The sequence below is a fragment of the Cupressus sempervirens genome, chromosome 7 (genome assembly GCF_028749045.1).
Source record: "Cupressus sempervirens isolate cs-2001-9-10 chromosome 7, ASM2874904v1, whole genome shotgun sequence".
Lineage (NCBI taxonomy): Eukaryota > Viridiplantae > Streptophyta > Pinopsida > Cupressales > Cupressaceae > Cupressus > Cupressus sempervirens.
The window spans coordinates 147,647,562-147,719,650 of NC_143124.1; positions in this window are offsets into that span (position 1 = coordinate 147,647,562).

Sequence of the window (72,089 nt, forward strand, 5' to 3'; positions counted from 1 at the left end):
TCACTTGCCCCTTCTCCTACTACCTAGATTGCTATTGGAAACTCATCCCATCCTTTTGTCATGGGTTCTAGTTCTATTGCATTAGCTGGGGGCTCTCTTTAGGATATTCTTCTTGTCCCTGACATTTCGATGAAACTATTGTCTATCTATCAGATTTGCCACTATGGCTCTAGTAAGATAGTTGAGTTCTCACCACATGATGTGGTTATTTGGGACTTACATGATTCTGAGATGATTGTGGCTACTAGGAGTGTTGATTCTACATCTCACCTCTGTAGATTTGATGAATTTGAGTTTTTTGATGACACAGGTTCATGTCTTGTTGCACATACAGATTTAGTAAGCAGACTTTGGCATGAGTGTTTTGGCCATGTTAATTACATATATCTTCAGCAGATGAGCACACAGGCACTTGTTCTTGGGCTTCCCCAAATTTCCTGTACAGATTCTTTTTGTCAGGGTTGTGCTCTTGGCAAACAACATAGGGATCCTTTTCCACATGGACGAGCGACTCGTGCTTTTGCACCACTAGAGTTGATTCATAGTGACCTCATGTCATTTCTCACTCCTTATTTTTTTGGTGCCAAATATGTGCTTACTTTCATTGATGGCTTTTCCAAACGTGCATGGGTGTACTTTTTAAAGTACAAGTCTGATGTCTTCGATTCATTTTGAGTCTTCAAGACATTTGTTGAGAAGCAATCTGGTCTTTCTATTTGGTATATATGCACAGATAATGGGGGGGGGGGGAGTATGTAAACCAAGCTTTCAAGGATTTTTGCTTTGAACATGGTCTTTAATAGTAGTTTTCAGTGCCCTACACCCCTCAGCAAAATGGTGTGGCCGAGAGGAAGAACAAAACCCTTCGAGAGATGGCAAATTGTATGATTCAGTCTAGATCCATGGATTTGTGTTTTTGGGCAGAGGCTATCAATTGTGCCAACTACATTCAGAATCGAATGCCTCACAAGGCAGTTTGAAATATGACTCCTGAGGAGGCTTGGTCTCATGTCAAGCCTAATGTATCTTCATTCTGAGTTTTTGGTAGTAAAGCATGGGCATTTATACCCGATGCTCAAAGGAGAGCAATGGAGTCGAAGAGCTGACACCTCATTTTTATTGGCTACTATGAGGATGTTAAGGCCTATAGATTATTTGATCCTGATTCTTGTGAGGTCCTATTTTGATGGGATGTCTAGTTTGATGAGCGCCTTCCTGTAGTAGATACCTCGCATCTAGAGTCTACTTCACTTATCACCACTCCCTCATCTCTTCCAGTCTCTTTTTCGGATGATGAGGATGATGATCATGTTGATCTCCATTTACCTCTACCACAAGATCCTCCCCAGATGCCTAAATGGGCTTGAGCTACAATTGACACTGTAGGATCACTAGCTGATGACCCTACCACTTCTTGTAGCACCCATTCACATATTGCGGGTTCTAGTCTTCTCAGTCATGCTATTTGTGATGATCCTCAGACTTTTCCAGCAGCGACAGGACATCCTGAGTGGGACAATGCAATGGAGGAGTATTCTTCTTTGATGAAGAATCATACTTGGGATCTTTGTTCTCTTCCTAAGGGAAGAAATGTTGTGCAATGCAAATGGTTGTATCGTACTAATTTTGCTGCTGATGGTTCCATTGATAAGCATAAGGCCCGTCTTGTTGTAAAGGGTTTTTCATAGGTTTAGGGTATTGATTACACTGAGACATTTGCCCCTGTCACCAAGATGAACTCTATTCACCTTGTCTTATCCCTCACAGCTTGATAGGGATGGCCCATTTTTTAGATGGATGTGAAGAGTGCATTCTTGCATGGTGATCCTACTAAGGAGATTTACATGGAGTAGCCTCAGGGATTTGTGCAAGATTCTACCTTGGTTTGCAGACTTCGCTGCTCATTGTATGGTCTCAAATAGGCCCCTCGGGCTTGGTATGAGAAGATGGACTCTTTTCTACTTTCTACAGGCTTCACCCGTTGCCATTCTAATCCTACAGTCTACATTCAACGTCTTGAGGCTGAGGTTTTGATCCTTGTGCTATATGTTGATGATCTTCTTCTCATAGGTAGCTCGTCCTTTATGATTAAGGATCTTTAGAGAGCATTAATGGACTAGTTTGAGATGACCGATCTTGGCCTGCTACACTATTTTCTTGGTCTCCATATTGTTCAGTCCCCTATTGGAATCTTTTTTTACTAGCAGAAGTATGCTCTTGACATGCTTTGACACTTTGAAATGCCTAATTGCAAGCCTACTCCTACACATTTTTAGTCGGGTGTTAGTTTGTCTATCTCTTGCACTTCGCCTTTAGTGGATCTCACTTTGTACTGGTAGTTGGTTGGAAATTTGTTGTACTTGACACACACTCATCTTGATCTCTCCTTTACAGTGGGTCTTGTCTCTCGATTCTCCCATGAGCCTCATGAGAGTCATTGGCAAGCTGCCAAGTGTATTTTGAGATACATTCAGGGAACCTTGATGTATGGCATTCATTACATAGTAGGGACTCCTCACATTATTGGCTACACTGATTCAGATTGGGCCGGTGATGTCGATGATTAAAAGTCTACTTCTGGCTTTGTTTTCTATCTTGGCTTTAGTCCTATCACATGGTCATGCAAGAAGTAGTAGGCTCATGCACTTTCATCTATAGAGGCTGAGTATCGAGCCCCAGTGCTTGCTAGTCAGGAGATTTTATGGCTTTGGTAGTTGATGATTGAGTTTTGTTTTCCTCCTGATCATCCCACTATTCTATGGTACGATAATCACAGTGTTATTTACATTTCCCGCAACTTGATGGAGCATCAATGCACTAAACACATTGAGCTTCATATACATTTCATTCGTCATTTGATATAGGATGGTGTTCTCTCATTGGAGTACATTTCCACTGATGCACAAGTTGCTGACATCTTCACCAAGTTATTTCCATCGCCTCACTATCTTCAGTTGCGGTATATGCTTGGGATTACAAAAGTTGTCCTTGGGGGGTCTTCTTGAAGCCTTCCTTCCTTTATGTTTTTTTCAGCATGTTTATTCTATCTCTTTTTAGAGAGGGGTTTTTCCCATTGGGTTTTCTCCTTTGTCTCCAGTTTATAGAGATTTCCTTGTATTGGGTACTTGATCAGGTCTTGTTGTCGAGACCCATTTTTTTCTACTTTCATAGCTTTGCTAGGTTAGCTTCCTCCTAAGCTTTACTTCAGAGGGGGTGTTAGAGTAAATTATTAATTACTCTAGGTGCTTTAGCTCTCTAAGGTGCATATAATTAATATTTTATATTAATTATATTGTGCAAACCTAGCTTTCTTTCCTTTAGGGTTTTGTTCACCTTAAACGGTTAAACTTTTGTATCTTGTTTATATAACTTAGAATAAAATTTTTTCTCTCACATTTCTGAGAACTTCTAAGCTTTGGTTTTTCCATTTTCTAGCTTCTCTTCATTGCAGGGTATTTGCATGCAAGTGTTCTTGAGGGTTTGTGAAGTTGGATTTCTCAACTTCTACAAAGACTGGGGCCGGTACCAACTAGTGTAATTTACAGAGCCTTTTCCTAATATGTGATATCAGAATGAAGATAAGGAAATTAATATGGCTTTGGAGTCTTTCACTCAACAAAGCTTCTTTATTATAGTGAGGTGGAATCTCTAGCAAAAGGAGTGTGCTCACTTGGGTCATCCCTGGAGGTTGGATCACTCCAGTAGGCCCTCTAAAGGACTAACTCAGATTGGTGGTTTGAATCTAAGGATTAAAGTTTCTAATTTTCCTCAAGGGGAAAGAGCATACTCCTCTACCTCATTTCGTCACCCAAACACGCAAGACATGTTAAGTTAGCTTAATCAATCCCACCTTGTCCTATTCCAAGACTTTGATCCCCTAAAAGGAAATCATCATCTCTTTAATAAAGGCTTCATTTGGGAGAACCACTAACTTGCTTGCCTCCCTTGGATGTCATCTTTCATAGGCTTATAGGTTTCTAATTTACCCTTGGTCATGACCTCCAAGTGGTAAAGAGCATACTCCCCTATTCCCCTATCTTGCACCCTACGAAGTTCACAAGCCCTATTTATACTATGTGTGAAAAGTAGTAAAAGAAGACACAACATTTATGTGGATTTGAAACAAATCTTCATCATGCATATCCTTGAGAAGCATCCTACATTCACATAGTCAGTATATGTTTAAGTGTTTGGATAAAAGGTATCTTCATCAAGTGTCTTGCAAACCACTATTAAGCTATTGAAAACCGAAAATTAGAAATAAAATGCTTTAGAAAACACCATTAGTCAAATGGAAGCTTAACTATGGGAAAATAAAATTTAACTTTCTTTGTTCTTTTTTATACCCATAAAAAAACTTTAAAAAAGCCAAAACCTATGAGAAAGTCAAAAGTCAAAATTCAAAAAATACTCTTTTCTTTTTTTTTAAAAAATAAATTTTTAAATTATAGATTTTTCAAAATGTCCTGCAAACCACTATTAAGTTGTAGAAAAAAAATAGAAATTAGAAATAAAAAATGCTTTAGAAAACACCATTAGTGAAATACATAATGATAAATCTAAATTCTAAATTCTAAATTCTGAATATTGAATTTGCATATGTTCTTAGATCATGCATAGGCTTGTGTGAGAAAATGGTATGCACTACACGAGGAAATGTGCATTTATGCAAATTTTTGCGTGAGAAAGCACAATGGAGGCAAAATCCTCAGTTCCTCATGTGAAAATGAGTTTTCTAGCATGAAAATCTAGAAAATTGTATGGACAACTGCGAAAATCTAGAAAACAAAATCATAAAAAGTGCAGAAAATAGAATAAACGAGGCCTGAAAATTTGATTTTTCCTACCCCATGGTGGGTGCAAAAAATGTATATGCAAAATTGGGGGCCTCTGATCCTCACATATACTTCAACATGGTCATTACCTATGAGATCATCTCGAAATAAACATTGTATTGTTTATTCAAAAAGTCTAACAGAGTGATTTGTTGCCTTCTAACTAGAAGGATTATGCCTTTGCTCTTAGAATGAGAAGTGGACAACTAGACCTCTAGAAAAAAGGATTTATGTAGCTAAATGAGAGTGCAATTAATCTAGATGAGAGATGCAATTATTAATCTAAGAAATGAAGAAGCACAATATGCTAAATGGATGCATATTTAAAATCTATTGGATATTACAATGAAAGAAATAAAGCTATGAAAATGTGAGCAAAATGAATAAGAATTTTAGCATAAATTCAACTCAAATTCCAAAATTCATCCTCCATAATGAGGAATGGAGAGCTTCTTTTATAGAATCCAAGAGGTGATTGACGGTCGAGATTAATTGAAGTGGACAGTCAAGATTGAAGAGGAGAGCCACTCATAAAGGTAACTTCCTCATGAAAAGGGAGTTTGCCTTTGAGTGATAAAAGGAGCTAACTGAGTCCTTTTTGAGTGATAAAAGGAGTTAACTAAGTCCTTTTTGAGCGATAAAAGGAGTTAACTGAGTGCCTTTTGAGTGATAAAAGGAGCTAAGTGGTTCCTTTTTTTTGAGTGAATATTTAATTTAATAAAATAGAATATGACCTAAAAAATGGATAACTTTAACTAATTGAATAATTAAATTCAATAATTAAAAAGAGGAGATATCTTATTAAATTAAATGTATTTAATTCCTTTGTATATTAGCTAAAGAGGTAATTTTAATTTAACTAGAGTAGAACACTTATAATTAAATTAAATTAAATCAATAGGTTTGTGTAGCTAATTTGAGTTGATATTGTGGAATTAAATAAATAATATGATTAATGTAGATTAGTATTTTCTATATTTGACAACTAGGTCAAGTAGCGATTATCAGAATTAGAATTGCCTAGTAAAATAGGACTTTAACATTGATCAGAATAGACTAGAATTGGTAATCATGGAAATGAACCAATTTTAGGGTATTACAAGAGGAGGTACTTATAGATGGAGACCAATAATGCATAGAATAAAAGGATCATAGGATCAAAACAATGATATCAGAAAGAAAATAAAAGATCATGGCTTCATCCTGATTCCTCTAGTCAAATACATCATCAAGGTACTAGAGCACATGACCGAGAAAAAGAAAGTATTTACAGACAATTGTGTTGATAATTATGTGCAATAATGTCAATTTTTTAAATTCTCTATGGATAAAATCATTGTAGGATTCTTCAATCCTGTATTGTAATAATGACAATGTTGCAATAGGAGGCACAATGAGTGATAAAGTATGTCATGATACAATAATGTCAGAGTGTAGCAAAAAGTGTACTTGGTATTGGTGTGGAAGGAATCATAGAGTGAATGTGTGGTAAGTCTAGGAGAAGTGTTGTGTTGGTAAAGGGATGGCTAAAAATAGTTGGGTATTTAGTGTGTGGAATGAAGCACAGTGAAAGGAGTAGTAGGATAGTCAAGTGTTGGGAAGGCAAAGTGGTTGTAAGGTTGCTAACGTGGTGGGTTCACTAGACCAATCAAAATAGAAAGAAAAGAGGGGAGATGTTAGTTAGGGTGGATGGATGAGGTAAGGAAAAAGGGAAAAGTGTGCCTATTAGATGTCAAGTGAATTGGTGTATCATCTAGAGCTCCAAGCACTAGTTCATGAACATGGTGAGTCAAGTTAGATAGAGCCAAGAAAAAAGGCTCGGTGGCTCAAAAGTCAGAGTGGAAGAATCTCCTTTATCAATATTGTTAATATTTTTAGGGAGTGCAATACAATAGGTGTTGTAGGAAGAACTAGATGAGGACAGAGTGAAAATAGAAGCTAGATGATGTCAAGTTGTGTTAGATGTAGAATGGGAAAGAGTATGATCATTGGAAGCTAAACTATAGGTAGAGAGATCACAAGCTGAGGAAAATGATACAAGTCTATGGATTGAGCATGCTTGGTCACAAAGTTTATAGGATGATCTATGGATGACACAAGAAGGTTTGGAATATATGTAGAATGAGAAGGTGTTATTGTAGGTGTACTCAGAGTCATTTAAAGATATAGTGTCAAAGAGGAACACCATGTCATTGTAGCTATATAAGTGATAGAAAATAAGGGAAGGGTGAGGCAACTACAACACTAGCTTAGCAAGAGGAGAGAGAATGTGGAACACTATAAATGGCCATCAAAAAAATTCAATAAGAATGTAACATGGTGCAATGAGAATAAACTGTGTCAAGTATCAATAAGCTAGTGGATGATGTGTTCACCAATATGCAGAGGACCATGAAAGTTCATCAGGAAGCCATGTATTATATGGGAATATATTACTAGTCTTCCATGATGGAGTGGCAACATGAACTAATCCTTCATATAATATTATGATCTAATTGCATCCATGAAAGAATAAAAGCAACAAAACATTCATAACACTTTGACATAAGATATGGTGACCTAGAAACCTTCCAAATAGAAAGTAAAACTGGGGTGGGGATGATACCCACAAACTTTAGTAATGCAGTATAACATTAACCTATTAAAGCTTACGATTGACCACTTCTAGTGATCTACCCTATTAGGAGCAATAATGACTATAAGGTCCACCTTGTTAAATCATTTACAAACATAAAATGAAGTATGCACTCGATTTAGAGATTTAGTAAAAGACTATTAAGTCTATTTGACTGATGTACCTATTAGGATGAACTAGTGGCTGATCTCTAATTTGCTGAATGAGATTCCTTGTATTACAATCATCACTTGAATGTGATAGATAAATCTATGTTGTTTGTTATACTACTTGTAGCATTCTTCAATTTGCACTTGTACTCATCATATTCTTCTTCAATGACATACTTGGATATGATACAATGCATTACATATATACCAATCCAAATAACAACTTACTAGAGTTTGCTACAATACCAATTTCATTATAATTCACAAAGTCAGCCCAAATTCTATAACTTGGGTTTTGAAGACAAACTCGGTGATGTTTCGATACATGAAAAACACTATCAATGTTCAACAATCTTTGGCACTTGGTTGAACTTGAAGCTTGGTCCATACTAATCACTTCCAAGTAGTTAGAACTTGTGTTGGAAATATTCAAGATATGTTAAGTTACTGAGAGGGGAGGGGTGAATTAGTAACATCAAAACTTTAAACAATTCAAAATTTTAACTATTCACCATTCATTCATCTAATCTACTGCATATATGAGAAATCAAACATCCATAACACATGTACACAGTGATTTGGTAACCCAGAAACCTTTCAAATAGAAAGTAAAACTGGGGTGGGGATGATACCCACAAAACTTCATTACTGCAGTATGAATTTGGCCTGTTAAGGCTTACATTGACAACTTCTAGTGATCTGCCCTGTTAGGAGCACAAAGGACTGCTAGGTCCACCTTGTTAGAGGATTTAAAAACATACACTAAAGTATGCACTCCGTTAGGAGATTTATATAAAGACTATTAATTCTACCCTGTTAAAGGATTTACAAAATTGATTCACCTATTAGGATGAAACAATGGATCTACTTACAAACTTGATTTTCTAATTAGATCCTTGAAGTATAGATCACCTCTTATGACTGATGAATCTGTACTACTCCTTGTAGACCTTGCTGAATACTCTGCACTTTTTCTGATTTGCATTTATACTTCTCAAAACATTACATGTCTCTCTTGATACTCTCATCCATATTACATACCTCGTGCAAATGATATAATACATTACATATATACCATTCCAATAATTACAATTGTAAGGTTGGCCAAAACACAACTGAACAAAATAATATTGAGTCGGCCCAATAGTAAATAACTCGAGTTCACTGAATTGACTCGGTGACCTTCTGATACTCGGTGTCCACTGCATTACTTGACATCATCATGCACTTGGTAGAAGTGAAGGCTCAATCCATACTAATCACTCAGTATAGTTCTAAACTCGGTAACCACAGGTGACTCGGTAGATGTAGTGTCACTCAGTAAAAATTGAATTCTTCGTTTACCTTGATTTCACTTGATAAACACTATACTTCCATCACTCAATAAATGTTATACTTCCATGACTCTATAAATGTTACACTTCCATCACTCGATAATCGTTACACTTCCATCACTTGATAATTGTTACACTTCCATCACTCAGTAAATATTGGATTCTCATGACATAGTCTGACTGCTCGGTAGATATTGAGATGCTCAGTGTAAACTATGAAGCTCGGTAAATACTAGAATGCATGGTGTGAACTGTGAAGCTTGGTAGATGCTGGTGGGATGCACACTCACTCGGTAGCATCATGAATGCTTGGTATGAACTATTTAAGTGATGAACCTACAAGGTAACCATTGAATGCTCGATATACATTGTAGACTGAGTGATACACTCGGTAATCATTTAGAATTGAGTAAGTGTTGTCACTAATGGAAATAATAACTTAATGCCAACAACTTGGTCAATACTATGTGACTCAGTGAACATTGATAAACTTGGTAGTTATTGAATCACTTGGTTGACACTGCATGACTCAATTAACACTAGATTCACATTGTTAACACTGTAAGATTGGTAGACATTTTAGGACTTGGTTAACACTACAGAGCTCAGTTAACACTATAGTCTTCATCGGTTCCACTAAATAACTTAGTAGACACTACTATGCTCAGGCTATACTAAAAACTATCTTTGATGCTTGGTAGATACCATGTAGCTCGACATGAACTAAAAATTATCTATTTAGCTCAGTAGAAATTGAGGCACTTGGTTAATATTGTTGAATGAATGATAGGCTTGGTAGCAACTATAGAGCTTAGTAGAAATGTAACCTTTTGACTAAGTTTTGAGTCATTGATAGAAAAATTGACCTTAATGTCAACAATCTCCTCCTTTGGCATTAGTGACAAAGATACTTATCAAACCAAAAATTTGATCATTCAAAACTATAAGTCAAAAAAATTCCTTCATCATCATTATTTGTCTTCAACTTAGTTTTGGCTTCTTGCTATTGTTGCTTAGTAACATACTCTATTTTTTTTATTTTTCAAAATTGGTTTTGTAAAGATATTTTTTGCTAATTTGTACATGCATCTGCATATTACTATACTACTCCCCTATACATATATCTCTCATATATACATACATCTATAGTATAGCATACTTTTCTCCCTTTGTCAATATATTTTCCCTCTTTATACAATAATACAATATCTTATATCTTCCCTCCCTTTTTTACATCAATGCAAAAGGTGTATAATATCTATATGTTAATACCAAAATGTGACAAGAAATTAGAATGTAACTTTAGAATTAGTACCATATTCTTGTCCCAATTCTCTTGTAATACCTTACTTGTATGCAAGGCTATTTGAACTTTTGTTGATAAATCCATCATGTGGTCAGCTATAGAGAAGTTGTTATCATAGATGAGAGTTTTTGCATGAGCAATGCATTTCTACAATGCATCTATGTTTGGAAGAATCATGCCCTAAATTTCTACAAGTGTGGCCCTACTTTTGGCTTCTTCACTTAATAATTTTTCCTAAAAATTTGTTAGATATCTGATCCTTTTGTAACGTGCAAAACTATAACTTAGATCAAGTGATAGTTGGTGTGCACTTGCCTTCATCTCTAAATCTATCTTGGACAATTTATCCTTGATCTCCTTTGTGAAGATAGAATGTGATATTGTTGACAATATCATTGCCTATACCAATTCTGATAGTGAAGAGGAAGAGAAAAATAAGAAGGAAGAAGAAGAAAATAAGAGAAAGGAACATGAAGAAAAGAAAAGAAAAGAAGATGAAAGAATAATAGGAAAAGAAGAGGATAGAAGAAAAGGAGAAGAAGTAGAAAGAAGAAGAAGAAAAGAAAAGGATAGAAGAAGAAGAGAAGAAGAAGAAAGAGGATGAGGAAAAGAAGATTGCAGAGGAACATATAAAGACTATTGTATCTTCAGTAATATTAGCAGTTAGAGCATCAACACCTATTCCATATAATGATGAAGACCAGAAAGAGTTCATGGGCACCTTAAGAAAATTATTTGAGAAAAAAAATTCTATAAAGTATTTGGAGAAGACTCTTGCCAAAGTCTTGGAATGCATGTAGAAGACAATTTTCACAACTGTAGCTAATCTATTCTTGTAAGCCAAGGAAAAAGAGTTGATGAAGATCTTTGATGGGGAATTCAAAACCTTAGCTAAAGTAGCAGTAGTGCAAGCATAGAGTAATTATGATGAAGCCCTATTCAATACAATGTGCAATAATTTGAAGGCACTTGATGGAAACATCAAGTAATTGAGATAGTATGTTGCTGCAAGTAAGAATTTGTATGGATAGTATGTAATGTCCTATACTTATCTAATTTTGATGCAAAGATCAAAGGCCATATGAGTGAGCTTCAATCAATAACTACAATATTACAATAACTAGAGATTAGAATTGAAGATTCTAAGAATGAGATTGAGAAGATCCACAATGTTTTTAGAACAATTGAATTTGACAAGAAGAAGTTAATAAGAATATTCTTTGTATTTAGAGAATATTTGGCACCCAAGGTTATAATTTTGTAGAGGCAATTGGAGGAATGCCTTTTAGCAAATAATTCCTATGACAAATTCACCTATACTGACTTGAGCATAGGTGAAGTGAAATCCTATGCACTTTATGCACTCATCAATATATCATATACAATCAAAGGAAATTGGAAGGACTTTGAAAGAATGAAGATTGATTTTGTAGATTGCATATCTAGAATGATGAGCTGATCAACAACAGGCAACAAGTTTTTGTGATACAAATTTTTTGACACCTTTGCCATTGATGTCAAAGGGGAGTATTACTAGAGGAAAATTGTATAGATGTCAATGTATATGTATGGGGGAGATTATGTATGTATTAATGTAAAGAAGTGATAAAGAATGCAATGATCCATCAAAATATGAATAAAATTATTATGTTTTGAAGGCAATTTGTATGTAGTTATTTTATTTGTTTTTGTTTTCTATGACATCATTTTGGGACTTAGCCAATTTCCTCAATGTTACCATCAATGCCAAAGGGGATGATTATTGACAATATGGTCAATTAGATGTCTTGATGATTTTCATTTATGGCAACATATACTTAACAGTGTGCAGAGATAGCTTATACACAGTTGAGGAAAGGTTTCTAATATTTTCATGATGATGTGTACTAGTGTGCATGTGTGTAAGGTTAGTATGACATAAGTTATAGTAAGTTTAACCATGTTGGTATTTAAAGTGTAAAATAGAGCATAAAATAGAGTTGTATGACTTTAGGAATTATTTTTGTTTCAAAATAATTACTAATTCATGTTAAGATGACTATGTGGATATTATTTTATATTATGTCAAGCATGTGAAGACATGGAAGCTAATTGAAAAATAATTCATGAATGCACAAGATATAAGTAAAGATCTTATGTTGCATAGATAATGGGAAATAGTGGGTTGTGCAGTGAATGTGTGTAATTCGTAGATATTGTGAAAGTTGAATGATTAGATGTGACATGAGAAATAATGTGAGAACCATTTGCAAGCCTTATATGATGAAAAATCTAATGTAAGATTAGAGCAAGTGTGAGTTACAACAAGAAGAAAGTATTGTATGTATATCTATTTTGTAAAGGAACTTAATTATTTAATTACAAGTTAGGGCAGTGGGCTCTTCTTGCATACATTGTATTTGATCTACCAACTCCTAATAGGTTTGAGGCTTCTGACAAAGCTTAGTCCTCTAACAAGGACTTGAGAAATGATATGTACTTCATAGACTTCTAATAGGGTCAATATTCTTAAAAATATCCTATTGTTTAGTGAATCATCTAGTGGGTATCATTCCCATAGGGGTTTTCGCTTGGCGAGGGTTTCCCTAGTTAAAAAAAAATAGTTTTATGAGTTTTCTATGAGTTTTATGGGTTCCCCTAGTTAACCAATTAATCCTTCATATAATATGCTAATCCAATTGCATGCATGAAAAAATGAAACCAACAAAACATTCATAATACTTTGACACAAGATATGGTGACCCAGAAGCCTTCCAAATAAAAAATAAAACTAGGGTGGCAATGATACCTGTTGATCTGGTTTTTGCAGAATAAATTTCCTTAAAATCATGATAAAAAAAATTAGATTTGAGTCCTTGGTTAAAATTAGGGTTTTTGAGCTTTTGTTCCATAGGTTTGAAAAACCTTGAAAACCCTAAGTAAACCCTAGGTCTCCTTTGTTTATTTAAATTTGGGTGTGAACATTTTAAATTTTCAAATATTCCCTTATATACTTTAGCTTTCATGCCCTACATCACTTTTTCCTTTTTAAGGAGCACCGACCGATCATGGAAAGATCGATGGCTATCATTTTGTCGTTATGATAAGATGTGAGTGAAATAACCATCACGACATAGTGACTACTATTAAACTAAGTTGTTGTGCTTGGATAGATGGAGGTAGTGATTGAAAAGGTTTCACATTGGATTTTTCAATCACATGTACTTTGTTTTTTCTACCTGAGCCAGAAAAGGAACCATGGATCCTAAAAAAAATTTAGGCATTGGTAGTCATGTCATCGCTGTCAAGAAAATCAAGCTTCTTGTTGATAGCGGGGTAGCGATCAACCTAGAAACCCATGTCACGGTGGTTGCCAAACTTTTCAGTGGTCATTAAGAGTTCCAAGTAGCATAATAAATGATTATATCATTTTCGTGTCAAAACCATGAAGTGGGTAGTTATGATGTGACATGCTTTTACTTTCTAGCACCAAGATAAATAGAGGTCACATTGTCGCTATTGAGAAATTTGTAAACTTTGCTGTCAGTCACATAGCAACTTGACAGAAAGTCATCAGGTAGTGACATTCTCAAGAGATGGGTCCTAGACACTTGCTTTGTTAGATATTAGTTACAGGACATGTGGCATCTTTTAGGATGTGTGAAGGCATCAAGAAAGATTTAGGTATGGCAGTCACGATGTCACTATAAAAAAAAGTGATCCTCCTTGCCATTAGCAATATAGCACCAAGCCAGGAAATTTCAAGGCACAGTGAGACCCAAGTGACTTGGCAACACAACTAGGACCCAAATATATTTTTATATACTAGTTGTGTAGTTGTCAGCACCTCATCAATGACCTAGTCCTATTTCCATTTGTATGACAGATTCTGATCATCCGATCAAGCATGGATCAACAATACTTTCTATCTTGTTATGGAAAGATGTTTGAAGATTATGCATAGTGAGGTAGTGAGTAAAGGACCCACCATAGCTTAAAAAATTCATGCAGTTTCCATGCCCTCAAATCAACTTCCAATCTATAGCTATCACTATCTCACTATGAAGATTTGCACGAAGATTATGTATAGTTAGATAGTGAATGAGGGACCCACCATATTTCTTATAAGAGTCGTATCAAATATCTACCATGCGATCAAAGCAGAATCAATGGTTATTGCTATCTCACTATAGAAAGATGCTCAAAAGTTATGTGTAGCAAGGTAGTGAACTGTTGACACATGTCACTAGTGGATCCAGATGAAAATTCCAACATTGAAGGAACTATACATGTGGTTAGTTCTAATTGGGTTGACTGGCCAAATTGTCAAGTGGAATGCTTGTCACCTTTTTTGCATCCCTCGATCGTAAGATTTTAAAAAGATCAACGATGCAGATTTAAGCACAAAAGGTGGTGCCACTCTGTGTATTAATGAGATATGAAAGCTTCACATGTAAAAAATGAGAGTATAACATAGAAGATTTTCTTAGTTCCACCTTGTGCGAACAAAGATTTTGAGTTTTTTCTGAGCAGAAACCATTACTGAGAAGATTGTATTGATTTTGGAAAGTGTGTGAAGCAGTTTGTTCAAGGAGAAGTTACAAAATTATAGAAAGGAACAAGAAAGAATTTCAAGTAAGTAACTATAGTATAATTTCTGTTGTGCTCTAGTCTTGCAAGATATAGTCAAAAAATGTCACCAATGGACACATTAAATCCTAGGTTGTGGATAGTAGAGGGATTGCTTAATGAAGGTAATTGGGTCTGAGATGCTAATACCTCACAAACTAGTTTAAATTTTTTCAAAAGATGGTTTGTAGAGATGAAGTTGTTTGCCTCACATGCTAGTATATGGAATTTTGACCAAGGAAAACTAGTAATCCCAAGTGTTTTTATGGATTATGATCTCCTTAAGAGTGTGGCAAAGAGCTGTGATCAAGCTACTAAGGTAGTGAGAAGAGAAAAGGGTGAACTTGGAAAAATTAGAACCCTGTCAACAATAACATCATTCTCTAAAGAATTTTTCAAGAAAGCATACTTCAATGCTAGGGTAGTAGAGATATATAGGACCTTGTGCAAAGTTTTTGGAGAGGGTGAAGACAATTTTATACCCATGAGTTTCATGTGTATAGTTACTCTTACTTTTTGTTAATGCACATCTTTCTTTTTAAGGGGGTGACATATTTTGGTAGATGAATGGTTTTGAATGCATATATGACTAGGGAAGTAGAAAATGCCCATTTTTTAATATTTGATAGCTACATTGCCTCCAAGCTTAAATGCTTCACATTAAGTGATAATCCCATAACCCTAGGATGCTGATATAACCAAGGAAGAGTGAAAGGTAAAAGTGACTCTTACGGTATAGTATAACAATGGTGAAACCCATGGTTGAGGTTAGTTTGCAATCATCAAAAAAATTTCATCATTGGTGGGCTTAGCAGTTGCTTACATGGAGGAATCAGAGTAGCAACCAAATTAGCATAAAGAGATGTAACAAAAAGGGACCCACAAAAGAATTTTTGATCTACATGTCTTTCTGCTATTTACATTTTTGTCATTTTGTGATAGGTGTATGAGAATATCTCTTGTCAAGAATCCTATCAATTCTCTTAGCCTAAAGCTTGTTGCATCTCAGATTATAGAAGTGAGATTCCAAGGCTAGAGAAGGGTCCAATTTTTAATGCTTTTTAGTCATATACTTTGTTTGTTTTTGGTCCAATAATTTTGAGCAAGTCTTATGATGTATTTTCTCTACAAGTTTTTTGAGAATACATGAATATAGACTAATCTCTATGTTTCTTTCTAAGGTCATTCTGAGTTAACTGCATATGTTTATAATTTTCAAGGAAAATGAATACAAATTATGAGTTGTCCCCATATCAATTCTTTCTAAATTCTATTTCCTTTTGATTACTTAGTTATCTTGATGTTGTGTGAGTAAAAGCTTGTTCAATTGAATGCAATCCATTTAGGTTGTATATCTTTTCATCACTACTATAGTTCAATGAATTAAGTAAAAGCTTTGATGAATTTGATAAGGTTGTTGTAGTAATGGGAAGGATGTTTTGAATGATGAATTCTAGTAAGAATTACTAATAATATTTGTTGTAAGGCAACAAATCAGATCCATGGAATTGTAGTAGACTCTAAACCCCAATGAATTAGGCACTGGTCAAATTAATTCAGCCGGAAGAGAAATAGATCATAGATGAACATCAAATGCAAAGTTATAATCAATTTCACTTTTATTTCCTAAAGATCTTCAAAGTTGGTCAATACTTGTTTGCATGAAATATTCTAGCCTTAGTTAGCCACTATTGTAGAGAATACTTGCAGATCTACAAAAGAATTTATGACCAAATCTATTATATGGGATGTATTCTATTTAAAATGTCACAATTGTCTATGTTCTTAAGGTTTGAGGATGAGAATCAGAATGAAACTAAGATAGTTCTCATACAACAAAATTCAAATTAATTCATCCCTTAGATATACCCACCTTGGTTTTGCAGAGCCTAAAGAGAAGGAAACCATTCTTGGTTTTATTAATGTTGGATCCAAACGGTTTGCATGTGTAATTAGAAATAGGAAATGGCTAATTCTTAGGTTGCATAAGTGTTATCATTTTGGTATTGAAGCACTCTATTGCTCAGTAGTTTTAAAACTCCAACAATACCTACAAGATTTAGTACTGTAGTATAAAGTTAACCTATTAAGGCTTAAAATTGACCACTTATGGTGATCTTCTCTATTAGGAGTAATAAGGACTATGAGGTCCACCTTGTTAAAGGATTTACAAACATAAATGAAGTATGCACTCGGTTAAGAGATTTAGTAAAAGACTATTAAGTCTAATATGTTAAAAGATTTGACTAATGCACTTGTTAGGATGAACTAGTGGTTGATCTTTGATCTATAACTCTGATTTTATGAATAAGATTCCTTGTATTACAATGATCACCTAATTGTGATAGATAAATCTTTGTTGTCCCTTATATTGCTTATAGCCTTCTTAAATTCACATTCATGCTCATCATATTCTTCTTTAGTGACATACATGGATATGATACAATGCATTACATATATAAATCCAAATAACAACTTACCAAAGTCAACTACAATACCAATTTCATCATAATTAATAAAGTTAGCCCAACTGCTATAACTTAGGTTCTGAAGAAAAACTCGGTGATGTTCTGATACATGAAAAACACTATCAACACTTAGCAATCCTTGGCACTTAGTTGAACTTGAAGCTCGGTCTATACTAATCAGTTCCAAGTAGCTTGAACTTGGTTAGCACTATGTGACTCAATGAGCACTAAGAAACTTGGTAGATGTTGAATCACTCAGTTGACATTGAATGAATTAGTCAACACTAGATTCACATTGTTAACACTATGACCTCAGTAGACATTTTAGGACTTGGTTAATACTGTAGAGCTTGGTTAACACTCGAGTCTCTATCACTTCCACTGAATAGCTCAGTAAACACTGCTACACTTGAGCTATACTACAAAGTGTCTCTGATGCTCAGGAAATATCATGTAGCTTAGCATGAATTAAAAATTACTTGTTTAGCTTGGTAGAAACTGAGACACTTGGTTAACACTATTGGATAAATGATAAGATCAATAGAAACATAACCTTTTGACTAAGTCTTGAGTCACTAATAGACAAATTGACCTTAATGTCAACAAATGCCCCTAGACAAAATCCATCACATTGCACCTCTACGAGGGAGGCAAGAATAAATGTGTCATTGGGATGTAATTTCTTTCCATATTAATAAACAAAAAGTGTATTGTTCATGGCAGTAGAAAGATATACTTGTGTGCTTTGTATATTACTACGTGGTAGAAAGTATTTGTTCAAGTTTGGTTTTGGTATTTTCACAAATATGTGGATTTTTTTGGAATTTTGTGGGAATGTTTCAAATATTGTTGGAATTTTTGGCAAGTATTTCGATGTTATGGAATTTTTGGAAAGTATATGGATATTTTTCAAACTTTTGGTAAGTACTTGGAAAGTTGCTAAGACCCACGAAAAGTGTGAACTAGGAACATGGAGAGGAGGACTGACCTTCACTTATGTGTAAAAACAAGGTGTGAATAAAAATAAATAGTGGGCACTCCATGAAAGATGAGTACGAACTTGTGCAATATTTGGAGAACAAAAGCACTTGAGGTGGAAAGTAGGAAATGCTAACTCACAAAAGGATGGTTAAGCTTGATAGAGAAATTTTGTGTATATTGATAGCCTTTATAGACAAGTGATGGCCATAGTTATGATTATTCTCTAGGGGTGAATTGGGATGGGTACCTATAGGGCTTGAAAATGCGTCAGATAGCCTAAAAAGGTTGAAAAGGCATTTAAGGGGGCCTGAAAAAGGGTAGTTAGGCCAAAAAATGGTGTTGGATGCCCAAAAAGGTAGTTAGGCACCTAAAAAAGGTGCGTGGTCCTTGAAAAGGCATTGGAGGCAGCCAAAAAGGTGGTTGGACCTTGCAAAAGGCACTTGTGTGCCTAATAAGGTGCTAGAGGGTGCCAGAAAGGCATTTGGGACTTGAAAAGGGTACTTAGGGCCTAAAAAGGTGCTAGTGGGGCCTAAAATGGTGTTAGAGGATGTAGCAGCCTCTCAAATGAATGCTTACTTATTATATACTACCATTAGGTGGTGATGAAAGAGTTCGACAGATATCTTTGACAATCTAAGGGACACCCAAATGGCCAATACATTTTAGGATAGCATTGATAGATTTGTTTGAAGGATATGGGGTTAATCATGGCCTCTACAACATAAACAAGTTTGGAAATCCTTTTGGATGGATTTTCTTGATTAAGGGAAAAAAGGATGAATATGAAAGGCCTTGTTGGCTATCCATGTTGTGCCAAATTCTCCCAAGCCCACATATATGTTTCAAGACATAATGATGTTGCTGTTTAACTTCTAGTGGGAAAATGAGTGATATTGATAGCCACACTTATTAAAATAGAGTAAGGATTCTACCATAAAATATTTAAATATATTTCAATGTAGGGGCCTCACCATTGATTTCATATTAAACTAGTCAAGGTATTGAAGCCCATCCTAAAGGAGTGACAATTATAGATGGACACCAACTCAACATGAAATCAGTGGATCAATGGATTGAGATATATAAAAATAATTTATGCAAAATTAATAACATACTCATGATTTATGTTAGGAAATATTTATGGCCTGTTTGAGATATGTTTTTTTATTGTTTTTGATATTTTTTGGGTATTTTGAATGTTTTTTACAATGTTTGATATTTTTTAATGTTTTTAAAGATGTTTGACAATTTTTGAATATTTTGAATATTTTTTGAATGTTTTTGATAATTTTTGACAATTTATGGATGATTTTGATCATTTTTGGCAATTTTTGAATGTTTTTGATATTTTTTGACTTGGTAATAATGAATAGGGGAAGGAAGTGGGATTTGTTGGAATATGGAGGTTGAATGGGTAGCCACGAGGTCTAATAGTGATAGATGGGAACACATAACAAGTGATGGAAATGAAAAATGGATTTTTGGGGAACACATGGATTTATGAAGGCTAAAATGGATTTTTGGGATCACTAATGGATTTATGGAGGCACAAAGGGATTTTGGGGATAACTGAGATTCCTATAATTCATGCCTATGGTATCTTAAAACATAATTGGGCTCTATTTTTCTTTCAAGCAGCCACCTGGTGTGTTATAACCCATTGCAAGCCATTTCTAATGCCAAGTAACTATTAAACCACCATCCACAAGTGTTTCTCAATTTGATATGTGCACACTCAACATCCATGTCTCCTTTTCCTATCTTCTATTAATTGCTCTAGATGGCACTAAAACAAGCAATAAAAATGCTACAAATAAGTAAAACTTGTGTAGAAGAGTCAATTATAGTTGCTATTGTGTTGTTTTTCAAATTAAAGGACTTCTGTTGTTTAGGAAGCCCAAAAGTATTATCTCTCACTCCTTTTGTACCAAAATTATTTAAATAAATAAATAAATTCTAGAGTTCTTCCCCATCACAAATGGCTAGTTTGTATGTACCTATCCAAAAGCATCCGATCATAATATAAGGGATAATCCAATTAGCTTCCCACTTACCCTTCTTTTCTCTTGCTTCCTAATTTTTGGGTTTTCACAGAGGACTAGATATCTAATTTAAAAAACACAGGGCTTAACTTTCTTGTTGTAGTGTCTAGACAACTTATTCTGATATACTTTAAGGTGGTCATGTGTTGTGCATTAATGTTCTTCTAGGAATTTTAGTTGTTCTAAGTAGGGTATTGTATAGTCTTCATCTAATAAGACATCATAGAGAGTGACTCTTAGGGATGAGATTTCAACCTACAAAGTGAGAATCTCTTCACTGTTGTAGACCAAAGAGAAGTGTGTTGCATGCATAGGCATTCAAACACTCATCCTATAGGCCTATAGGGCACGATTTAATTATAGATTCTAATTCCTACCAGTATCATTGATAGTTCTTATGAGGATGTTAATGATGTTTTTATTGGTGGCCTCTACTTGGAAATTGCCTTGGGGATAGTAGATTGACGATGAATGGTGGATGATGTGAAAATTTTTTTTGCACAATTTGTCAACTATTTGTTTTTTGAAATATACGGAATTATCTATTAAGATGGCATGAGGGATGCCAAACTAATATATGATATAGTTGAGGATAAATGAGTTAATCATTTTGCCGGTGGAGTTTGTGAGTAGTGTTGCTTTGACCCATTTGGTAAAGTATTTGGTGGCTATAATAATCCATTTGTGTCCCTTGGAAGAAGGCATGTTAATCACACCAATCAAATCAAAACCCCATTGAAAAAAAGGCCATGGTGTGGCCAAAGGATTGATTTCTTGTGTTGGTGCATGTATGAAGTTATCATGGATCTAACACTTCTTACAGGTTTTGACATAGTCGATAAAGTCATTTTCCATGGTGGGCCAAAAGTAGCCCATTCTAAGGATTTTCTTTGCTAAGGTGAACCCACTAGAATTAGACCCACAAATACCCACATGAACTTCTTGTAGAGAAACCTTAGACTTACCATGTTCTATACATCTAAATAAACTACCATCGAGACCTTTCCTATACAAGGTATCAGCCACCAAAGTGTAATGCAAGGTTTGTCAGATGAAGTTACATTTTTGGTTCTAGGATAGGTTAGGAGGTATAATGTTATGCTAAAAGTATATGAAAATAGAATCATACTAGAAACAAGCGAGAGTGTCTACGTGGAAAATGATGTTAGATTTGAGCTGAGTAAACACTGGTTAAACCACCTTCTCTACTAAGGATTCATATCATTCATACTAATTTGGTAGCTAGAGTAAGGAGGCCAAGGTAGCCATAACATTGACTACCCTATTCTTATCTCTGGGAATTTATTTGAAAGTAATCTGAATAAAGCATGCCTTAAGTATATCAACCATGTGCTTGTAGGGTAACAATTTCTCATCCATGGTTTGATATGTGCCATTTTCTTGATTAATGACCATTTGAGAATCTACATGGACTTCAATTATTGTTAATTTGCATTCTAAAGCTAGCTTGAGACCTAGGACTAAAGCTTTATATTCTACCATATTATTTGTACATGCGAACAATAGTTTGTATGATTTTGGAATAGTGATTCCTAGAGGCATGATGAATAGGATTGCAATACCTGAACCATGATGTGTGTATGAATTATCGAAGTAGAACTTCCATGTGACTAGCTCTACTTAAAGGATGTGGGTGTTTGGAAAGTCTGCTAGGATAGAGTTTGAACTCTCTATGGGTGCATTTTCTAATTGATCTATAACGAATTTCCCTTTTATGGCCTTTCTATCAACATACTCAATATCAAACTTACTTAGAATCATGATACATTTACCCAATCTTCCTATTAATGTTGTTTTTCTTAAAATACACTTGAGAGGGTCAATTTTTGGTATGAGTTTGACTTTGTGTGTCAGGAGATAGTGACATAGTTTTTGGAAAGAAAAGACTACTACCAAACAATCCTTTTCAATAAAAATGTATTTTAACTCATAGCTGACCAAGGTTTGACTAATGTAGTAAATATCTCATTCCTTGTCTTGGTCATTCTCCTAAACTAAGATATGTATATGTATATATATATATATATATACACACACACACAAATACATATATATATATATATATATATATACACACACACACAAATACATATATATATATATATATATATATATATATATATATATATATATATATATATATATATATATATATATATATATATATATATATATATATATATATATACAAATACATATACATATACATATACACACATATATATATATATATATGTATACATATATATATATATACGTATACATATATATATATATATACATATACATATATATATACATATACATATATACATAAATATACATAAATATACATATATATACATATACACACACACATACATACATACATACATACATACATACATACATACATACATACATACATACATACATATATATATATATATATATATATATATATATATATATATATATATATATATATATATAACAATAAGTGTTTGTGCAACATAGGAGGCACCAAGACTGGTGGATTCATTAGGTAGTTCTTGAGAAGATCAAAGGTCATTTGACATTGTTTGTCCCAATTAAAAAATATATAAAGGAGATGGGTAAAAGGAACACACTTCTTAACTAGCTAAGATATGAATCTATGAACTGACTATGGTCTCCCCTAGAGGGAACATAGTTGGCTCAGGTTCTTGGGGGGTTGCATGTTGACAATAGATTGCACTTTTTTGGGACCAAACTCTACCCCTATGGAAAAGACAATATAACCTAGGAGCTTTCTATATTGTATGCCAAAATTACATTTCTTAGTATTAGTCTAACTTTTAAGGCTTATAGGTGTGTGAATATTTTGTCTAAAATGGAAAGATGGTCCTCTCAGGTATGATATTTTTCCATAAGGTCATCTACATAATCTTCCATAAAGGTATGCATCATGTCATGGAATATTGTGGTCATAGCCAACTGATATTTAGCTCTTACATTCTTAAGGCTAAAGGGCATGACATTCTAAAAAAAAATCCCCATACACAAGTGAAGGTTATTTTCTCTCTGTCTTCAGGTGCTATCCTGATTTGGTTATAACAAAAAAACCATCCATAAGGGAGAACATAGAATGTCCTATTGTTAATGTTGGAATTCTTTAGAATTACCAAGAGTGGGTGAATTAGTTATCCAAGGTCTAGATGTACAAATAAAACTTTTCAATACTAATCAAATCCACATCCATTAAACCTCAACATGCATGCATCTATTAGATCTTACAATACTTAAATTGTGTAGGTTATTGTCCTAGGTCAAAAAAACTTTGCACAAATGTAAACATGAAATACCATAAGAACATTCACACAATTTGACACAAGAAGTTTATGTGGAAGTCCAATCCAAGAAAAACTACTAGTAACATGTTACTAATTCTCACTCTTCTGAAGTGATGCCTTGTGAAAGGCCAACCCTATAAAAGGTTACAATACACACTGTTAGATGTGACCTGATAAAGGATTTCAATCACCCTATTAGGAGTGAGCCTTTTTAGAGGACTTTAGACCATTCCATTAGAATGTCACTTGGTTGAAGGATTTATAAATGACTGTTAGGTTAACCTTAATCCAAAGGATTTTATCTGCACTAGTATATTTATTAGAATGTAATAATAGGACTTAATTTGAAAAAAAATTACAACTCAATTGAAGATTATACATCTTTTTTTTGGTCCTCTATTCTACTTGAATTCATACTCTTTAGCTTTGATAGCTTGTTGAGCCTTCAAGCATTCATCGCCTTATGCCTTCTTCCTTTGCATGCAAATTGCAGTCTCTTTTGTTTGGCCACTTAATGAAGCAATACCCTAGACTCCTTGTCTTCCTTTGGTTCTTTCACATGACAACATTTGCTTCTAACCAACTATCTCTATAAATAGAGAATTTAGATCTTTTTCTGCTTAACCACAATTGTCCATTTTAGGGTTACGTAGGATTCAATGAATCTACCCATGTTTCCATTTGGTTCCTCTAGAAATTTCCTCTAAAATCTTCCTTGAATTCACCTCAAAATGGTTTACCTTGAATTTTTTGCCACTAGCTCATCATAGTTATCTTCCACACACTTCACATAATTCAAGAAATCAAGTTAATCATCTTAGATTCATCAAATCTAATATTTAACACTAGTTCACTTAGAAAATACTAAAGTTTACTAATGATTAGTACCAAGATTTACTTGGCATATACTAACACTCACTTAGCTTGCAATATTTTCTTCTTTTCTTGGCACCTCTTGATTTTTACTTAGCTTCAAGTGATTTTTACTTGGATTGCACTAACTACTCGACGAGGATTAGTAGACACTTTTTTTTGTGATGTGGAGCCTAATCAGACTCATGGGTTTATTTAGCATGGTTTTATCCCCATATTATTTCTACAAGGGTTTGGGGGCAGTGCCCCCAAGATGGGGTCAAGGGGCAGTGCCCCAAGTGTACTCCCTCTAACAATACAAGGTGGGATCGAAGGGTAACACCACTATGGGGGTTTTTAGGGGCAGCACCCCTGAAGCCAAAAATGACCTTATATTGTAAAAGGAACTGGCTGCCATTTTTCCCATTAGATGACTTATTCTAGCCCTAATTTTGTAAGTGGCAAAATCTGCTTAGGATTAGGGATTTCATAATGTAATAGTGATATTGTAGCTTCTTGCAGCAATATTAAGTTGTAAGGGATTGTAGATTGTAATCACTAGATAATAATAATCAAATTCTTCCAAGTACCTTTCTATCTAAAATCTCCTAGTCCTCATCTGACATAGATTCTTGTTTCTTGGATTTTCCTTCCAACGACTTCCATAAATCCTTCTAATAAAGATAGTCTTCTATTTGCATCTTCCATAACTAAAAGTTCTACCCATTAAACTTCTCCACTTTAAGCTTACCCTCATTTTCCATTGCTCCCACTCAACCACGAGACTCCTACTCAACTATGAGACCTTCTTGTAGAGGATCCCTAAAAAAAATGATGACAGTTTGGCTAAAACAAATAATGACAGTTTGGCTCTGTTTCTTTTCTAGGGCTGCCCCTTTCCTCTGGGTCTTGTATTTACCATTTATCTTTGATATCTTTTTATTTCCTTTCTGATTGCATTCATGGTTAGGAGAATTTTCCTTCTTATCATTTCAATGGAACTATTTATCATGGTTCTCGTGTGCTTTCCCAAAGTTTCTAGTAGTGTCTCTTTTGTAATCAAACAAACCATCTCTACCATGATCACTTCAACAAGAGTTTAAATTTTTAGATTTACGATCTCCTCATTTTCCCATCATTTCAAACCTTTAGTGAATAGGTACAAACATTCAAAATTTCCCAAATTAGTGCACTCCAAGTCCAACACTTGAAACACCTTGACATAGTCTCAGCTAGTGCCATTCTACTTCAAGTTTCCCATCTTCATCTGGATGATACAATTCAAATTGCTTAGCTTGAACTAATTGTGCAAAGCCTTCTTCAAATCTTCCCAAGACTTGATATCCTTCATTGGCTTGCTAGCATGCAAACATGACTAATGTGTCCTCCACCACAACTTAACACTTCCTGTCAAATGTGTCATCACCTCTTTGACTTGAGCTTCATTGTTTAAGTTTTGTGAACTTGCTAGATACTCCACATCCCAAAAGAAGTTATCTAAGATGTTATCATCATGGTCCTATAATACCCTAAAATTGGCACATTGCCATATTAACCAACTTTGGTTTATTCAACTATTCCTAAGTCCTATTTTACTAGGCAATTCTAATTCTAATAATCACTACTTGGCTTAGGTGTCAAATGCAAAAAACCATAATTTGCATTAATCATATTATTTATTTAATTCTTAAATATTGACTCAAATTAGCTACACAAACCTATTGGTTTAATTTAATTTAATTATAAGTGTTCTAGTTTAATTAAATTAAAATTACCTCTTTAGCTGATATATAAAGGAATTAAATACATTTAATTTAATAAGATATCTCCTCTTTTTAATTATTGAATTTAATTATTCAATTAGTTAAAGTTATCCATTTATGGGGTTATATTCTATTTTATTAAATTAAATATTCACTCAAAAAAAGGAACTAGTTAGCTCCTTTTATCACTCAAAAGGTAATTAGTCAGCTCCTTTTATCATTGAAAAGGCACTTAGTTGGCTCCTTTTATCACTCAAAAGGCACTTAGTTAACTCCTTTTATCACTCAAAAAGGACTTAGTTATATCCTTTTATCACTCAAAAAGGACTCAGTTAACTCCTTTTATCACTCAAAGGCAACCAGTTAACTCCCTTTTTATGAGGAAGTCACCTTTATGGTTGGCTCTCATCTTCAATCTTGACTGTGCATTTCGGTTAATCTTAACCGTAAATCACCTCTTGGATTCTATAAAAGAAGCTCTCTATTCCTCATTATAGAGGATGAATTTTGGAATTTGCATCGAATTTATGCTGAAATTCTTACTCACTTTGCTCACATTTACATAGCTTTATTTCTTTCATTGTAATATTATTTAGATTTTAAATATGCATCCATTTAGCATACTATGTTTCTTCATTTCTTAGATTAATAATTACATCTCTCATCTAGATTAATTGCACTTTCATTTAGCTACATAAATCCTTCATTCTAGAGGTCTAGTTGCCCGCTTCTTGTTCTGAGAGAAAAGGCATAATCCTTCTAGTTAGAAGGAAAAAGGTCACTCTATTAGACTTTTTGAATAAACAATAGAATTAACATAATCAGATTTCCACAATCCATTAGTATGTGAGCAATGTTTCTGGATTAGATTGTGTGAGTTTTTTTAGCATCAACATTTCAGATCATACTAGATGATCCATCATCAGGATGAGAGAGCATCAGAATATGAAATGTGATGCTCTCTCATATTCTAATGCTCTCTCATCCTGATGATGGATCATGTAGTATGATCCAAAACGTTGATGCTAAAAAAACTCACACAATCTAATCTAGAAACATTGCTCACAAACAATACAATGTTTATTTTGAGATGATCTCATAGGTAATGACCATGTTGAAGTGTATCTGAGGATCAAAGGCCCACAAATTCATGCATACATTTTTGGTGCCCACCATGGTGCTCAAAAGGTCAAATTTTCTAGCCTTATTTTCTATATTTTTTGCATTTTTTATTGTTCTGTTCGTGCAGGTTTCTAGATTTTTGCGTGAGAAATCTAATTTTTGCAAGAAGACCTAAATATTTTTCATCTTCCTCTACACTTTCTCAAGCAAAAGAAGTGCATAATCATGTGAATTCTCATGCGGTGCACATCATTTCTTTGTACGGGTTTGCGCATGATTTCTCATAAAATTTTGCAACAGTAATATGAAATATAGTTTCTCAAATTCCAGTTTATCAAGATGTTTGTTTGACTAACAGTTTTCTCTGAAGTATTTTATTTCTAATTTATATTTTTTTCTGTAGATTAATAGTGGTTTGTAGGACATTTTGAAAAAGCTATAATTTTTTTTTTAAAGAGTATTTTTCAAATTTTAACTTTTGACCTCTTCATAGGTTTTGGCTATTGTTAAGCTGTTTTATGGGTATCAAAAAGAACAAAAAAATTTCAATTTTATTTTCCCATAGTTAAGCTTCCATTTGACTAATGGTATTTTCTGAAGCATTTTATTTCTAATATCTGGTTTCAACAGCTTAATAGTGGTTTTTAGCATGCATGACAAAGATACCTTTTATCCAAACACTTCAAACATATACTAACTATGTGAATGCAAGACACTTGCCAAAGATATGCATGATGAAGATTTGTTTCAAACCCACATAAACATTGTGTCTTCTTTTATTTCTTTTTGCACATTGTATAAATAGGGCTTGCGAACTTCATAGGGTGCAAGATAGGGGAATAGGGGAGTATGCTCTTTTCCACTTGGAGGTCATGACCAAGGGTAAATCAAAAACTTAGAAGCCTTTGAAAGATGGCATCTGAGGGAGGCAAGCAAGTTAGTGGTTCTCCCAGAAAAAGTCTTTAATGAAGAGATGATGATTTCATTTTAGGGGATCAAAGTCTTGGAATAGGACAAGGTGGGATTGATTAAGCTAACTCAGTGATTAACATGTCTTGCATGTTTGGGTGAAAAAATGAGGTAGAGGAGTATGCTCTTTCCCCTTGAGGGAAATTAGAAACTTTGACCCTTAGATCTAAACCACTAGTCTAAGTCAATCCTTTAGAGGGCCTACTAGAGTGATCCAACCTTCAAGAACAACCCACATGAGCACACTCCTTTTGCCAGAGATTCCACCTTACTATAATAAAGAAGCTTTGTTGAGAAAAAGACTCCAAAGCCATGTTAATTTCCTCTTCTTCATTCTAATATCACATATCAAGAAGAGGCTTAGTAAACTACACTGATCAATGTCAGCCCTAGTCTTGCTAGTCAAGAGTGTACCCCAATCTCATCCCTATGATCCATAACCATGCCCACCATGGTGGAACAAAACCTCATTCTATGAGTACCACCAAAATAAGGGGCACAAAACTAGCAACTACATAAACTTGCATCACAAAGTCTAGGACATGATTGATGATGGTGACATTGTGGTTGATGGACATAACAAGAACTTGGATCACAAGGCTTTCAAAGAGCCCTTAATAGCTTATGAAAAGGGAGAGATCTCAAAACCAAAACCTAACAACAAGGTCAACTACGCATACTCTAATGAAAACAATGTGATCAACATGGTTGAACCTATAGATTTTGAGTACTATGACATCATTACCATTAAGGGCAAGCAAGATACCACTAAACCCAAGACACCATTTGTCTTGAGGGGCCCTACTTCGAATGCAATAGACAACACATCTTTACAACACTATGCCAATGTAGTTACGTGCTCTCATGACAAGTTGGTACTAAAAGGCCCTAGGCCTTCTACTCTTCATCTTGAATAACATAAAGAAAAAACACTTGCTAGTCCATCTATCAAAGGTGCAAAATTCACGAAAAATTCAGTAGCAACTAGCTATAGCATTCTCAATTAATTAAAATGAACTAATGCTCAAATCACAATCTTTGAGCTGCTTAAAATCTTGCCTACTCATAGGCAGACTCTGGAAAATGCCCTCACTGAGGAAAATGTTCCTTAAGATCTTGATCTTGAGAAATTTCAATCTATGGTAGGTCACCTAACCTTTCCCTACTTTATGTCCTTCTCTGAGGAGGATGATAACTCACGGAGTCACCCACACAATTGACCTCTACACATTGAGGTCATGACACATTAGACACATGTTTGTTGGGTATTCATCGATAATGGCACTAGGCTAAACATTGTCTCTGCTACTTTTCTTAGAAAATTAAATTAGTCTAAGGACTCTATTGATCCTCACTTCAAGATTACTATCAAAGCATATGACGAAGTTGAACGAAAGTCTCTCGATCTTGTGGTCTTTCCCCTTCATGTCAGTCCTATAGAAAGAGATGTCACTCATCAAGTCCTTGACATTCCCTTAGCTTATAATATTCTACTAGGAAGGCCTTGGATACATGAGATGCAAGTTGTGCCTTCCACATACCATCAATGTGTCAAATTCCCATTTCATGGCTCCGAAGTCATATTCCTGCCAGTACTAGTTACACCTACAATATGCTCAAAGCTGCTGAGAATTTTGTTCCCGCTAATAGGGATTCTATTGATTATCATGACAACAAGCTGAAACAAATTAAGTAGTCAATCAACCTGAAAGAAACTAGAATGGGTGAGTACCATATCGAACCAGTGTTGTCATTAACATCTCTTCCTGAGTCTCCCCATCATTATGGAAGACCATCTAAGGAAAAGAAGCCATTTCTGTTGACACCTCAAATGAAGTATAATGGACCTTTTTTCAAGGCTATAGTTCCCTTAGAAGATGAAAGCAAAAATAGAGCCATTGTTGCATGGCTATACAAAGAAGAGACTCTAGTAGAGTTAACAAAACAAGCTTGTGAGATCACTTCTAAGAAGTATGGTCCTGGTCTTAGACTCATGAAGTGTTTTGGCTATAAGGGAACTGGTCCTATTGGGTGTAATAACAATGGTCTAGTTGATCCTATCAAAGTAATAGCTCGAAGAAACATAGATACATCTAGTCTAGGCTTTAACAAGGTTCCCTTTCATTTAGAGGCTAACAAATTCATACCAAAGCCTGAGAGTTCATTAAAAATGAGTCACAAGCTGAATCTAATACTCAAGAAAATAATACTAATGATGAGGATCCTTATACTTATCCTATTCCTTATGATCTTGCTAAATTCTTTGCTAAGAATACATTACCCAAAGCATACAAGATTTTGTTTCTTTGTATAAACAACATTTTTGAATATGAGGCTTTGATTAATGACATGAAGATTGTAGTTGAATGGAGAGTTGATCAATTAGGTATCTTTAGGGACTCCTAGCTCATAATCAACTAGGTTAGTGATGTGTATCAAACAAATGATGAGAAATTGATCCCTTACAAATGCATTTTTGATGACCTAAAGAAGTATTTTGTCCACATCACCTTCCAATAAATTGCTCGAACAGATAACAAAGTGGTTGATGCAATGGCTACTTTGGCCTCCTTGCTATGAATGCTCAACAAAGATCTATGACATGAGTTCTTGGTGGAAGCATTACACTACCTGGCCTATGATACCCTTGAGTCTAGGATGATCTATTCTACTATGGGACAAGACTCATCTTGCTACCATCACATTTACTCCTATCTCCATTACCAAACCATTTAGGATGGTCTAACTCAAAATGAAAAATGCTACCTTATCTGTAATGCTTTATGGTATATCATTATTGCTAACAACTTGTTTAGGAGAGGTCTCGATAGAACACTCCTTAGGTGTTTAAAACCCAAAGAGTCCAAATGTGAATTAATTAACATTGATGAGGGCATTTGTAGATCCCACTCAAATGGCTTGACACTAGCTTGCAAACTCATTAGAGTTGGTTACTATTGGCCTAAACTAGAGCAAGAGGCAATCAAGTACACCAAGTCCTACATGCAATGCTAGCTCCATGGGAATCTGGTTCACGCTCTAGCTAGGGAGCTCATTCCATCTACCACAATGTAGCCATTTCAACAATGGGCCTTCGACTTGGTGGGTCAAATTAACCCATCTTCTTCTAATGGACATAAGTTCATTATTACAGCTACATACTACTTTACAAAATGGGTAGAGGTAGTACCCCTCACAATAGAAAATGGTAAAACTATAGAACTTTTTATCACAAATTACATCATATGTAGGTATGGTGTACAATCCTCCATCATTACTAACAATGGAGGATAGTTCAAAAAGAAAGACCTCAAGGAACTATGTAAAAGATTCAAAATGACACAACATTGGTCTTCTATCTATTACCCCCAAGGTAATGGTCAGATAGAGGCATCCAACAAGGCAATCCTCAAGATCCTCCATCACATAGTTAGAAAATCAGGGAGGGACTGGCACCTCCAGATTAATCCAGCTTTATGGGCATACAAGACAAGCATTAGGATTCCAATGGATACAAAGCCCTTTTCTTTGGTTTATGGAGCAAATGTTGTGCTTCCAATAGAGGTTGAGATTCATACTTTGAGAATCTCTATGAAAGGCCTTATTACTGATGAAGATTATATAATAGCTTGACTTCAAGAGCTAGTGCTACTAGATGAATGTCGACAAGTGGCATGTGATCATCTGCAAGCTTATCAGCAACAAATGTCTAGAAGTTACAATAGGATAGTTAAGCCACGTGACTTCCAATTGGGTGATCTTGTCCTGAGAGAGAATCCTAAGAATCAACAATAGTGGGTCCAAAAATAGAAGTTTGAACCAAAATGGCTTGGTCCTTACATAATTACTATAATTTATGGATCTAGTGCTTACTAGCTTTCTATAGCCGAGGGAGAAGTGCTCAATGAACCTGTCAACACTCTCCACTTGAAGCAATTTTACAGCTGATATGATCTCAGAAGCTTTTTGTACATATCTAAATGTCCTGAAAAAAAATCTAAAAATTTCAAAAAGTCCTAAAAAAACCATTACCTTGGGGAAAAGCTAGCAATAGACACCTTGGTAATACAAAAAAAAATTGAAAAATTTGAAAAATTTTAAAAAAATTTAAAAAAGAGAAAAATACAATTTTTTTTTTTGAAAAACAAGAAAGTGCCATTAATGAAAACCTAGAAATAGGCATCATGGTAGCAAAAAAAAATGAAAGCCCTACCAAGAAGGTGAAAAACTAGCAAATAGGTGCTTCTTGTTCCCAATGCTGCATCTTGCAATGCATCTTTTGACTCCCTATATAGTTTCTTTCCTACTTTAGTTTATTTCTTTTTGCTCATGTATCCATGGATTCAATCTTGTCACAGCTCAGGGCACTACTCTCCAGTGTCCTAGAATATCTTTCGTGATAGTCACCAGTTGTTTTAGTTGTGTCTGAAATGTACCTCTACTGATTTTATATGACATTTCATGCCTCTGATCAGATTTTCAAAATCAAACAAATAATATCACAAAGATCCACCAATTTCTCAATAAACTCCAAATCGGGTATGCCAGAAATAGTGCCAAAAGCTTCACAGCTTCACCTATTATTAATAAATTTGAAAGTGGACATTTTTATATAAATTTGAACAGAATAACAGCCTATAAAATTACATTTCTAGATCTGTATAACATGCACACAATAGCTCCCAAATGGAGGACAAAAACAGTGCTCATCGGGCTCCTAAAAATAGCACAAAATAGCCCGAAATCACCACAAAAACTTAATAATCTATCACAGAAGTATAATCATATCCAAATACATATTTTAAGCTCTATTTTAAGATTTAAAAATCTGATATACAGCAGCAACCAAAACTGATATGAAATACTCAACCAGAAACACTAAACTCTTACAAAAAAATACACCCGAAAACTCACAAATTTGCACTGTTCAGCACAAAGGCAAACTCTGCATGAGCATGCACATGGAATGACTTCAAACTCCCATCCTTAGCCTTCTTGGAAACCTACAAACTCCCATTCTTGGGTCTCTTTGGAAACCTGCAAACTCCTGTTCTTGGGTCTCCTTCTCCACAGGTTTGGCAGCCTCTAAAGAATAACAAAGAAATGAGCAAAATCAAGTTCTAGAATGAGCCCAGAATGCCTCCAAACCCCTTAAAAGAGGGAATAACCCTAACTCACATTGAAGAGGGGTTAATAAAACATATTTTAATAATAATTTTTATTTATTAGTCCATTCGCTTCCAAAGATTATCCCTTTTTTCTAAAACTTCACCTTTTTGGGCCTGCCTGCCTTAGAAAATATTATTATTTTTTAATTATTTGAAAAGTGGACATGACAAGTCCTCCCTTCCCAAATATTGCTTGTCCTCAAGCAACGGATGAACAATAAACCAATCAATCCACCTAGATCCCAAATGTAGTCATGAACTATACTACCGCCAAATAACATAGGCTACTGCAATACCCTCTACAATATGACCAAGAGGAATCCATAATCAAATTGACAATTATAGCTCAACCAAACTCCAAAATCACCACTACCACAATCAGAAACCCACGAGACACAAACTCTTAGAAAATTAGAACCCAAGTAAAGTGGACAAATCAAACTGCCAACACAATAAATACCATCAACATATCCCACTGGCCTATACGAAATGTACAATCCAACTCTGCAACAATGGTGAATGCTCTCAAATGAAGCTATACCAAGTATGGAGAATCCACACACTGTACAACTCTTGTAGTCAACACAACTCTGTAGATCATCAACCACTGTCTCATAACCATAACTCCCATGCACCCTTGATGGTGAAAAGCCATCACAAGATAAACAGCAAGAAATGGAACCCAAACCAAATTTTCCTACCATCAACTCCTCAACACAAGGATCAAATGCTAACTGATGTACATACCCTGCAATATAATGTTGATTAAAAAAACCAACCTCAGTCAACAACTCACCATGAACAAGTGATACAACCCACTATGACTGATCACTAGCTAAGTCAAGAGATGTCATAGCCAAAGGAGTAGAATCAATAACAACACCCACTAAAGCATCACTCCCAAACTCCTGCTCTAAGTCACATATTATCAAGCTATCAACTGTAGAACCTATCACCATGTCATGCCCATCACAACTCTCATCTTGAGGCATCAAACTATCCCATAATTGATGATAAGCACTAGGAACCAAAGTACATCTCTGTATCATCATCTCATCAACATGGTCATCAAAGGTAGATTGATGAGCATACCTCATAGTGTAATGCCGATAGAATGCACCAATCTCAGTCAGTGGCTCAGACTGAAATCTAGATGTAACTAACTTCAATCGATCACTAACCAATTTGGAACTAACTACTACCTCTGAAGACATCACCAATGGAGTAGTATTACTAGCAGGAACCATGCCAACTATCAGCTCACCAACATCACACATGGTCTTTGATACAACATCTCTAGTCTTCCTGCCATTAGTACTAGAGGTCACCACCATGTCAGGCATACCACAACAATCTGCTGCAGCACCCAACTCAACTAAAACTGACTCTAGTGGGGATGAACTTGATATGCCAATGTTAGTATCAAGGATGGATGCATCCCCATCTCCACTATCTTTGACAATCTCGACCATGGACATCCTCGTATCATTAGACACCACGACTTGTGACTATATAGAATCTGGTAAAGACTGTAGTTTCTTTGACTCCATGGTCACCTTAGCCAAATGAAATTGTGACTCCTTGAAAGCCAACTGTGTACTCTCAAGAATCTCAGAAGTCACCTCAAGCTGCTAAGTAAGCTCACTTACCTCATCTTCCTTGGCCAACAATGCATCGTATGCTATTGTGTTGCATAAAAATGTAACTAAAGGAAAACCCATTAAGCAACTAATGCACATTCCTACATTATCATGCAAAACCTCAAAATATGAAAGAAGACATGTAAATGAACAACAAAATAGCACTATGCAAACCTCATGAAACCATCAAGTATAGATGATTTCACATTGTTGTGGGATGTGGTTGCTTACAAGTCCAGCAGCATAACAATAAAGTAGATAGTGCTTTATGAAAATGAGGAGAGGGCTCTCCTTTTATAGGAAAATGGATGGCTGAGATTGAATGCAAAATGGAGGGCTAAGATCTCTCAGGATTGATGAGGTGTCAATGAGGTGGAGGACAAGTAGACTCCACATGGATTAGGGTTTTGACCATTCAAAGGGGGCAATATACTCACACATGTGTGAGAAACCTTTGATGGTGACATGATTAATGAGGTGTGAGAAGTGTGTAAGATCATGTTTCCTCACACATGTGTGAGAAACCTTTGAAAGTGATGGGTCAATGACATGTGTAAGAGGGTTGGAGGCTCAAGGTTTCTCACACATGCATGAGACACCTTGGTTCACATGTGAAGGGGGACAAGGTTGTAAGAGGCATGCAAGATATGAGGGATGAAGGAAAGTGTGAACATCTCTCACACATGTGTGAGGATTCCTCACACATGTGTGAGAACACACTTAGGATCAAGAGGTGATTAGCTAGGATGATTAGGAAAAGAAAGCATGATTAGGAAGTTGGTAGGTTTAGCAAGATGGGTTAGGTAGGCTAGTGAGGTTAGGTGAGGGTTAAATGTAGGAGCCATGTGCTCAAATAGGATTAAATGCAATATTTAATTCCTAGTGGGATTAGGAGGGAATTAATTAAGTAAATGACATAATTAAAGTGAAAGGGGTTAGATGCAAGGGGAATATGTTAGGATTTATATAAACCTTAGTTTATTTAAATCAAGGAAAGGAGAATATAATTAAATAAATGTAAATTTATTTAATTAAATGATAAAGTAATTAAATAAATAATAAATATTTATCTAATTGATTAAGAAATGTGATTTGGAAAATTTTAGGTGTCTACATTTTGCCCCTCTTTGATATAGCATTAGTAATGTTATATCAAAGAAGAATAAAATATAGTGGCTGGGAGGATAAGACTAGTAGCATGATGCCCCAGTCATGGAAGGATGAGGAAGGATGACGAAAGTGGAAGGGTATGCCCCCTCGAGAGGACATGCAGGTTAGGAGAACACAAATTTTCTTTCAAAATGGAAAGGAAGAGGATGGAAGGGAGTTATGCTGCAATGGCGTGAACAACCTAAGTTTGATATTGTACTCAACACTATGCACCAAGGTATGAGGAACCAAGATGACAATGTGTTAAGTACATGATAAAAAGGGGTCTAATACAACCATATGCCTTATGAAACCATGATATGGAAGACCATGATTCATGCAACAATAGGATGCAATGACCATGATACATACAAAAAATGCTAATGCATACAAGTAATCAAGCAATCATGCACAAGAAACCAAAAGCAAACCAAAATTTTGCCCCTAGTCAAGCTGAAAACCCCTCAATGGATTGATTGATGATGATTGATTAAGGATGGCAAAGCTAATGCTAAGCATAATGCACATCCAAAGATTGGGAAGGATTCATCCCATGATAATGATGTTTGAATATAAAAAATGGATTATCAGCTGATTGGGTCAAAAGGAGGAATTAATTAAGGATTGGTGTTCAAGATTGCAAGATTAGATTGATTGAATTAGTATTGATTGCACAAGTGATATTTTTTTAATTTTTTTATTTTATGGTGGATAGAAGAATGAGCGTGGATGAGATTGGAAGAATGATGTTGATAGGATGAAGAATGATGATAGTAGAATAGATATTGATTTGAAGGAATTAGAAGAATTAAAAAATTGATTGAAGAATGAATGAATTTGATTGAAGTGATTGGAAGAATTGGATTGAATGTGATATGAATGAATAGAATGGATAGAAATGAATTGATTAGAGGAATGTGTCAGAGAATGGACAAAATGAATGGATTGAATGAATGTGAGAGAGAATGAATAGAATGAAACCAATGACAAGGGAGAGTCAAGGTATGGTAAATGGAGGAAAAGCAATGTGATGTTTGTGGATGCAAGGAATAGTGAAAGGATATGAGGGGCCAAATAATATGGTGGCAAAAAAATGCGGGGCCAAGGATCATGTTTCAAAGGAGTCCAAATGCCCCATACTAAGGGTAGGGAAATGGAAGAAAATGTGGTGGGAAAGGATGCATGAAAATGGGCAGATGGAACAAAGGCTAGTGGATGGAGGAAGAGAAGGCATGTGCTCTTCCAAAGCATGTACGAACGTTTTGTTATTGTGCCTCTAGTATTGATCATGAGCATGGGTATGAAAGTGGAATGGATAAGGGATATGGGAGGGAGGGTATGAAAAAAGGGATAATGATAGAAGAGTATGGATGAAATGTGGGATATGAAATGGAGGAACGATAGGAATAACCAAGATCAAGGACAAATGAAAAAAAGATGGAAGCATGTAGGAGTATGGATGGAAAATAGATGAATAGGACAAAGACTATGGGATGCAAGATATGGATAACATGTCAAGATCAAAGATGTGAAAGTGGATGGAAATATGTAGGATAATGTATGGATAAGGAGAAAGGGACATGGAAAGTGAAAGTGAAGATCAAAGATGGAAAGAGATAATGGATGGTAGATGAAGGATGGAAGAGATGTAGGGAAGTTTGGTATGGATGGAGCTTGCCCCCAGGGTAGAGTACAAGTGGACAAGGAAAACTGAATGGAGGGATACATGATAGGAGAATGAAGGGAGGACTCAACCATCTATATACGTGGATGGTATCCCTTGACATATTTTTCCTTTTTTCTTTTTTTATTTTCAAGGAATTTTGGCTATTTGCTCATAGATGTTGGTAGGATGGTGAATGGAGGAAAATGACTTATGGAAAGGTTTGCATTAAGGGGGTGGAATGGGTGGGAGGAAGATATGGTTGATGGATGCTAGGTTGGAAGGCTTGTGAGTGAGTGGATGAAGGAGGCGAAAAGATAGTCATCGGCACACACCTTGAAGGGTGATGGAAAGGAAGAAATTATGGGGGATAGGGACGAGAAATTTTGAATTTTGGGATAAAGGGACCCAAAATAGATGAAGGAGACGATGGGTTTGGGATGGTGGATTTTGGGACATAAGGACCCAAAATGGATTTGGAAAGTGGAAGCGTGGGTGGATTATGCATGAGGGAAGCCTTCAGATTAGCAGAATTGAATGGCATTGTGAATCTTTCTTTGAGATTCATTGCTACATTAAGTAGCTTTGGTATCCACAAAATTTTTGCATTTTCGATTTTCAGCCTTTGTGGCCTTTTGATTGTGCTTTGGATCAGATTTTTCTTTTCTTGAACATGTCGTTTAGAGGGGACATGTTGATCTTTGTGCTTTTGTGAATTTTTGGCTTTATTTGCTTTTTCTTTGGCATCCAATTTGCTGTCATTGGCCATGGTAGGGGTGCATGAAGATAAATGGGGTGGAGAGCTTAGGGATGGTGAACGTGGTAAGGGATTCAAGGATGTGTGCCTTTGTTTATCTTTAGGAGCATGAGTGGATGAAGGGGAAAACATGGATATGGTGGATGGGTGTATGTAAGGACCTAAAATGGATGGAAGGGATTAAGGATTTGGCGGTGGAATATAGGGACCTAGAATGGATGGAAGATAAGGACCTAGAATGGACTTGGAATAGGAATGATGGAAGTGTTTAGGTTTGGAAGGAGGAATTGTGGGGTTGGAAGAAGTGGAAGGTGTACCAACATCTTGAGACATTATTTATTCAATAGGATATTTATCATTTTTAACACAAGATGCGAGTCTAGGTATATGGGGTTCATGAGTGGATGAGGTAGGTGTGATAGGATCATGTGGAGTATTAAGAGGGAGAATAGGATCATGAGATGGAGGGGAATCATGAAAGGAAAATGAAGGGGTACTTTGATCTTCACTTAGAAGAGGATCATGAAGTGGAATGAGTGGATCATGAGATGGACTAGAATCATGAGATAGAGTGGAAGGAATGGAACCATGAGATGGAGTGATTTGATCTTGACGTGGAGGAAAGCTAGTGGATGGAGTGGAAGGAGAATCTACATGAAGTGGAGGATTGGCGGAGGCTAACTCATGAGATGGAATGGAATTGGTGGTACATGGAATGTCTTGATCTTGGTTAGGAAGGGAATCATGAGATGGACTAGGAGGGATGGATGGATCTTGAGGGATAGGGGAAGGATGGGATGGAGAAATGCTCAGATCTAGAGGAGAAGGGGAATCTATAGTGACATTCTTTGGAGGAAGAACTTTGGGTGCTTGGCTCACTTTATCTTGTTCTTTACACCTAGCCAAGAGTGATGTGAAAAACCCCTTACAAGGTGGGGATGATGTGGATTTTGGAGGACTATGATTGTGTGAAGGTTGAACTATGGATAGGGGATTGCATGGAGGGTTGGGGATGGATGGGACATGAGGACTAGGATCTTCGAAACATGGGGGAAGAGGACACATGGCATGGAAGGTGGCCTCTTGTTGTTGGCTTGCCAAGAGATAATTCTTTAATTGTTCAATTTCCTTGGCAAGGTCATTTGTGTTGGAGGAAGTGTGTAGGCTAGGAATGGAATTGTACATAGTTGAAGGGTAATGAGATGGGTTTCCCTTGTCAAAGGTAGAAGAATGATGGACATGAGATGGATTAGAGTTGGATATGAAGTAGTGAGGATGGATTTGATATGCTAGTTGAACGGGAGGTATAACTCCATATTGTCGTTGAAGATTGTCAACCATTTGATTAAGCAAATTCAAATCCATAGATGTTAGAGGAAGAGTGATGAAAGATTTGAGGGTAGATGGGATATGAACCTAGGACTAGGAGCAAGTTTGGACTTTGCGTTGATTTGATTTGAATTGGATTGGACTTGATATTGACTTGATTTGATTTGATGTTGATTGGATATGATGTGATTGAAGTAGGGTTTGATTTGATTTGATAAAAACCCTATGATATTGCAAATAAGTGAATGTGAAATTTGAATTAAAGTCCAATGTTTATGAAAATGCTCCTATGACCAAAGTAAAATATTTGATGGAAAGTTGAATTAGAGGAAGACGAATAAAATTAGGAAGATTGATTATGGAGGAATATGTAAATGGATTAAATTAAGAATTGATTAGAAAAGAATGAATTTGATAAGGGATTGGATTAGAAGAATGATGATGTGGAGGATTGAATTATGAATGCATTATGAGATTGGCAGAGGAAATTGGATCTAGATTACGATGAAACATGACTAGGATGAAGATTATGGAATTAGATTGAATGACAAGGAAATGATGTGGACAAATGGAGATGATTAAGACGTCAAGCAATGATGTGAATGATGAAGATAATAGATGTATGAGTGTGATGACTGTGATGGAAAGAATAAGTGATGTGGAATGATGTGGACAACTTGACTAAGAGGTCTTAAACCAAGACTTGTTTTTGTTGTTTTTGAAATTGTTTTTGATTTTTTTGGATTTTTGAAGTTTTATGATTTTTTGGATTTTTATGTTTTATGATGTTTTTGGATTTTTATGTTTTAAGATGCAAAATATATACAATGAAATATGTACAAGGCAAGTGTGTTTCAAACACTTAAGAATGTCAAACACACCAACAATCCTATAAGGTTTTGACTAGGATGTGCAAGGATCAACTAGAGGGTGTCCTCGATATATGCAAGGTACGTGAGGCCCAAATCTATAGATGAAAGAAAATACTGCCACACAGCCGGGAGGAGACGGTAACCCAAATCTCCTCCTTCACTTCCCAAAGGTATAAATTTCTTTGGGGCTTAGCCAAGAGTGAAAATATTATGCTTCCAAGAGAGGTGTCTTTCGATTCACCTCCTAATTTTTATACTCCACCAGAACACTGGAGTTGAGGTCATCCCAAGGGGTGATGAAATCCCCAAGTAGGCCCTCCTAAAATGAAAAACAAGACCACTTATTTCTTGTGCACCCAAGATCACCTGAAGGCACGAGGGGATAGAATACGTAAGTGGCCTTGGGGTTCAAAAAGACACGCGTTCATTCCCAATGAAACTTTAGGTTTTGTAATCTACTTGAAGACACACATGTTTATAACATACAATGTTTTTTCCAATTTGAAATGTCACCAACATAAATGAAATGCAGATTCATCAACAAGAAAGTAAATCAAGCATGTGCATAAGCAAAATGTTGAAAATGAAATCAATTTCTCTTAAGGAATTCAAGATTTCATGGGTTCATTTTAAGCACCAATTCAAAATGTTTGCTAACCTAAGCCTACATGTCCATTCCCTTCAGGCATTCAAGATTGAATTTGATTGTTTTAGCATTTAACCATACATTCAAAGACGAGTGTTTAGGAATACATGTTCATTCCCAAAATAAAATTAAGGCAAAAATCTGCAAGCAATATTGTTAGTGACAAAATATCCCTACAAAACAACAAGTTAATGTAGCGAAAATGTAGGACAAATGTTAGCAAAAAGTTTGGTCTTTGACAGGAAAAAAAAATATAAACAACATCAAAATTTCATGAAACCAACATCAACATGACGGGCTCGGAATCATCTTTTCGGCAATATTTTGTTTTGCAAAAACGGAGCTCGTACGCTCAAGTTATGAGCAAAAATGTGAAGGCTGCTCCTTGTGGCTTAGAAAGGCATGTGGACTGCTAATGCAATGTTGACATCAACAACCTACGAGGTTAAATTTGACGGTTAGGAGAACGGCAAGAAAATTTTTTTTTTTTGTTTTAGAACGTTTTTGAAAGAGAATGAAATCCCCATAGTTGATTAAAAAAGATAAAAGTTTCCTAATTACATGCTTAATCTAAATAATAATAAAAAATAATTTAAACAAAGAAGAAGTAAAAACAAAGGGATTTTCATTAAAATGAACTTTTTGGGTCAGGCGGAGGAAGTATAAGCGCAGGGAGTTAAGGTTGCAAGTCGACGGAGGCGGCCGAATGCGGCGGTGGCGGAGCGGGTTGAGGAAAGGGGAGGAGGTGATGCTGAATAAGGGCATGGTGGTGAGGGTTTCGGGTGCCACGTAGCACGCAGGGAGCGGCGGAGGGTTTTTGGGTAGCGTCGGGGTAAGTCAAGTGGCGCAAATAGTGAGGGGGTTGAGCGGTTGAGCGGAGGCAAACTCTGGCGGCCGAGCGAGGAGCACCACGGCCAAGCGGGGGGTGGTGCAGCGGCCACGGCAGACGGGAGGCTGGGGAGGCAATGGTGGCGTGTTGCAGGTGGGCAGTTGGGGTTACAGCGTCGGCAGCGGGAGATTGCGGGATGAAGCGTGGCTGACACAGTGGTGGGGGTTGTGAGCTGCACGGTGGAACAGGCGGCAGCAGGGGTTGTTTTGGTGGGGGGTGGTCGTAGGCAGCGGTGCCATGGGTGGCGGCGGCCGCGGGAGTTGCAGAGTGGGGAATTGCCGCAGCAGATTGTAGGGTTAGCGGCGCGGAGAAGGAGGGGTAGCGGCGCCAGGGAAGCCGTCGAGGAGTGGTCGCGGGTGCGGCGCTCGTGGGCGGCGCTAGCCTGCCAAAAAGAAACAAAAATGATTTTAAATTTTTACTTTTTTTTTTGAATTTTTTTTTTTAGTTTTTAATATTTATCCCTCCCACCTTATTATTATTATTTTTAAAAAAAAAAGCCTTCCCTCTTATCGATATGTAAATACAAATGATTTTTTTTTTTTTAATTTTGTATTTTTGATTTTAATCTTTTTTTTTTTAGATTTTAGATTTTAGATTTTTGATTAAACTAACTCCACTCTTCTTCTTTTTTCTTTTTTTTGATTTTTTAATGTTTTCTACTTATACGAAAAATGAAATGAAATGAAACAAAAAATCTACCCATTTTTTTTTCAAACAATTTATATATTAACAAAAGGGGAGTTTTTAAAAAATTTTTTTTTCTAAATTTTCCTAATAACGAAGAGGATATTCAATGCATATGTACCCTAAAACTTGAAAATAAAGCAATAGGCAAAATATAAAGTGTTTTATGTCAAAAAACTTTCTTTAGGTCCTCTAAATGCAATGATGAGCTTTATGACTCGATTAGAGGCTCCTCATGAAACTTGATCTCCAAATGCATACTTTTGACCTACAAGCTTGAAAACTCACAAAACACTCAAAAACACATTAGATTGTTAGTTTGAACCCGTGAAGTGGGTCCCACCGAGCGTGCCAAAATGTGTTGCATAAAAATGTAACTAAAGGAAAACACATTAAGCAACTAATGCACATTCCTACATTATCATGCAAAACCTCAAAATATGAAAGAAGACATGTAAATGAACAACAAAATAGCACTATGCAAACCTCATGAAACCATCAAGTGTAGATGATTTCATTGTTGTTGTGGGATGTGGTTGCTCACTATTCCTGTAGCATAACAATGAGGTAGATAGTGCTTCTTGAAAATGAGGAGAGGGCTCTCCTTTTATAGGAAAATGGATGGCTGAGATTGAATGCAAGACGGAAGGCTAAGATCTCTCAAGATCGATGAGGTGTCAATGAGGTGGAGGACAAGTAGACTCCACATGGATTAGGGTTTTGACCATTCAAAGGGGGCAATATGCTCACACATGTGTGAGAAAATTTTGATGGTGACATGATCAATGAGGTGTGAGAAGTGTGTAAGATCATGTTTCGTCACACATGTGTGAGACACCTTTGAAAGTGATGGGTCAATGACACGCGTAAGAGGGTTGGAGGCTCAAGGTTTCTCACACATGTGTGAGACACCTTGGTTCACATGTGAAGGGGGACAAGGTTGTAAGAGGCATGCAAGATATGAAGGATGAAGGAAAGTGTGAACATCTCTCACACATGTGTGAGAACACACTTAGGATCAAGAGGTGATTAGCTAGGATGATTAGGAAAAGAAAGCATGATTAGGAAGTGGGTAGGTTTAGCAAGATGGGTTAGGTAGGCTAGTGAGGTTAGGTGAGGGTTAAATGTAGGAGCCATGTGCTCAAATAGGATTAAATGCAATATTTAATTCCTAGTGGGATTAGGAGGGAATTAATTAAGTAAATGACATACTTAATTAAAGTGAAAGGGGTTAGATGCAAGGGGAATAGGTTAGGATTTAAATAAACCTTAGTTTATTTAAATCAAAGAAAGGGGAATATAATTAAATAAATGTAAATTTATTTAATTAAATGATAAGGTAATTAAATAAATAATAAATATTTATATAATTGATCAAGAAATGTGATTTGGACAATTTTAGGTGTCTACAGCTGTACTGCCCCACTCCATAAGATAATCTCAATCAGCTACCAACTGCATATAATCCTGTCTCAAAATTTGGATAGCCTCCCATAAAGAGTGGAACTCTGTCAAGGAAAGATAACTACCTCCCTACTCATCACTAGTAAGAGAACCTCATCCATAAACTGATAACAACTAATGAGCAGCATCGAAATGCTGGCAAGTGATATCAATGTCTCGGTCACTAACTCTCAGCTGATTAGACACATGATGGCACTAGGTTGACTGTCTCCTACAAACCTCCTCTGATGCATTGTCTAAAGGAGTATCCTCAAAGTTACTAGTCTCTAGAGTATTACCATCCATATCCTATGAATCAAATCTAAAGCTCATATCAACATATGGAGTATCAAAAACTATAGCACTACTGTCCAACTCCTTTGTACCCAAGGAAACTAAGTCTTCAAAACTACCCACTGCATCCTCCTGGATGTCATCAATGCCAATATGATCCTGGGACTCATCTATACACACTGCCAAATATGAAAGATCATCAACACTTTCTAGCAAGTATGGTCGACTGGATATATGAAAAAAGCTCAACACTGATGTATAAAAACTAATACCAACATCAGATAAGCTCCTGGCATAAGAAAAGACAACACCATGCAATCTGCTAATCAAATCCATGATAGCACCCAAACAATCATTGCTACCAAAAAGTGTTAAAGATTTACAGTCAACTGAATCCCAAATGCCAATATAACAATCTCGAGTCCATATCTATAAACTAGAATCAGCTGGTAACTCAAGAAAAATCCTCACTTGAGTAATATGACCAATACCAACTAACTCCACATATATGTCATGATGAGATAATGTAGTCACAATATTGTCTTCACTCACCTTCAGCTGGCAGGATAAATCATGTGAAGTACTACTAGCATCAACCTCATGTGACGAAGCATCTAATTGTGCCTGGTACTCTCTCTCATAAAAGTCATGAATGCTCAATGTCTGCGCATCTCCACCAAGTATCTCACCATCATGCACAAAAACATCCTCATAATCATCATCCTTGAGGTCAAATCTATCTATCACTCTTTGACTAAAATCATCAAATGTAGTTACCTGATCATGACCTTGAGTAGTCATTCTATGATACCACCAATCATAGGCTGCATCTTCCAAGTGCAGACTTGCAACTTGAATAGCATCACTCTCCTTCATGGGGTTAAGTGTGAAGAAGGTCTATAATTTTTGTAGCCATGCTCTAGCTGAAATTTTATTTGTTCCATCAAAAGTAGGTGCTATAAACTTGCTTATTTTATTTTTGAGCTCTCTTCCAGTTATGTCATGCTCCCTTCTGTACTCTTTCTTGGGCATCAAAGTGTTCATCATATCCACATATTCTCTAAAAGGAACCAAACTATGCAAGTCATCATCTAAGCCATTGTAAGTAGCTCTTAATGTAATCAAGTTACCTTTAACCTCTTCCATAGGATTAATGGCTGGATTTGGTACTAGTGGCTCATCTGCAGGCAAGAAAATAATCTTGGTTGATTTAGATGGTGTAGATTTCAGATTTCTTGGCTCCTCTGAAGTGCTCCCTTTCTCATTAATAGATGCAACTCCTTGTAGTTTTTCTGTCAATATTCACAAAGCCTCTTTAGTTTCTACCAAACTATCCACTGTTTGCTTCTGAGTATTTTGGATGTCTTGGAAGAATTTCTTTTCCATCTCATTTGGATTAGCCATACTTTTCCCTTCCTTGGATTTTGTACTTTTACTTTCAACTGGAGGTTTGATCAAAATTTCTTTATTCTTTTCTCATTGCAAATATCTTTTTTCTCTTTCACTTAGTTACATGCGACCATAAATTTTGATATGCAACTGATTAGAAGCAACATGCAACCATAAATTATGACATGCAAGATCTAGGTAGTTGTCAAAACTGACATGCAAGATCTGGGTAGTTGTCAAAACTGACATGCAAGCTTCTACAAACCCTCAAACTGGCAAGATCATGGCTCTGATACCACTGAAATTTCCCTTTACTAATTTTATATGATATTTCACACCTCTAATCAGATTTTCAAAATCAAACAACTAATATCACAAAGATCCACCAATTTCTCAATAAACCCCAAATCGGGTATGCCAAAAATAGTGCCAAAAGCTTCACAGCTTCACCTATTATTAATAAATCTAAAAGTGGAAATTTTTACAAAAATTTGAGTAGAATAATAGCCTATAAAATGAAATTTTTAGATTTTTATAACATGCACACAATAGATCCCAAACGGAGGACAAAAACAATGCTCATCGGGCTCCCGAAAATAGCACAAAATACCTCAGAATCACCACAAAAATTTAATAATCTATCACAGAAGTATAATCATATCCAAATAAATATTTTCATCTCTATTTTAACATTTAAAATTTAGATATACAAAAGCAACCCAAACTGATATGAAATACTCAACCGGAAACACCAAACTCTTACAAAAAAATACACCCAAAAACTCACAAATCTGCACTGTTCAGCACAAAGGCAAACTCTGCATGAGCGTGCACATGGAATGGCTTCAAAATCCCATCCTTAGCCTTCCTATAAACCTAAAAACTCCCGTTCTTGGGTCTCCTTGGAAACCTAAAAACTCTCGTTCTTGGGTCTCCTTCTCCACGAATTTGGCAACCTCTAAAGAATAACAAAGAAATGAGCAAAATCAAGTTCTGGAATGAGCCCAGAATGCCTCCAAACCCCTTACAAGAGGGCATAACCCTAACTCACATCCAAGAGGGGTTAATAAAACATATTTTAATAATAATTTTTATTTATTAGTCCATTCGCTTCCAAAGATTATCCCCTTTTTCTGAAACTTCACCTTTTTGGGCCTGCCTGCCTTAGAAAATATTATTATTTTTTAATTATTTGAAAAGAGGACATGATAGTGTCTGCCTATGGTTTCTAGTGTCACTCTTTGTCAAGATTCTCCTCCTAGAATCTCTTTCATGATAGTCACCAGTTGTTTTAGCTATATTTTCCTACTATCACTAGTGCCACTCTTTGTTGAGATTCTCCTCCTAAAATCTCTTTCACAATAGTCACTAGTTTTTTATCTACATCTACCTATTGTCAATAGTGTCACTCTTTGCCAAGATTCTCCACATAAAATCTCTTTCATGATAGTCACTAGTTGTTTTAGCTATGTCTACCTACTATTGCTAGTGTCACTCTTTGTCAAGATTCTCCTCATAGAATCTCTTTTGTGATAGTCACTAGTTGTCCTAACTCTAATGCCTACTATTTCTCATGTTGATTTTTGAGATTCTTTAATGGAAAATCTCTCTTGTGTTAGTTACTAGCTATTCTGGTTGTATCTGTCTACTGTCGCTCAATCCTCTTTAGGTTCTTCAGATTGAAGATTCCTCTTTGACCTCAATCACTAGTCATTCTAGCTATGTTTTTCTACTATTGTCACCATACTGAAGAGATTTCTTTCATCTATGTTCTGGACATTGACACTTGACATCAATCCCAAAAACATGAACTCAAAATGACATACTTTTTTAGATATACTGAGCATTTTTTTTGTTTGTTTCATTTTCATTTCATCATGTCTCCTCGAGCAACTCGATGATGTCATTTTCGACTAGAGAAGCAAGGACTAGGAGGCATGATCTTTTCTTTGCTTTTTGTTTATGGTTTAGTTCCAACAATTTGAGGTGTAGATATAAATGGGGTGTCCACTATAAGAGACTCCATCTTGTATTGGATGGCCATGTGTACCTCAACTCCTTTTATATGGATAAAACAATGAGGTTGGTTCTTGTCCTTGTTTTTTGGAGTGAACTCTTTATGCTAGAGTAAATATTGATACTCATCCTACTAAGTGAACATACAGGTCACTGCAAATATATATGGCAAGTTTTGTCTCAGGTTACAAACACAAGGGTTGTTGTAGATAGAATACTTATTGATTACTTAGCATAAGAGGGATCTCCCGTGTATTTGGTGTGTTTGCATGCAAGAAACATTTTGGTCATCCTAGTGTTTATGCTTTGATGCTTATGTTCACTTGCTATATTAAAAGGGACAAATTTTCTTGTCATTCTAGCTTCTTGTGCCTCAAATGCTTACATTTAATACTGAAAAAACTAGAACAGATGTCCTATTCATATTTCTATGATTGCAATGTTAGTGGGGATTGTATGACATCTAGGATTCACTATACACTTAGTGATGATATTTATCAAAGCTTGGTAACTAGACCTAGGGTTGCATCTAGTTTAAGATTGTATCTACCATAAGATTACATTGCATAAACACATGGTTTGATTGTATATTTACTTGCATTCTTTGTGATGTGGGATTGTCATCTTCTTCAAAGTATCATGTTTCTTCATGACTGCACAAATATTGGTTAATCACCCTCTTGGCTACTTTGACTACTTTGAATCCATTTTTGGGATCGAATTCAAAATTTGAGAAATTAAATAGCTCAAAATCACATTTTAAAAATTTGGGACTAGCATGATTGAATGCTTGTGTAATCTTTTTTTTTTTGATACTTTGTGAATCTTGAAATCTTTTCAAATAACACTTTCTTCAAAATTTTCCAAGATTTCTAGAAAAAGTCAAATTTGGTCTTTTTAGACCTCAAAATCACTTCAAATTGGCTTCTATATTTCTTTTGATCATTTTGATCTCTTCTATATTTCTTCTAATTTCTAATCTCTTCTTCTAATCGTTCTAATCTCTTCTAAACCCTTTTGAATGTTCTGATCTCTTCGATATTTATTCTAATCATTTTGATCTCTTTTATGTTCTTTTGAACCTCAAATTTCTTCACTATCTTTTTACATATTGTGCTGCATCACATTTTTTGGTGTGTCATCTTTCAATTTCACTTTTGAGGTGTAGGATGATTACATCATTGAATCTAAAATTAAAATCAATCTGAATCTTATGTCCTCATCACTCAAGGCATCTTCATTGCTAGGGGCATCTTGTTCCCTGGCATCATTTGTCATCTATCTTATATTTTCATCAGTTGATCACATCTTATAGCATTTCTAGTCAAAGTAGGATAGTCTAAACCCCAACTCTTGAGGATCAAGCCTCATTCTAAGGATGATTCTACAACTTATGATTGGATCATGTTATCTTTTATGCTTAGGTATCTAGGTGTTCTATCTAGATCCTTAAAGGTTAAGCTTTGTTCTGGAGGAAACTTTTAAAAAGCTTATTCAACTTAGGTATCTAGGTTTTCTATCTGTATACCTTAAGATTAAGCTTCCTTCTAGAGATAATTTTTAAAATCTTGTCAATTTAGGTATCTAGGTGTTCTATCTGGATTCGTTAGGGTTAAGCTCCATTCTGGAGATAATCTTTAAAAGCTTATTCATCTTGGTATCTAGGTGTTCCATCTAGATCCCTTAAGGTTAAGCTTCATTTTGGAGAAAACCTTTAAAATGCTTATCAATTCAGGTATCTAAGTGTTTTGCTTGGATTCCTTAAGGTTAAGCTCCATTTGGGAGATAATCTTTAAAAGCTTATCAATTGGTCTCTAGTTCATCAATTTTGAAACCAATCTCATTTCTTGATCTTTGCATCATGTTTTCTAATTCTCTTTGAATTGAATGTGCTACTCACACATTCATTCAAAGAGGGGCAAAATGTAATACCCCAAAATTGGCACATTGTCATATTAACCAACTTTGATTTATTCAGCTATTCCTAAGTCCTATTTTACTAAGCAATTCTAATTCTAATAATTGCTACTTGACCTAGGTGTCAAATGTAGAAAACCATAATTTTCATTAATCATATTATTCATTTATTTCCTAAATGTTGACTCAAATTAGCTACACAAACCTATTGATTTAATTTAATTTAATTATAAGTGTTCTACTTTAAATAATTAAAATTACCTCTTTAGCTAATATACAAAGGAATTAAATACATTGAATTTAATAAGATATCTCCTCTTTTTAATTATTGAATTTAATTATTCAATTAGTTAAAGTTATCCATTTATGAGGTCATATTCTATTTTATTAAATTAAATGTTCAATCAAAAGGCAGTTAGTTGACTCCTTTTAGCACTCAAAAGGCACTCAGTTAGCTCCTTTTATTGGTCAAAAGGCACTTAGTTAACTCCTTTTATCACTCAAAAAGGACTTAGTTAACTCCTTTTATCACTTAAAAAGGACTCAGTTAACTCCTTTTATCACTCAAAGGAAACTAGTTAACTACCTTTTCATGATGAAGTTACCTTTATTACTAGCTCTCCTCTTCAATCTTGACCGTCCATTTTAGTTAATCTCATCCATCAATCACCTCTTGGATTCTATAAAATAAGCTCTCCATTCCTCATTACAAAGGATGAATTTTTGGAATTTGCATCAAATTTATGCTAAAATTGTTACTCACTTTGCTCACATTTGCATAGCTTTTTTTCTTTCATTATAATATCATTTAGATTTTAAATATGCATCCATTTAGCATACTATGTTTCTTCATTTCTTAGATTAATAATTGCATCTCTCATCTAGATTAATTGCACTTTCATTTACCTACATAAATCCTTCATTCTAGAGGTCTAATTGCCTGCTTCTCATTCTGAGAGCAAAGGCATAATCCTTCTAGTTAGAAGGAAATAGATCGCTCTGTTAGACTTTTTGAATAAATATAATATTTATTTAAGGATGTCTCATAGCTAATCACCATGTTGAAGTGTATGTGAGGATCAAAGTCCTGCAAATTCATGCATATAGGTCCCCAATGAATTTAAGTAGCTCTAATGAAAAATAGTTTGGTAACATTGAGTCTAGATTGCATACTACTTACATTATTTTCAAATAGCACGATGGTGGTTCAGTTTGTTTGTGCATTGATTCCATAATCAGAAATCTTCCATCCAATTTGACTTAAATCTATTCAAATGATTCCATTTAAGATCACTAGGAGTGGCAGGGTTAAATTTCATTAAGGGACTTGATAATATTGGGAAGTGGCATAGATGTGCAGATTGAAAAGTATGGTAGAGCCTTGACACTTTTGGAGAATTATTCTAAGGCATTTGATCGGTGGGGCTGGTCTAACCAAATAGAATCAAATTTGTGGGGAAAAAGACTCTCAAACCTAGCCAAGTTACTTTCTTTTGAGTTTGCAAATAGATGGGCCATAGCTTGTAATGGAACATGAGATGTCCTCTTTAGATAGTGTCAAGATCATGGAGAGAAATGAGCACTTGGATGAAATCCCAATAAGATCAAAATTATGTGACAAGTTTGCATAGTTGGGCAAGTTAAGTTAGGACAAATTCAACTCAAATATTGATCACAAAAAAATAGAGGAGGAGACCTTTGAACCAACTTGGAATCAAAATGATCCCAAAATGAGGTTGAATTCCATATGATTGATTAGATATGAAAAATGGTATGGTGAAGACAATGTAGTGGTGGCACCTTTAGATCCTCTAGTGAGAGTTTCACTTCATGGTGTAGCTCTAAGTGGCACTCCCCTAGACCCTTAATCTATCTTGATTACCTTTTGACATCATGAGATGGCACCACTTTGCTCAACTTTGAAGACAACAACATCAATTTATATTTTCTAGAGTTAGACAAACCATTTCACATAGAATTTGAGACACTTGGGATAGTGTTTGAATGATTCACTTTGGTGATTTATTCTATCTCAGAGACAACTTGGAATTAACAAATTTTTGAGCTACCATGGAGGACCTAGAAATTTTTGGTCAATGCTCAATAGCATTGAATAATTGGGCATGGGAGGATTGGGAAGATATTACAAACAAGTTCCTTAGAGACAAACTCATTTTTTTGGCTAGGGAAATCCATGATGTTGAATACTAGTATGTTAGACATGGAGAGTGACTCTCTATAGTTGTGATGTTAGAAGATGAGTTAGGAAACTTGAGCAAAGTGCCCTATTATGTTAGTAAAAATACCTTATCCTTGGAAAGGATGATTAGTGTTGATGACATGATAGTAAATGGGACTCGGATAGTTGATCCTACTAGGGTTCTAAATTTGATGCCACTTTAGATTGGTATACTTCAAAATGATCTAACTCGGCATGGATTGGAGACACCAAACTTTGAGATTGATTTGAATGAAGCTTACCCTGATTACATTGAATTTCATGAGGATTAGCATCAAGATCAAATCATGACTATTTGGGATAGTTGTGCTTTATCCAATTCATAAGATGGGATGTTTGATGAACATGAAGTTAACAACTTGTATTTGGAGAGGCAACAATGGGATGTGGAAATCTTGAGTTAGTATGAACAAGTGGTACCAAACTAGGAGTTTAACCTACCTACTTCTATGACACCTCAGAATCAAGTTGGTCACATGGAAGAGTCAAATGTAAGATTAGAAGAAGTTAGAATTGAAATCATTATAGAAAAAGATGTGGGTTCCCTCAATGTAGGAACTCTATCAAAAAAATTTGAGGTTTACATATTTGGGCCTCCCGAGTACTTGGCCAAAGAAAGGGGTCAAAATCCTACAACAATGGACTGTTTAATCTAGGATTGGACATCCTAAATGATTCTAACCCAACTCATTTGAACTCATTTAATTTATCAACCAGGGATGTAAACTTGAAATGGTGTCTTTAAAGTATATGCTTCAAAATTCTCTCAATTTAAGAATTACTCTATGGAAATTCAAATGATTATGCTAAAGGAAATCTATGCTAAAGCTGAGAATCAAATCCATTTCAGAAAAGCATGAAAATAAAGTTGAGAACTACTTCAACTATCTATGTTGTAGGAACAATCCATGAATTTTGCTATCACTGGCTATAGGAACAATAGAGTCTACTCTAGTTCTACAAACTAAAGGTAAATCCTATGCTAACTCATTAGTTCACTCCCTATGTGGGTCCCCATAGAGAAGTGAAGTAGAACTACTCAAAGATGGAAACCTAAAATGATCTTTTTATTCATAACAATAGTAAATGTACATACTGATAAACAAAAAGATTGCATTCAATACTCAAGAACTCAAAAAAAATCTTCTTTCTACTAAAAAATACTAATTAATAAAAAGCCCCTCTAGGACATAGACTTCTAGTTATTTAAGCACAAACTATGAACAAAATTCCTAGATTTTAGATTCCATCAACTACCAAAACATTGGATGACATTGAATATTACAAGAGATGAATTATCTTTGGCACCAAATGGAATATGAATTTAGGAGCTCACAACCCCTTGATTTACCACTTTGACTCCCACTTTCCTAAAAATAGGTACTAGCTATTATGGGCAAAATAGTTGGTGATGTGGAAGGTCATTAATAAAATTTACCACCATTTGCTCAAGCTACTAACTTCATTTAGCTAAATTAACCTCACCTTTAAGTTTTCAAAATATTAGTGCCTCCAAAGTAATAGCATACATCAAGATTAATTCAAAATATGTCATCTAAATTTGTTTTCCCTATGTCACATTACTGCAAGAGAACTACCTAACCTAGCTAAGAAAGAAAAAACATCATTCTCACTATTTTTTAATCAAACAACATATCATTTCATAGAATATTTATTTTAATCTTAGAAAGTAAAATTATTCACACATCTATCTAAAATTATCATAAACATCATGTTCTTAAACATCAAATTTTTTAGTAATTTTGCTAATTCAACTAAAAATGAAATGATAAAATAGACCATATTTTGGCCTCATCACCAAGCATAATGCAGGTTGTGTAGGCATCGGAGATGTCATCACTAGTTTAGTGGGGGAGGATGTCATAGGTTTCATCTTCCCTCACACACCAATGAGTTACTTGATCTCATCTAGTGTAGAACATCAACCCAACTATCCATAAGAAATTGAAACTCTTTTCCACCAAGAGACAACACTACTTAGGTGAAAAGTGCGATGGTGTTCTTCCTATAGCAAGGTAATTTTCTATATTTGTAAATCATTGGTTATAATTTTTTATTGAAAATAGATGCTTATTAGGGAAGCTATCATCTGTGGCTATAGGATCATTAGGTACTTGAAGTCATGATATAAAATCTGCTACTACATTAGCTCGACTTAGTTTATCTATTATCTTCACATTAGACTCCTGCATGAGGAGTAGCCAATGTGCTAGTCTACTAGAAATAGCAAGTTTGTTCATCAAATATTTTATAGTAGAGTGATCAATGGAGAAAAAAACTTCATAGCTTGTGATATAATGCCAAAATTTATTAAGTGCATACACAACAGTAAGCAATTCTTTTTTAGTGACAGTATAATTCAGCTCAGCACCCTACAAATTTTATTAATATAGTAATTGGCATGCTCAATAGTACGTTATTTTTGTCCTAAAACTACTCCAAAAGTAGTATTAGATGCATCAGTATGAATGTGGAAAGGTAGCTTCCAATCAGCTCCTCTAAGAATAGGTGTTGTAGTCAAAACATCCTTCAATTGCTGGAATGTTGCTTCATAGTCTTCTATCCACTAAAATTCAGTTGTCTTCTTGAGTAAGTTGTACAATGGGGAAGTAAGATTACTAAAGTCTTTGATGAACCTCCTGTAGTAATTGGCATGTCCAAGAAAGCTTATGACATCTATTTGCTTGGTTGGTGTTGGTAGATTAGTAATTACAACAATCTTTGTAGGGTCCACTTGAATTCCAAAAGAGGAACAATAGTGATCAAGAATAACTCCTTCCATCATGAAATAACACTTCTCACTATTAAGAGAAAGGTTGTATTCTTGACACCTTTTTAATACCTTTTCCAAGATGGCATGAACTTTTTAAAATGTGTCACCATAAGTGGTGAAATCATCCATATAGATCTCAACACAATCAGAAACTATGTTAGAAAATATGCTAAGTACCACTTGTTGAAAAGTTGCAAGTGCATTACATAATCCAAATGGTAAGATAGAGTAAGCAAATCTTCCCCATGGATAGGTGAACATTGTCTTATCTTGATCTTCTAGAGATATTTGGATTTGATTATATCCACTAAAACCATCTAGAAATGAAAAATATCTCCTTCCTACTAAGTTATCTAGTACTTGATCAATAAATGGCAGCGGAAAGTGATCCTTTTTAGTGGCTTTATTAAGCTCCCTATAGTCTACACATACTCTCCATTTTCCTCCCTTCTTTGGAACAATAAATAGAGGTGAAACCCACTGGCTATCGAAGAAGTTTTTGTAACTCTACTTTGACTATATCTTTTAATGTTGGGTTTACTCTCCTCTAGGGTTGTCTCATTGGCTTACATTTTGAGTTAATAAATAACCTATGTGTACAAAGACTAGGATCTGAGCCCTTCATGTTAGTATAGTCCCATGTAAAGGCTTATTGACTATCTTGCAATAGTTTAATGAGACTTGTCATCTGAGATGCAGTAAGGTCATTATTGATATTCAGCTCTTTTCCTATAACAATCTTAGCTCTCTTTACCTTGTCTATCATTAAAACCTTTTCTATTGATGGAGATTTAATTTCATGGGGTAATCATGTATGAAGGTAATCAAGTGCTATAGGAGATTAAGGTGCATCACATTTAGGCAATACAGTTTGTAAGGATTTGGTAGGATTTTTAGAAGTGGACTCCTTAGTATCGTACTGATTAGTAAGGATTGCAACCAGTATATCATCTTCTTGGGATACAAAAAATGGGTTTCTCTCAAGAATCATGAGTTTTTGAATAGAATTAACTTCTAAAGGATCATCATCAAGGTTTGGCTAAGAAACTTGGTCAAGATCTAGTTGTCATTATGTAGTAGAGTACAGAGCTAACTTTTTAGTCTCGGTACCATCTGATATTGTCATTTTTCCTAATTGACATGCAATGCATGCATCTACAGTGACCAACCAAGGTCTTCCTAAGATTCAAGGATATTCTCCAAGTGTGCCTCTAGGTGACTGCACAACAAATTTTGAAGGAAAATTTTGAAGGAAAATCTAGGGGATCCAAGGTTACAATGATATCTTCTATCATACCATCAAGCTTGATAGTTGAGTTGTCTGCTAACTAAAGTATTGTAGGAGTGTCCCTTAATCTAATAATGCTAAGTCTTAACAAGAATTCTCTAGTTATGAAATTAATTGATGCTCCCAAATTAGTTAAAACATTCTAAATTTGGATGCCATTTATGTGTCTGGTTACCACAGGAATTCCTAGGTTAGAATACTTAGGTGTTAGGGCTTTACTCAAAATTAAATCAAAAAGTTGTCCCAACACATAGATAGTAGGAGGATCCTTTTTCTTTCTATCAAACTACTTGACACATGCTTCCTTTAAAGCTTTATTGTAAAGAGGAATCTCCTTAAGCACATCCAATAAGGGAATCTGGATAGTCATATGCTTAATTTGGTCAAGGAGATCAATTACTATAGGATTTGGTTTGGATGGAGCTGTAGGAACTAAACTTTACAAATATGGAGTAGATGCTTGTATAGATGGAGAAATTGGAGCATTAGTCAGTTGACTTGTTGGAAAATTTTGAGTATTAGTGACCTCAGTTATTATAGGTCCTTTAGGTGTAGGCAACTTGGTTCCAAACCTTATATGAATATCATTTATTTACAAAGAATAAGCCTATTGCTTATCATTGGGATTTTGTGTTGGTTGATTTGGAAGTTGTGGTTTCTTTTATGGGCTAGCATTGGTTGTAGGAGGTGGAGGCACTAGGAATTGCTACTAAGGTAGAGACATCAAGGCTTGCTACTGAGGTGGTTGGCTAGGCCCCTACTAAGGTGGTTGCTACCAATTCCTTTGGTAGAGAGGTTGCTAGTTAGGGCCCCACTGAGGATTCTAGTTATTTTGTTGAGGCCATTCATTTTTTTTGGGGGATATTGAGGTGGTTTTTGGTAGGCTTGGTTATATTGTGGTTGTTGATTGGGCCAATTATTGTTCCAGTTCTATCCTTGAGGGGAAGAATTTTGAGAAATAATGACTTTCCACCAATTATTATTATAACCAAAATTATTTAGAGGGTCTTGAGGCATACCTTATCTTTGAGCCCATGGTCATCTTTGAGAAACATAAGTCACTTCTCTTGTATCCTCATCAGTTGCTTTGAACTTAGTGGACATTAAATGTGCTTTCATGGCTGCAATGGTCTTCCATGTGTAGTTCTTCTTCCTTTCTCTGCAATGAGAGTAGAATTTAGTTTTCATAGCATCAATTTGATCCTTTTTCCTATAGGTTTGCATGGTATCCGACTAAGTAATGACATTATTAATGATATCCTTCTTGAAGTCAAACAATAGGTTAGATAACTCCATTTTAGATACTCTTGACACACGATTGGTCTTATGTGGTAGGCTCCTTAGTCCTCTACCTTTCTTCATAGTAGCTCTTGAATAGTTCTGACATATCTCCTTGATTTCATTCCAAGTTCTTTGTGTAACATCTCCTCTAGCCATTAGGTCCAAGGATTCTATGCTTTCTTCTTGCACACCTCTCAGAAAAAAGATGCTTCTTAGATTCTTCATTTAGGTTATGCTATGTATTATGCTACACATTGAATAAGAATCTAGAAACATAGTCTTCCAAGGTTTCACCCTCCTTCTATGACATTTTAAATTTCATCCCCCTTCATATCTTGACCTCTACAATATTCTTTATATTTTTGAAGAAACAAACTACTCATTTTAGTCCAGTTTGCTACAACATTTGCACCCAACCCCATGAACCATCTTAGAGCAACCTCCTTCAGAGTAGAGGGGAACAAATTTAACTTATGGGCATCAGTTGTGTACTAAATAGCTCCTATAGAGAATGTCAAACTCAAAGAGAAAGGTTTAAAGGTCTTCTATAATAAGGCTATAGAATTTTGAAAGAGTAGCAGTAGGTATGTTCATCAAATTGTGATTCCCTTGTTAAGGTAGAATAGGAAAAGGAAAGGTAGGCATAGGCATTCTTGGAGGAAGAGGTGGTGCTTCATATATAACAATTGCCAGTGGATTATCTTGATATGTAGGCTCAGCAAAAAATTCATTCAAGTGGAGTGATTCTTCTAAAGATGAAGAAGGTATTTCAGCTTGAATACTAGCAAATAAATTTTCAAATGGTTTGTCTTTGTCGTTCTCTCTTTGGGTTTATCTAGTTTAGGATGAACATCATTGGATGGTTCTTCTTGATTATAATGAGGAAGGAATCTCCCAAGGTGGTTTCTTCTTCTGTGCATAACATGCTTCTTTAACACTAAACTTTATTCTATAAGGAATAAAAGTGCAACTATAAAGATTGGTTTGAATTAACACCATCCCTTGCAACAATGCCAAAAATGATTGGCCAAAGAAAGGGGTCAATATCCTATAGCAATGGACTACTTAATCCAGGATTGAACATCCCAAATGTTTCTAACCCAACTCATTTGAACTTATTTAATTTATCAACCAAGGAGGTAAACTTGAAATGGTGTCTGTAAAGTATATTCTTCAAACTTCTCTCAATTTAAGAATTACCCTACAAAAATTCAAATGATTATGCTATAGAAAATCTATGCTAAAGTTGAGAATCAAATCCATTTCAGCAAAGCATGAAAATACAACTAAGAACTACTTCAACTATCTATGCTGCAGGAATAGTCGACTAATTCTATTATCAATGGCTATAGGAACAACAAAGTCTACTCTAGTTCTATGAACTAAAGGTAAATCCTATGCTAACTAACTAGTTCAGTCCCTATGTGGGCCCCCACAGAGAAGTGAATTAGAACTACTTAGGGTTGGAAAGCTGAAATGATCTTTTTATTCATAACAATAGTAAACATACATACTGATAAATAGCAAGATTACATTTAGTACTCAAAAACTCAAAAAACTTCTTCTTTCTACTAAATACTACTAATTAATAAAAAGCCCCTTTGGAACACAAACTTCTAGTTATTTAAGCACAAACTAGGAACAAAATTCATAGATTTTAGACTTCATCAACTACCAAAACATTGGATGATATTGAATATTACAAGAGATGAATTAACTTTGGTGCCAAATGGAACATGAATTTAGGAGCTCATGACCCCTAGATTTCCCTCTTTCACTGCCTCTTTCCCAAAAATAGGTGCTAGCTATTATGGGTGAAATGATTGGTGATGTGGAAGGTCATTAATGAAATCTACCACCATTTTCTTAGGCTACTAACTTTGTTTAGTTGAGTTGACTTCACCTCAAAGTCTGCAAAATAGTAGTGCCTCCAAAGTAATAACATACATCAAGACTAATTCAAAATATGTCATCTAAATTAGTTTACCCTATGTCACATTGTTGTAGGAGAACTACCCAACCTAGCTAAGGAAGAAAAAGAATCATTCTCACTATTTTTGTAATCAAATGACATATCATTTCATAGTATATTCATTTTAATCTTGGAAAGTAATTATGCATACATCTTTATGAAATTATCATAAACATCATGTTCTTAAACTGATGGGGACACAACCCAAGAATAGAATGGACACAACAGAAAAGGGAAATTGTATTAACTGAGAAAATAAGCTATTAAAAATAGTACAGAGAAAATAAACTTCAGAACATGCCCTAAGGGCTTACAATAGCATAAATCTGGAGATAATTTCTCCTTTCAGTACCTCCTCTCAAACTCCACTCTGAACTGCCTTTTACAATGCAAGAAATCTCCTTAAATAGATCCTAGAGGGCTAAGGACTAGGAGTACATTCTAGAAAGTGCTAGTAGGCATCCACCGACCAAATAGAAGGTTCCAGAAGCTGTGTTAGAAGTTGATGCAAATCTAGAAGAATCCAAAAATGGTAACCGAACTTTTGGGAGGCATAACTTTTGAACCGTAGCTCTGATTGACGAACCGTTTACATTTCTGAAAAGCTCTCAAAGTGCTCTATAGCCCTATGGACAAGCTTAGTTTGTCCCCCATTTTTTGGCCCTTTTTGAGTTCATTTAATGCCCCAAACCTAACTTTGAAGCATTCTTAGGAGGTCTCTAAAACCCGAAAAACTGCAATAACTTTCAAACCGTGGGGCCTATTGACCTGATTCTTTTTTTGGAATGCTCTAAATCACAATTAATTTCATTTGGCCAATTCACACCTTCTAGTTCACCAAAATGATGGCCAAAATACATGCTCCTATTTTTTTGGGATTTTCAAACGCACTGATAGTGGAACTGTGAGAGTTGGAACCTTTATTTGACCCAAATGGGTATCCAAAAATGAAAACACATCAAACAGAAACTAAGTCTAAGTATATTTTTTTTGGTGACACAAGATTGCCCTTATACCTCTGGATGCTCCTACATCAGACACCCAGGGTAGATTGAAAGTGAACCTGTCACTTTATAAATGGTAGAGGAAATCCCAAATGGGAAACCTCAGCTGCTGAAATCCAAGTTGAGTCCTCAATCGGTCATCCTTTCCATTTGACCAAATACTCTTCATACTGCCTGTTTCTGGTACTCCTACCCACACGATGATCTAGAATGTCTTCTATCTCCTCCTTCTTAGAAACAGGAATTGGACATGGCTCTAACACCTCATTTGCACCATCATCATGATACTCTATTAAATCTACAATGTTGAAAATGAGAGAAATGTGAATACCATTTGGCAGCTCTACCTCATATGCATTTCCTGAGTCCTGTTTCTTCAAAAAATTTCAGGGGCCAAATTTCTTCATTTTCAGCTTGTTGTAAGTACCGGCTAGAAATATTTCTTTTCATAAATGCACCATGACTAGATCCCCTACTTGAAATTCCTTATGTCTTCTCCTTTGATCAGCCCTATCTTTATACTCTCGATTCATCTTGGTAATGTGTGCTTGAACCTCCTCATGTAGATGCTTGATATGTTCAGAAAATTCCTCAACTTCAGCACTTGTCCTCTCCCCTTGTTCTATCTTCCTCAATTCTGGTGCAGTCCTTGGGCTATTCCCATATACAATTTGGAATGGTGATTTTCTAGTACTCCTATTTATAGAGTTATTGTAAGCAAACTCTGCTTATGGTAGAATCAAATCCCATCCCTTGGGCTTATCGCCAACTAAACATCTTAGAAAATTGCCCAGACTTTTGTTTACCACTTCTGTTTGGCCATCAGTCTGCGGGTGATGCATGGAACTGAATTTCAAGTCTGTTCTCAACTTTTTCCACAATGTCCTCCAGAAATACCCCACAAATTTAGTATCTCTGTCAGAAACTATGCTCCTTGGAAGACCATGTAGTCTTACCACCTCTTTGAAAAATAAGTCTGCAATATGGACAGCATCATGAGTTTTATGGCATGGAATGAAATGTGCCATTTTGGAGAACCTATCAACCACCACGAATACTGAGTCATTATCCCTTTGTGTCCTCGACAATCCAAGAACAAAATCCATACTTATGTCCTCCCATGGCCTTGATGAAATAGGCAATGGTTGATATAGGCCAGTATTGTGACTAAACCCCTTAGCAACTTGACAAACCTGGCAACTCTATACAAACTTCTTCACATCCTATGAAATTTGAGGCCAAAAATAATGTTCTCTAAGAATGGAAATGGTCTTATCTCAACCAAAATGTCCTGCCATCCCTCCACTATGTTTCTTCTTAATCAAATTTTCCCTCATGGAACTTCTTGGAATGAACAATTGACTACCTTTGAACAACATGCCATCCTGAATCAAATAGTCTAACCACTTGGTTCTATCTACAGCAATAGGTTCTTTACAAGCTTTCCATGCTTCAACAAATTCAGGATCCTCAGGGTATAAATTCTTGAGTTCATCAAACCCAACTACTTCAACCTACATTACTGTAAGCAACAACTGTCTCCTACTTAGTGCATCTGCAACCCTGTTAGATTTTCCACTTCTATGCTTCAACACAAATGTATAACTCTGCAAGAACTCTACCCACTTCATATGCCTATGATTCAATTTACCTTGGCTATTTAGGTACTATAATGCTTGATGATCAGTATACAAAACAAATTCCTTTGGCAATAAATAATGCCTTCATTTCTTTAAGGCCTGAACTATTGCATAGAACTCTTGATCATAAACAGAATACTTCTTCTTTGCATCATTCAATTTTTCACTAAAATATGCAATAGGCTTACCTTCTTGGCTTAATACAGCCCCAATAGTGTTGCCATTGGCATCACAATCCACCTAGAAAACCTTTCTAAAATTTGTAAGTGCCAACACAGGCTGTTCTGTCACCTTCTTCTTCAGCAATTCAAAACTTCTCACAGTTGCTGTAGTCCATTTGAACTCTTTTCTATCCCCTCTTATTGTATCAGTTAGGGGTACACATATGCCACTGAAATTCCTAATAAACTTCCAGTAAAAACTAACCAGACCATGAAATGATTTAACCTTAGTAGCAAACCTTGGAGTAGGCCATTCCAAGATGGCTTTTACCTTCTCTGGATCCATTTTGAGACCTTCAGGTGATATAACAAACCCCAAATAGACTAACTCCCTTTTTGCAAAGTTACACTTCTTCAGATTAATTAACAGTTTCTTTTCCCTTAGCCTTTCAAGGACTCTATGAATATGCAATAAATGTTCTTCCAAAGTCTTGCTGAAAATTAAAATATCATCCAAATAGACAGTAACAAATTTTCCCAAGAAATTCTTAAGTACCTCATTCATGAGCCGCATGAAGGTGCTTGGGGCATTTGTCAATCCAAAGGGCATGACTAACCACTCATAAAGACCCTCCTTAGTCTTGAAGGCTGTTTTCTACTCATCTCCTTCTTGAATCCATATCTGGTGATAACCACTCTTCAGATCTATCTTTGTGAAGTACTGAGCTCCACTCAAGTAGTCCATAATATCATCCATCCTTGGCAAAGGAAACTGGTACTTGATGGTGATCCTATTTATAGCTCGAGAATCTATACACATCCTCCACTCTCCATCCTTCTTTGGTGGGAGTACTGCAGGTACTGCACATGGACTCAGGCTCTCTCGAATCAAGCCCTTCCTCAACAGCTCCTGAACCTGTCTATTTAGCTCCTCTATTTCAGTAGGAGTCATTCTATGACCAGCCTTGTTAGGCAAACTAGCTCCTAGAATCAGATCTATTTGATGACTAATTTGCCTTACTGGTGGCAATCCATCTGGAACATTATCAGAGATAATATCTCCAAATTCCCCTAGTAAATCTAAAACTTCAAATGGTATTTCACTACTACCTTCTTTATCTTTCCTAAGAATCAAAGCATAGCACATATGCTGATGTTTCATGCCATCTAAAAACTTCCTTTCATCAACAAGACAAATCCTAGCACTACTACATACATTTTCCCCTTCCTTTTTCATGGGCTTCAATTTGTGGCCAACTCCATCCTTTGTTCGAGAGTATGTGTTTGCATGTCCATCATGTACTGCATGTCTATCAAACTGCCATGGTCTACCCAACAATACATGGCAAACATCCATCAAAATAACATCATAGAGAACTTCATCATGGTAACTCCCAATTTTGAATTTTACTAAACATTGTTCACTTACCAGGACCTTATGATCATCTTTTACCCAAGCAATCCGATAGGGCTGGGGATGTTTCTCCGTCTTGAGCTTCAGCTTAGAGATCATCTCTTCTGATACCAAGTTATCAGTGCTACCACCATCAATGATCACGTCACAACATTTATCCTCACACTTGCATTTGGTACGGAACAAACTCCTTTGTTGTCCTGGTTCAATCTCACCACATAGTAGGACTCTTTCATTTACCAAGGTCTCTCCTCTTTCTGCATCCTCTGAATGTGATGATTGTGCATCCTCATCCACATGAGCAACCCTAGCTTGGCCCTCAGCTCTCCTATCTGTCCTTGTCGTTGAGGGCATTCAAAGGCACGATGACCTTATTCATTGCAATGGAAATAGGTACCACGGAAGCCTCCTCTTCCTTGTCCATGTCCTCTACCTCTTCCTCTCTGATTTCCAAAGTCTTGATCATGGGAGCAGTTGAAACCCTCATTCCTTTGGTTCCTGCTAGTACCCACATCTTCATTTTTCCTTTGGGTTTCATTGCAGCCTCCAGATGATCTACCGCTTCCCCTTCCTCCTTGATCACACCCTCTTTGTCTTCCTTCAAACCTTTTATTCAGCTTCTCTTCAACTCGTAGGGCAAATTGGTATGCCTCTTCAACCCCGATCATTCTTACTAGACTTAATTCCTCCTGGATGCTAGGTCGCAACCCACTGATATAACGAGAAACCTTCTCCTTATTTGCTTCTGCATGTCCTACTCTAATCAAGAGTTGGTAAAAATCCTCTGTATATTCTTGGACTGATCTTCCTATTTGCTTTAATGCATGCATCTTCTTAAACAGATCCAACTCGTAGTCCACAGGAATGAACTGCTTCTTCAATTTGTCCACCATGCGATCCCATCTTGTGATCTTCTCCTTTCCTCTTCTGTTTCTTTCCAATTGAACCTCTTGCCACCAGATTTTGGCATGGCCTTTCAGTTTGGCTTTTGCAAACTTAACCCTATCTGGGTCCTTGATATCCTCATACTCAAAGTATTCTTCCAGTTCATTGATCCAATCGATCAACTCATCTAGTTTCAGATTTCCTGAAAATACACCCACTTCAATTGTGGGTCTTTGCCCAAACTTAGTAATGGCCCTAAAAAGCCTTTCTTCTGCATGATTCAGAACTTCCTCATCAAATTCCTCTTTTGGTCCCATTACTTCTTCTTCATTGTCATCCTCACTGTTGTCACCAACGTCAACATTTGCTCCTTTATGGAGCTCCTCTTGCAATGCCTATACCTGCCTTTGGAGGGCTCTAACCTCCTCAAGATTAATAGCTCTGGCCCTTCCACCATGCTCTCTTCATGGAGGCATCTTCTTAACTCAAACCCATAACCACACAGTCCTGGTGCAAACTGCCTCATAGTCGGCATTCTGTCTACACACTCAAGAAAACCAGCTCTGATACCACTTGTTGGGGACACAACCTAAGAACAGAATGGACACAATAGAAAAGGGAAATTGTATTAACTGAGAAAATAAGCTATTACAAATGGTACAGAGAAAATAAACTTCAAAACATGCCCTAAGGGCTTACAATAGCATAAATCTAGAGATAATTTCTCCTTTCAGTACCTCCTCTCAAACTCCACTCCGAACTGCCTTTTACAATGCAAGAAATCTCCTTAAATAGACCCCAGAGGGTTAAGGACTAGGAGTACATTCTAGAAAGTGCTAGTAGGCATCCACCAACCAAATAGAAGGTTCCAGAAGCTACGTTAGAAATTGGTGCAAATCTAGAAGAATCCAGAAATGGTAATCGAACTTTCGAGAGGCATAACTTTTGAACCGTAGCTCCAATTGATGAACCGTTTACATTTTCAGAAAGCTCTCGAAGCACTCTATAGCCCTATGGACCAGCTTCACTCATCCCCCATTTTTTGGCCCTTTTTGAGGTCATTTAATGCCCCTAACCTGACTTTGAAGCATTCTTAGGAGGTCTCCAAAACTCAAAAAATTGCAATAACTTTCAAACCGTGGGGCCTTTTGACCTGATTCTTTTTTTGGAATGCTCTAAATCACAATTAAATTCATCTAGCCAATTTACACCTTCTAGGTCACCAAAATGATGGCCCAAATACATGCTCCTATTTTTTTGGGATTTTCAAACGCACTGATAGTGGAACTGTGAGAGTTGGAACCTTTATTTGACCCAAATGGATATCCAAAAATGAAAACACATCAAATAGAAACTAAGTCTGAGTACATTTTTTTTGGTGACACAGGATTGCCCTTATACCTCTGGATGCTCTTGCATCATAAACATCAAAGTCTCTAGAATGTTTGCAAATTCAACTAAAAATGAAATGATAAAATAGACCATAGTCTAGCCTCATCACCAAACGTAATGTAGGTTGTGTAGGCATTGGGAACATCATCACTAGTTTAGTGGGAGAGGATATAAGGGTCTACACTTTGAGGCTGACTTGATGGTCAAGTTTATCAATTCAGGGCAGTTGATTTGGTAACTCTTTGTGAAGCTGAGGTAATTTAGGTTGGCACCTTGGGCATAGTGCTAAGTGTGGAGATCATTGAGTCTTGCTGATGTATTGATGTGAAAGATAGGACTAGTGGGGTTTCTATTAATTCTTGGATAGTGTTCCCTTGGAGGCTGACCTAGATAGCTTAGGTCCCAACCTTAATCTAATGGGTGTTGTTGTAGAAGGAGTTAAAAGGGGTCTAACCCCAAATATGTAACAACTAGTTAGAGGTAGGCCACTATAAAGGAAGCACAACATTCATCATCGCAAGGCATCTAGGATGGGAGCAATCAAGGAATTCAAGATTAAGATAGTGGTCAAAAAATTTAGAGTTTAGCAGCAGATTAGTGGAGCAATAGAGAACAACGAGTACAAGAGTTGGTCTTGAAAACTTGGTTGTTGAAGTTGTATACTAGGTTGTTGTATTTCATGAGGTTAGAGCTCATTGTAATAAGGATGGTTAAGAGGCTTTAGCTGATCCTATATTGGAGGTGATTTGTGTTTGTTAACATTGCATCCTATCTACTTATTCATTGTGAATTGGTTACTATTGAATCAAGCATACTTGGGTAGATTGCCCATCCAAATATTATGGTTTGTGTTATTTGCATTGTACATGTTATGTTTTTATTTTACCTTGCATCCAAATGGGAGATCTAAATCTATTTATAAAGCATCCACATAAGTGTAATTTGGGATAGGTGTAGTTTGATATTCTTTTATGTGAGCTTGGCTTGCATAATTCTACAAGGATATTGAGTGTCACATGGTTCATCTCCCACAGACCATGACAAGTGGTACTAAGCCCTCCACATGAAACAAGCTATTTCTCATGAAGTGTTTATTTAATATGAAAATGAAAAAAGGTGGATCTATTGTGGATCATTTAAATGAGTTTAATATTAATTCTAGTGAGTTATCTTCTGTGGGTATTAATTTTGAAGAAAAAATTAGGGCTCTCTTGATTTTGTGTTCTTTGCCTAAAAGTTGGAATTGCTTGGTAATGGTTGTATATAATTCTATTTATGGATCTAATAACCTAAAATTTGATGATGTGATCAGTGTTATTTTGAGTGAGGAAAATCATAGGAAAAACTTAGGTGGATCTACATCAGGAAGTTCTTTGAATGCAAAAAGTAGAGGCAAAATGACTAAGAGAGGAAATAATTTTAGAAATTGTGGTAAATCAAGAGGATGGTCAAAGGGAAAGAGGTCTCAATCCAAAGGAATAAGAGATTGTTGGTACTATGGTAAACCAAGGCATAAGATGAAATATTATTGGACTCAAAAGAATAATGAGGGAGATAAACTAGAAAGGAACAAGGAGGCAAATGTGGTAACTAACAAATCCAAAGAGGATGGTTTGCTTCTATCTTTAGAAAGTGTTCATAATTCATGGGTTTTAGATTCTAGTGCTTCCTTTCATGCTACACCTCATAGAGGTTATTTCATTGATTATGTCCAAGGGGATTTTGAGCTTGTTTATTTGGGGGATAATGAGCCCTATCAAATTGTTGGAGAGGGAAAAGTTAAGATTAAGTTGCTGAATGGAAATCATTGGCTACTACATGAGGTAAGACATGTTTCAAGGCTAAGTAGAAATTTAATTTCAATAGGGAAACTTGGTGATGAGGGCTGTGTAGTTACTTTTAATGATAAAAATTAGAAGGTTTCAAAAGGTTCCCTTTTAGTAGAAAAAGGTGTGAAAAAGTAGGCACCTTATATATTTGTATAGGTCATACTATTTGTTCTACTTTGATTATTTTAGGAAAAAAAAAAGAATGTCTAGGAATATTTGCTACTGTTAAGTAGGAAGAACAAATAACTAATGTAGATTCTGATACAACACTATGGTACAATAGACTTGGGCACATGAGTGAGAAAGGTATGAAAGTACTTCATTCAAAGAAAGTGTTACCAAGTGTAAAATGTGTTAATATATATTTCTATGAAAGTTGTGTGTATGGAGAATAAAAGAGAGTGAGTTTTGTGAAGACTGGAAAAGAAAGGAAAGTGAGAGATTAGAGCTTGTTCATATAGATGTAAGGGGACTAGCTCAGGTATCTTCCCTTTGTATATGAGCAATGTTAGTATGCTAATAGAAACCAAATTTAAATAAAGCTTCTACAAACTAAAAAAAAATCATAAACTTCAAGATAGACTAAGATGAGCTCTCAAATGAGAATATGAGCCATTAATGGACTCTCTCAATAAGAAGCTCTCTTGTTGAGTAGCTTTGTCTAAATAGATAGGATGTATGCTAAAGCTTTATGCTTCAAAAAGGGGTTCAAATGGAGTTAGAATTTGGGTGTGAGTGTATGGTTTTGATGTAAAATAGCTTCTTAAAATGGAATTATGACTTTACTTCATGGATTGTGTTGTTTTGCAAAGGGGAAGGATCCAATTTATAGGCAAGAGGCTTGAGGGATTGAGGGCTAAGATGCAAGGATAGAAAAAAGCTCATGGAGGGCTCAGATTGCATGAGAGGAGAGCACATGGATTGTGCTTCCTTACAGCCAATCAGGGAGTGACACATGTCATAGGGTGAGAGGATGGAGGAAAGGGGAAGGATGAGTCAACAAAGGAGGCTGAAGGGATAAAATCTTCATAAAGACCCTCATAATGGCTTGTAAGAGCAATAAAAGAGCTTGGAAGACTCATTTATAGCCTAGTGGACTTCATAAAATTTTATGGTTGAGATATTTTGAGGGAGACGAGAGCAATTTTGACTTGGGCTTGATTAGGAGGGTTTTAAGCTTTCTTAAGATTGTGAAAATGATTAGAGGATGGATTAGGATGGTTAGGATTAGCTTAGGGATAGGCAAGTGGATGGCATTTAATGAGGGTGGGTGAAGGAGGAGATATTTGTTAACTTTGGCTTGGGTTAGTAAGTCTTAAACCATGTTTAGAGAATGTGACAAGGTTAGGAGGGGATTAGGATTAGGTTTAAAGACATCTTCTAGAAGATTCTAGACTTTGGATGAGGATAAAGACTTTCTAGAATAGTCTAGAACTTCCTAAGATGGGGATGAAGACTTTCTAGAAGAGTCTAGAACTTCTTAGGATGAGGATAAATTAGATTTTTAGTAAATAAATAAAGTTTTATTTATTTCAAGGATTTGGGTTGAGGAGATATTTATTAAAACTTTTTTAATAAACATAGGGATTAATATTTAATCTTAATTAAATATTTTGAGTTGGGATTAGGGGTAGGAAATGATGGGATTAGCCTTTAATCAAAATTAAAGAAGGATTAGAAGATTTTGGAAGAGGTTAGTGGTCTTAAGGAAATTGGCCAAGTTTTGGGCAAAAAATAAAATTATTATTTATTTTTGGGTTTTTTGGTCAATTTATTAATTAAATAATTAATAAATAAGGAAATAATGTTTAAATAAGATTTAAACATTTTTGGGAGGGATTCCTTAATTAAATATTTTTAATTAAGATAAAGGGATTTAATGGCATAAAAATAAATAAATTAATTAATAAATGATGATGTCATCAGGATTTTTTTTAAAAAAAAAAATACTTTATTTTCTAAAGGACTTTAGGTGCCTACACCCTTGGTGGCTCTCATTATTATGTTACATTTATTGATGATGCAACTAGAAAAGTATGGGTTTATTTTCTAAAATAGAAATTTGGTGTATTTCAAACTTTTAAGAATGGAAATGCTTGGTTGAAAATAAGACCAGTAAGAAATTGAAGTGTCTTAGATCTAATAATGGTGGTGAGTATTGCAGTCATGAATTTCAAGATTATTACTCCTCTAATGGTATTTGTAGATATAAAATCATTCCAATGACTCCAGAGGAAAATAGAGTGGTTGAACAGATGAACAAGACTATAATGGAGTGTGCAAGATGCATGAGGTTGCATACAAGGTTGCCCTTAAAAATTTAGGTGGAGGCTTTCAATACTATTATATATTTGATTAATAGAGGTTCCTTTACTCCTTTGGGCTATGTTATTCTAGGAGAAACATGGACTGGTAAGAAGGTGTGTTATTCTTTTCTCAAAACCTTTAGTTATGAAGCATTTACTCATATCGATTCTGAAAATAGAACTATGCTAGAAGCTAAGTCAAAGAAATGTGTATTTGTTGGATATGACATTAATAAATTTGGTCATAGGATTTAAGATTTTGAAAATCATAAAATTTTAAGAAGTATGGATGTCATATTCAATGAGAAAGTGTTGTACAAAGATACATTGCAGCAACGTGAGAAGAAAGAAAATGATTATGTAGTGTTGAATGATACTCTAAAAGATGATGTTCTAGCAATTCCTCATGATGTGAAACAACCACAACAACATATGCCACACACCTCAATGAATGTTAGACAGTCAACAAGGCTAAGTAGACCTCCAAAAATATTTTCTCCTTCTTTGTATTATATTTTGCTTACTAATACTGGTGAACCTAAATGTTATGATGAGGTTGTGTAGGTGGGTACAAATATTTAGTGAGAGTCTACAATAAAAGATGAAATGTACTCTTTGCTAAAAACTAAGATATGGGATTTATGCAAGTTTTCTGTAGGTAAAAGGGCTTTGCAAAGTAAATGGATATACAAGTTAAAAGAAGAGGATGGAGGTAAGAAAAGATATAAAGCCAAGTTAGTTGTAAAAGGTTTACATAGAAAAAGGGCATTAATTTTGATGAGATATTTTCTCATGTTGTTCAAATAACTTTTATTTGCATTGCTTTAAGCATTTTGGCTATTGAAGATTTGCATTTGGAGTAGCTTGATGTTAAAACAATCTTTCTTCATGGTGATTTGGATGAAGAGGTATATATGGCACAGCCATATGGATTTGAGGTCAAAATTAAGGAGATCTTAATGTGCATATTAAAGAAAAATTTATATGGCTTGAACCAAGCACCTCAATAATGATATCTAAAATTTGATAGGTTTACGCATGAGAATGGATATAGTAAGTGTCACTTAGATCATTGTGTTTATTTTAAGAGGGTGGATGATCCTAGCTACATTATTTTATGTTTATGTTTTGATGATATGCTTGTAGCTAGGCCTAACATGGATTACATTATGGGGTTAAAGGAACAGTTAGCACATGCATTTTCTATGAAGGATTTAGGGGCAGCAAAAAAAATTCTTGGTATGAAGATTTGTAGAGATAGGAAGATTAAAAAATTGACTTTATCTCAAGATAATTATATTGAGAAGGTGTTGCCATGTTTCTCTATGGAGAATGCTAAAGCTATAAGCACACATTTACATGGCCATTTGAAGTTGACTAAGGAGATGTGTCCAAAGACACAAGAAGAGGAGCATAACATGTACAAGGTACATTATGCTTCTGCTATAGGAAGCTTGATGTATGCTATGGTATGTACAAGGCTAGATATTGCACATGTAGTCAGAGTTGGTGCAGGTATATGAATCATCTAATAATTGAGCATTGGAATGAAGTCAAATGGATTCTCAGAGAGAGGAACATCTAGTAAGTGTTTAGACTTTGGGGGCTCTACTTCTAACTTACAGGGCTATG